Raw genomic sequence first — 67357 nt, 5'->3', positions numbered from 1 at the left:
AAAACACAGAAACTAAGCCTCAAACTCAACAACAGCAGCCATGTGGTATAGAAAGAAATGGATTCCCTCCTCAGTAGAGTCTGAGGACACATGACGACTGAGAAAATAAAAACGGTGATGTTTGATAGGGTAAACTACATATCCTAGAAATAGTTCACGTTTCAGAAATATATCCATGAAGAACCAACAAATAAAAGTTTCATGATTAAGATGCTGCTCCATGCCCACCTCCCGGACCTGCCCATCCCCTGCCCGACAGGGCTGCCTTCTGCCTCCTCTCCGCAGTTGGCACCAAGACTGGTCAGGGAGCCCCGGCAAGTAGGAGGTCCCCAAGGAGACAGCTGCCTCCCTTCCCACATCACAGGTGCTCACCTCACAGCTCAGGCTCCGCACGCAAGCCTGGCGGACGATGCTGAAGAGCTGGGGGTGGCTGGGGTGCTGGTGACTGACATATTTAATCGAAGTCTCTTTATCATGGCTGATGTACCCAGGGTGCCCCACAGCAAGTGATCGGCAGCCCTGCCCATGACGAGGAGAAGAAAACCAGTTAGTCGGGAAGCAGGCAACATACTTTTTAACTTGCAAACCACCATCTGTTTTCCTATAATAACTGGCATATAGAGTTATACTTACCTGAGGGTTTCCTGACTAGGAGAAGCAGGAGGCAAAGGCCACACGTTTCCACAGGGTATGAATAACAGACCTAAGCAACTGAGCACCTGTGTAGCAGGTGTTATAGAAAACTGCACACATTATCTCATTTAATCCAAAGCACAGCCTTGAGATAATTAGTGAGAATCCCCATCATACAGAAGGCAAAACTGAGGCTCAAAGCTGCCAAGGGGCCCACACAGAGCTCTGGGGTCTCAGGAGGAGGCCACAGACATCAGCGTGGTGTGAACACAGATCCAACACTACCTCTGACTTCAGGCTCCAACCCAGGTCCCTCACACAAGGAAGTGGCCTGGTAAGGGAACTCAGACCCTGTTTCCCCAAAACTGACAAAGCAGCACAGGGGAATGCCCCTGGACCCCACAAGGAGGAAGCACCTGAGAACACCAGGTGGAGGGAAGCGAGCCTGGGATGGGCTGCTGCGTGAACACGAGTGTGTACAGGGCAGGGCTGAAAGGCAGCTGTCACAGTGGCAGCAGCAGTGTGCTGGCACAGAGTGGCCTGGAAAAGCAAAAGCTGGGAAGAAGGGAAAGAACTAAGGGGACGCAGACAGAAGCAAAGTCACTCCATGAAGAATGGTCTGCACAGATGCCCTGAAAACCACACCTCTGTGAGGTCCCACCCCCTACACCCTGGGACCTGTTCACTGCCAGGAGGTCCCTCACACAGCACAAGTACAAGCCCCTGTAAAGAAATGACCACAACACTCTGAGACACTTGCCTCGCACATGTCCGCCTTTTTGGGTCCTGGGCTGCTGGACTCTGCGCCAGCCCCTTCAGCTGGGCTGTGAGTGCAGGTCCCACTGCTCATCTGAATGCCGCCCTCCTCTTCTTCCGCCTGTTCACCCTGGCCATGGCTGTCCCCCGCCCCTTTCGGAAGCGGGGCATGCAGAACCTCAGTACAGAAGAGAGTGCGGGGGCCATGGAGCTCACAGAAGTGACAGAGAGCGACAATGGCATTCATGGTGCCGCAGAGACAACAGGAGCCTGTTTTGGGGGAGAAGGGGAAACACCGTCAGCCGGCCTGTATGTGTCCCCACCCAGCACTGTGGAAGCTCTGGAGCACAGGGCCTGGGTGGCTACTCTGCCACACTGCAATGGGTGCAGGGGAACCCAGACAGACAGGTCCCTGCCCACGAGTTACAGCAAACAGAGCAAGAAACATGTCACTCCACGATTACAGAGAAAGGCCTTCAGTTCGAACAGTGGGCAGGCTCCGGGGTACACAGAGAACAACCCTCTCGGAGGGCAGCATTGGGAATGGAAGGGCAGAGTCCCTGGAGAGGAGGGGTGTGGTTTCAGACAGGTTTCTCAGACAGGAACTGAAGGGGCTGAGGGCAGGGAGCCATGGGGGGCTGCAGAGCACAGCTCAGGGTCTGAATGTCGGCACAACTCGGGGAACAAGGGCAGAAAACTAGGAGGGAGGGGATTTCAGGGATCCTTCTAGGCCTTGGTAAGACCCTGAATTTTTTTTTTCACAGACTGGAGAGCCTTTGATGGGTTCTCATGAGAAACATAAATTGAATCTTATTTTAAAAGGGTTATTTTGGCTGCTGTGCAGAAAACAGACTTCTGGAGCCAGGGGAGACCCAAGAAAACCAGCTGCCACCTCCTACTCGTTCACAGAGAAGAGGTGGTGGCCCGGGCCAGGGTGAGCAGTGAGGCGGAAAGGAGCAGTCTGACCGTGACTGTACCCCCACTGACAGCTCACGGGCGGGCTGCAGAGCGTGAAGAAGGGAGCAGAGTCACCTAGACCAGTAAGAAAGGAAGAGAGAGGACTGGAGGAGTGGGCAAGGAGGAGGCCCAGAGTCGACACCTGGTGAGCGTTCGAGTGCAGAGCTCGAAGGACAACGGGAACACGGGGGCAGAGCTCAGCAGGGCAGTCAGTGCTGGGTGAGGACAGGAGCGCTGCACTGGAGCCAGGGGCCCTCCAGAGCTGAGAGGTGAAGGGGAGGAAGAGCTGCACAGGGTGACAGGTAATGGCAGGCACTGAGGCGACCTCCAGCGTTACCCCAGAGACCAAGTGAGCAAAGTGGGGATGATGAGAAGTAGAGTCCTGGCGGCGGACACGGGGGGTGGCACCCAGCACAGCAGCTGAGGGAGAGGGAGGGAGAGCAGTTGGTGCACGTACAGACACAAGTGCCCTCTGGCTGGGAAAAGTCAGGCAAAGCTTCGTCGGTCGGAGCACGTCCAATGGGCGGACAGGCAGGAGGAGGCCTGGAAACAAGAACACAGGAGCAAAGAAATGGAGGAGGGGCAGTTCCAGCTCAGCTTATGTGACATGTGTCACATGGGAGGGCCTGGAAGCCAGGCTACAGAGGGTACACACAATCCCCAGTCCCACACTGTCCAACACAGCAGCCATGAACACATGTGGCAACTCATTTAAATTAATTAAATTGAAAAGCCCCATTCCTCAGTGTCACTGACCACACTTCAAGTGTGCACTAGCCATAGTGGGCTCATGCCATCATTTTAAAGGGACAGTGCAGATCATGGAACAGTCCCATCATCAGTTTTATTAGATAACACTGCTCAAAACAAATGAGGAGCCTTCTTCTCTTTAGGGGACCCCATCCCCCACAAGGCCAAGGAAGGTCGGACACCCTCTGTCCTCGTTTCCCAGCAGGCAGACAGGCACAGGCATGGCCAGGCAGAGGTGCTGGCCTGGGACACTGAACCTAGAGGAAAGCAAAGCATCAGCGTGAACATGGAAGTCCCTGGGAAAGTGCGTCCTGGGGTACAGCCTGCTCAACAGCCCCACCGAGGGGTGTGCCTGCAGGTGGCCCTGCTCAGAGCCTGCTTTCTAGCCTGCCTGCTAACTCCACCACCTGCCTGACATCAGCTGACATGGGCGGCCACAGCCATTGTTCTTGTCCTTGAGGCAGGGACTGGAGCTCAGGTGGCTACCATGGGAACATCAGCTGGTCTGACAGGAAGTCACGCCTGGAGACCAGACACAGGGGCATGAGGGGTGGCCAGGAGAATGCAGTGTTCCCAGGGGAGTGGGCAGCGGCAGAGGAGAGGTAGCAGGAAGCCCTCGAGTACTTCCCTGGTCTGTGCTACCAGAGAGGCTGGAGACAAAGGTCCTGAACACTCTCCATGGCCTTTCACTACTCACCATTCAGCCTCTCCTTGTGTGTCCCCTGCTAGGAGTGCCCCCCCACCCCAATTAGCCCACCCAGAAAAGCGGCTCACCTCTCACCTCCAGCCTTGTTACTCTCTCCCCTCCCCAGCTTTATTTTACTGCAATGAACATTCCCCAAGTGGAGCAGCTTTGTCTTGTCCGCAACAGTTGCCCAGCCCATGGCAGGGACCCACTTAATAGGTATTGGGTGAGTGCTTTAGAAGCTGCCCCAAAATAGCAGCTCTGGCCACAGAAAGTGGGGAGCTCACCAAGGGTATCCACGAGCACAACCACAGGGGACCCAGATAGACGAATTCAAATAAAGGGTTCACATAGTTCACTACAGTGAAGTCAAGGAAAATGGTTTAAAAATTCACTGTGGCACTGACTGGTATACCTCAGTAGGTCAGGCGTGGCCCCGAAGAGTGAAGGGTCGTCAGTTTGATTCCTGGTCAGGGCACTTGACTGGGGTGCAGGCCAGGTCCCCCAGTCAGGGTGCACAAGAGGCAATCAACTGATACTTCTCTCCCTCTTTCTCCCCAACTCCCCTCTAAGAATAAATGGATGAATGAATAAAATCTTTTAAAAAATCCATTGAGGAAGAGGGAGTAACCCTCTTTCCCCCGATGGAGAAAGAAGTATAGGGACCCAAACTAAAGGCAGAGAGAGGTGTTGACCCTGGTAAAGGCCACATCTTCCCTTGAGAGGCACAGAAGAGAAATAAAGGTTCCTCTCACAGGACATCCACACAAAGCAGCACCCTTGGCCAAGGTTCATCTGAGGCACCAACACAAACTTTTATATTGGGTTGGCCAAAAAGTCCATAACATTTTTTTCTGTATGGTGGCTCTAGTAGCACTTTAACTTCTAGTCTTTAACTTCATTAGAAACAATTTTGTTAGATTGTATTGTGACAGTTATCATCTCAGCATGCATGTTAAAAAAACTTATCAAAACTGGTGAATTTTTGTGCAGCCATTTTAATATTGAAGATGGAAGAAGATATGCGACATTTTCAGTGTATTATACTTTATTATTTCAATAAATGTAAAAATGCAACTGAAACACAAAAAAAGATTTGTGCAGTATATGGAAAAGGTTCTATGACTCATCAAACATTTCAAAAGTGGTTTGCGAAGTTTCTTGATACTAGTGGCATTTTGGCCAAATAATCCTTTGCTGTGGAGCCATCTTATGCATTGGAAGATGTTTAGCAGCACCCCTGGCCTCTACCCACTAGAAGCCAATAGTGAGAGATAGAAACATACTCAATCTAAATCAATAAAGTTACTGGTGAAAATGAAAAATGTGTCTTTTATTTTACAGAAAAAACCATACAGACTTTTTGTCCAACGCAGTATTTGGCAGAATCACATGTCCACTGTCCCACCCAGACCAGACGTTCCAGGCCATTTCCAACTGAGTAGGTAGGACAATGGCAATCCTATAGCAGCTAAGACCTGATGTTTTGTAGGTAAAGAAAAAAATCAGAGCTAATTCTAGAGCAATGGACTTCATGGCACAAAAACAGTTCAAGCAGCTTACAGTCAACCTCAAAGTGGAATACAAGCGTGGAGCTGGGGATCCCAGGGGCTCTGAGTGGCTTCGGAGGCCTCTGCCTTTTGAGCACTAGCTGACAGCAAGCTGACACTACAAAGTCTTTGCTGACACTTACATTTCTACTGTGGTATTCCATAAAGGGTCTCTTGAAATAAAGGTTAATACTTAAATATCTTTGTAACATATGAAATGCTAAAGAACAATCCTCATCCTAGTTCCTTTTAGTGAGAAGGCCAGCAGCCGCTGGAAGACAGTGAGATGCCTTAAATTACACTTAGCCTCCAGAGCCACACAGACATTCAGGGTTGGAAAAAAGCCTGTCTCCAGCCCCTATGGGCCATGCAACATCAAGTATGTTCCTTAGCCTCTCTAGGCACCACCAGAAAGCTGAGGAAAGAGGGCCCAACCCCCCTTTTCAGAGTTAACCACCACACGTGCACCAGAGTTCTAGAGAGTGGGAGGTCAGCTAACTCTTCATTCACTCCCCTACTCCAATCTCTGCCAGATGTATGCAGAGGGAAACAATCTGGTTGGAGTAGGCTTAACAGTTCTTCCTTTCCAACAAGCCTTCCAGAACCAAGGAAGAGGAAGAAATCTCCCCCTGCCCAAGAGGCTGGGTCCTTGTCCATGTCCCCTCCCACAGTGGTTGGGTGGACCCGGACGGTGACCTCCGAATTGACTTCCCACTACTGTGGTGTACCCTGAACTTGGGTCTACTTCGTCCCCACTCTGTGGTCTTCTCATAGGGCCACAGAGAAGTGAAGATGCCACTAACCATGAACACTTTGCAAATAAATACAGCATTCAAACATCTGTTAACCAGTGGTTGGCATCAGAACCCCATGCAGCTTCTTGAACTGGTCTCCCACAGGAAAGCCTCAGTAAGTCAGCTGGTACCAAGTGGCAAGTTCCACAGACCGTTCCTTCCTGGTCAGACCCCACACGGTAGCTCTGCTGTTGTACCTCTACAGGTTTCACCTGCATTTCTGTTCACAGAGCTCCTTGGTGCTTGACACTGGAAGGGCAACACTGTCATGTGCCATTACTACTCAGTTATTTGATGACACAGACAGCCTTGTGCCTCTAGTACTTCCTCTGCTGTGACTGGGAGTCCCTCCTACCACCTGAGTAGACACCGTGGATGTGCCAGGGGTCCAAGGGCAAGAGAATCAGTACCTCCTTTCAGCAAGTCCTTCCTTGCGCTCTGCCTTTGTGCCTGCCTAGGACCACCTGGGGTGTCACTCCACAAGGAACCAATCCCTGGGCTAGGGGAAAAGGGATGCGCCTGACCATGCCCACCCCACCAAAGGACTATCTTCTAGCCTCAGAGGACACGGATCCCGGCCAGCGAGGACCCTGGGTCATGTTTCTCACCCCTTTAGAGCTGCGACTTCCAACTTTTCTCATCTCCTGGCACACATACACTAATTGCCAAAACTCTGCAGCACACCAAAAATATGTATGTTGGCAATCTGACAAAAAATATGTATAATTTTGATTAATTCCCACTGACGCTACTGCGTGTTGGCTGCTGTCACTTTTTTACTTGGCAATCTAAGGGAAAAGAGGTCAGCGGCCCTGCCTCAAGAGTCAGGCGTTACGTGTGCACACGGTGGAAAATCGCTGCTTTCCAGTCCCCAGATGTGCCCCACTCTGACACCCCTGCCCCATATCTCAGGTCCTGGCAACTCCTTTCCTCTCCGGCCCCCAACCACCCCCTCACTATCTAACCCACTTCATACCAACCCAGACCTCTGCTGTGCCTCTGAGCTAGCCCAAGGCTGTCGTCCTTTCCTCGTCCCGGCCTCACTCCCCTTCCTCGCCCCCCGAGACCACTCCCTTTCTCGGCTGTTCCCCGTAGCCAGGCGTGCTTCCCACCTCCACGGAGGCTCCCCACTGCCCCAGTCCGGCCTCCGCCGCGCCTCAGACTCACTGGACAAGCCCCCGAGCCTCGCAAAGACTACGCAGGGCCGGCACCGTCCAATGGAGAAGCTAAACTCCGGCGGAGGAAGCACTCAGCCCTGCGGCGTTCTGGGAGGCTGCGCACCTGATAGCGCGTCTTTCTGCCGAGGCTCGGTCTGGGCCCCACCTTCAGTTCCTAGGCCCGGAGCCCAGCCCCGCAGAAGCCCGCCGGCACCTGCGAGTCCCGGTTCCCGACTCCTGCCGGGGCAGCCCCAGCCACGCTTGCCAAGAACTCCGGGGGTCCGACCGCAGCCGCTGCGCCGAGTGCCGACCGTGTGACCCGGCCAGGCAGTCCCATGCACCCAGCCCACGGGGGCGCGCGGGCCCTCAGAGCGCTGCCCCGTCGACGGATCAGCGCGGCCCCGCAGGGTCCCACTCCCCCGACCTGACCGCGAGCGTGGGCTACGTCGAGGCCGGAAGGAAACCTAGAGCCAACGCCCCTCACCGCCCCCTTCCGCCGTCCGCATTCCAAGTCCCCCACAAAAAATCTCGAAATGGTTCAATCCGTGCCGGGCTACTGGAGGAAACCATTTCAAGAATGGGGGAAAATGCTTAAATTTAAAAAAACTTTTTAAGCGATTTGAGGGGAAGTGAAGCCTTCCTAAGACTCCTGAAAGAAACATAAGGTCTCAGCGTCATAATAAGCACTGTAATTTAAAAGTTGGTTTTTAAGCCATTGGTGATGACTAAATTCCCCAAGAAGCCATCCTCAGTGAAACCCGAACAGGCGGCCGGGAGGCGGCCGCCGCGACTAGATTTGCAACACCGGTGGGCGGTCCCTGGGACCTCCTTGTGGGGCGGGGCCAGAGTGCGCAAGACTGGAGTGCGTAGGACAGGAGTGCGTACGTTCGTATCTCAGTCCCCTCCCTAATCTGCCTACGGCACCTGAATGGTTCGGCGGAGTTGAAATTTACTAATCGGTTATTTAGTAATACTTCGTAAAAACCTCGGGGCATGTTAACCTGTCCGCTTAAAAATTAGTGTTACAGCCATATGTGTACGATGTACTGTAGGCTCTTGGAATTAAGAGATTCCGACCCGGGTTCAGCTGTGCGCCTTTCACCCGGAGCCAGTCGCCCTCGGTGGGCAGGGTGTCCAGAGCGTGGCTGTTCTGAAGCGTTGGGAAACAGAACATCACCCATCCTAAAGTAGAAATGGGTGTCACTTTCTCTTTGAATTTCCGTGTTATGCTGAAGAGAGGACATGAGAAAAGAATGAAATTGCAATTTGTTTTTCGTCTTCTTTTACCGGTTAAGGAGTAGGAGTGGAATTAGGTTAGGCATTGCCTTTACAGGTTTAATTATTCTTACTAATCCAACAGGGGCGGGCAAAAGTAGGTTAATAATAATAGAATAACTTACAACAATACAAGAATAAACTTTTTAAAAACATTTTATTTACTTTTAGAGAAGGGGGAGAGAGAGGGAGAAACATCAATGTGTGGTTGCCTCTCACGTTGCCCCTGCTGGGGACCTGGCCCAAAACCCAGGCATGTGCTCTGATTGGGAATCGAACCAGCAAACCTTTGGTTCACAGCCCACGCTCAATCCTCTTAGCTATACCAGCCAGGGCAGAATAAACTCTGCTTTGCTACTCACAACTGTAAACCTCATTAACACAATAGCAGGGTGATAACCAGAGGGGAAGATGGGGGAAGGAGGTGGAAGATAAATGGGAGATGAATGGTGACAGAAGGAGACTGGACTTGGGGTGGTGGACACACGATACAGTGCACAGATGGATATGTTACAGAGTTGTACACTTGAAACATACATAATTTTATTAACCAATGTCACCCCGATAAATTCAATAAAGAAGAAAAAAGTAAAAGACAAATATCATATGGTTTTATGTATAGCATGGGGGACCCAAAAGCCTGCCATCTTTTGGAGGGCAGGCCCCTTGTAGCACAGGCCTCCCCCTGCTAGGTGCTAGGTGCAGATGGGTTCTAGGAACCCATCTGCATCAGTGCACCAGCTGGCTTTGTGAGAGAATGCATTTCACTTCAGTGAATTTTTTTTTAAGACTCTTTCAACTCATTTGCTCATTTCATGATGGGTGATTTACAAATGCACCTGCCCCCACCACACTCAGTGTTCAGCAGTTTTTGAACAAAAACAGCATGCCCCCTGTGCCCCACCCTCTCTATTCACCACATCTCGCCCAGACACTTTTTTTGTTGTTGTTTCCCCAGGTAAGGAGTCCTCAAAGGGAAACATTTGCTGATGTGGAAGAGGTGAAACAAATGGCAGAAGTACCAAAAGGCATCAAAACCAATGTGCTCAAAGACTGTTTTGAGCAGTGGGGAAAAACATCTCAATAGATGTATTGCATTAAATGCAGTACTTTGAAGGTGACTGAAGTTTAAACACATAAGAATAAATACACAATTTCTTATAAATAAATTCCATTTGGGGGGTGCGCCCTTGTATGTACTCTAAAAAACACAATAAACAAATACAGAAACAGTCATAGATACAGAGAACATTTTGATGGTTGCAGATGGGAGGTGGTTTGGAGGAATGGGTGAAAAAAGGGTGGGATTAAGATGTGCAAATTGCCAGTTATAAAATCAGTCATGGAGATGTAAAATATAGCATAGAAAATATAGTCAATAATACAGGGTGGAGCAAAGTAGGTTTATAGTTGAGAGTACACAAATTTTTTCTTGCATTTTATTTATTATTGTATTATTTTCCATATAAACTGTAAACTTAATTTTGCCCCACCCTGTATTGTAATAAGTATGTATGTTGGTTTCAGATGGGTACTAGACATATTGAGTGATCATTCTGTAAGTTATATAAATGTCTAATCACAATCACTATATTACACACCTAAAATATAATATTGCATGTCAACTATAATCGGGAAAATTTTTTTTTAATTATTTTAAAACAGAATAAAAGATGTCTTGATGCTTTTCTGTCTTCCTACTACCTACCAAGAGGCTTAATTGAATAGGTAGTGATAGCTGTGCATCCAAGCTGACAAGAGCTTTAGGGACACCTGTTTCCAAGACCATAGTGTAACAAGGTGCAGCCAAAAGGGGGGCCCCAAATAGGGATTTGGAATGGGGCCCAGAACTCAAGGTGTCCAGGAAATATTAGGATGTCCTCTCACCTCCCCCCACACATGTGTGGGTTGGGGGAAGGGACACATGGATCAGGACTATTGAGAGCTGTTTTGCATAGCAAGAGATTTGCAGCTAACCTCTGGTGTGGTCATTTAACATATCTATAATCTTTAACTGGTTGCACAGATATGTTAATTAGCTGTGGCCATGCTCTGAGCCAGCGGAATGGAAGTAACTTCCCCACCAAGACGTAACTTGGTGGGGGGGGGGGGCAGGTCCCCTGAGTTACAGTGCCTGCATGGGAGCTTGGAGATTGGCTTCGTGACATGGGGCCACGCCAGCCCAGGTTCACAATGTCAGCCCAGTAAAGCTGGAAGGATATGAGAGTGCTGGCGAGTGTAGCCAATTGTGGGAGGAGTTGGAAATGGGGCTGCAGAGGAAGATTGGTGTGGGGATTTAAACCCAGACATGGCAGCCATTGGGGGGAGAACCACGCGGTTTTGCCAGAGTGGGGACTCCCGCAGCCCTGTGAGAGAGAATCACCATTTGGCTTTAGCAGAGAATCTCCACTCAGCTTTGGCAGATTGGTGACCCCTGCCTCTTTGCAGCCATTGGAGGGAGAGCCACACAGCTTTGCCAGAGTGGGGAACCCCCATAGCTTTAGAAGGGGGAACCACTACCTGGCTTTAGCAGAGATCCCGGCGACATAGCTGATGGTGCTGGGAACCGAGGGAAGCCTGCCAGTTGAGCACGGATTATTGGGAAGAACCCAGGACTGCCTGAGCCATGAACTTCCATTTCTTTTCCTGAGATACGGTACCCCAGACTGGGCAAAGGGGGAAGGAAGGACTGTGTGTGTTTGTGGGTGTTTTAAGGGACTTTGGGATTTTGATGAAGACATTAGGTCACTACTTTAAGCCTGTATAGCATTAAATAAATAAACATTTACTTTCCTTTTCACAAATCTCTGGCACTGAGAGACGTCTTTCCTCTGGCAGCGGACACAACGAACCTGGGGAGTTCCTTTCGGTAATAGTATATCACCCCAGGCCCCCACTTGTTGCTCTGTAACAATAGGTCAAAGTCACATCAAGTCTCCTTGTGCAATTTCTTGTGGAGGTGTTTTAGATATGTCTTCACCAACCTATAGTCTCATGCAGCTACAGAATACAGTTTGGCTTTATCTTTGAGTCAAATCACCATGTTTTGCAGTTTCAGGAAAAGGAGGTATGTTTCATTTGTAAGCAACTGGATCTAATCTTTTTAATCACACCTCATTTTAAGGGTGGACTCCTTGTTATAAAAAAAATTAACCTAGGCTTTCCTTTCCCCCAACAACCAAGACAACTCCATGTTTTCTGGCATGTTTGACAGTGTGGGAAGGGACAGTGTCTGGAAGGCAGCAGACAATGGATAGTAATCTCGGAAGGTGGGACTCATGTACACTCTCTAAGTCAACTCTGCATAAAAAGTGTCCATCCAGTTGCAAGCAAGAGCTATTAGTGGTAGTCCAACATTTTCCCTTAAAAAAACATACTATTGTTAATTCAGCATTGTTAACATAGCAATTTTAGAGAGATTTTAAAAATTAGCCCCCTCACCCAATTAGAATTCAACTGATAGGATTTTTGTGTTTTAATGTAATACTCACTACTTTTAAGTTACCAAATGGTTTCTTGTTAGTCTAATAATAACTTTAACAGTTCATTAGGCAACAGTTCTCTGGTCTCAACTTTTGATTTTAGGAATCAGATAGGAAAGGAGGCAGATAGGATTTTCTTTGTTCACCATCATTAAGTAATTCAACTGCCCCCCCAAAGGTAGGCCACCTAGTTGTCCTACTCCAAAATACCATATCTGATTTTCCTGGCTATTGATTTTCTCTGGGCATTTGCAAGTGCTCAGACTTCTGTGCAGATGTTTTCTTCTACACACTGGCTACCATTTCAAGTTACAACCCAATCAACTTAGAACTTATAAACCCCAGGGAAGGAGCATGGGGAGGCACAGGGAGGAGGGCCCTCAGAGGAAACCACCACTACCAACGGCTCCTGGCCTCATGGTCTTGGACTGGGAGGAGTCTCAAACAAGGCCTGAGAGCTTTCATGCAGGGTGACCATGTGACACAGTCACAGGCTAATGGATGTAAGCACAGGTCTGCAGAGCACTCCTGGGGACCTTTCCAAATAGAGACACTGACCTATCCTACTCCATGAGCCATCTTTTGGATTAGACTGTAGGTAAGACACCTGGAGGTGCAAAGGCCATCTTGAAACCATGAATGAGAAGTATGAACTGAAAGTGAACATTCTAGAAGCTGAAGTGGTCAAGTTAAATGAGCCAAGGTACCTGGAGGCTCTGGTCCTGCATGCCTCCCCTGACCACTTGTAATGAGAGATAAACAAACCAATTTTTTTGAAAAAAATTACAAACCCCAAAGTGAATCTTTGAAAAGCAACTAATCAATACAACTTATAGATTTGCATAGGAAGAGGAGGGAATTGAACAAGGTAGGTTCACCTGAACACCAATAATAGTTCAGCATAACTAAAAACCTGTCTTCAATTGCCCTTCTGTAAAATTATTTGCTAGAAAAGTAAAAGTACTTGACCCTTAGTAAGAGAATAATTATTCTAAGCCCTGGCTGGCGTAGCTCAGTGGATTGAGCGCGGGCTGGGAACCAAAGTGTCCCAGGTTCGATTCCCAGCCAGGGTACATTCCTGGGTTGCAGGCCATAACCCCCAGCAACCACACATTGATGTTCTCTCTCTCTCTCTCTCTCTCTCCCTCCCCCTCCCAAAAAATAAATAAATAAAATCTTTAAAAAAAGAGAATAATTATTCTCTTAGTAAGGCTAGCTGGTATCTTTCGCAGTATAACAAAGTTATGTAAACAGCCACTTTAAATGGAGCCAGAGCTGCCATGCCAGAGGAGCTGCCTTACACAATATGCCTGAAACCTTAGAAGGTTAAAGCAGGGCAAAATAACCTTGGGACTGGGCCTAAGCAACTTGGGGTCTCAAAGAACTGTTTGCAAGGATAACAAGAAAGCAAATATTAGGACTATAGGACTGATGGCTATGAGACTGAAATTAAAAGGCTCTAGAACTACATTGCCAACGTTAGCTTATCTGCACCAGTAGAAATGTCTTCCTTCTATTGACATCAACCCCTTCCCTCCCTCATGAATAGCCCTTGTCTTTGGCTCCTAATGAAAACTTTGGGATTCTGCCTGAATCAGTGCTTCCTGAGTAGCTATTCTTTTTTCATGTCAAATAAATATGCTTGTTGCCTCTCACTTTGGCCTTCTATATTTAGCTTAACAAAAGTACAGTCATACCCCAGTACTCATCAGCTTTAGAATTTGTCAAACCATGTACTCATTGCATTTTGATGAGAAAAAAATGTTTCACCACTCTGGGCTTGCTCAGGACTTGTCGCACTTGCTAGAACTTGTATGAGTCACAATGCTGCCCTGCAAGAGAAAATGCTTCATTGTTCTGTACTCACGAGTTTCAGCACTCCTCAAGAGTTCTGGAATGAATTAATGACGAGTACCGAGGTAACACTCTAAAAAGTTCTATTACCTTGCTTAGTTTGTGACAGACGTAGGCGGGCCTAGGAGGAATGGAAAATCACCAGGCAGGAAACTGCACCGTGGGAAACTGCCTGCCGACCCTACCCAGGACAAACAGATGCTCGGCTAAGATTGGGGTCTGGGGTCGGCCTATCCAGCATGACAACATGCAGCTTTAACGTGAGGCCAACAAGATGTATCAAGAACAATGGTCAGCAGATAACAGCACCCAGCAACCAGCTCTAGCCAATCAGACTCTGACACCGCAACCAGTTACCCTTCGTGGGTTTTTGCACTTAAAAACCCTGCCCTAAGAACAACCGAGTGAGTCCCAACCTCCCTTGGTTGGTTCCACCTTCCCCTCTTATTCCCGGCTAATAAACCCTGCTCCTTGGCTCGCTGTGTCCATCTGGTTTCTTGAACGACTCAACCTAACAATTGGGGATTTGGTTTACTAACTGAAGTGTCATCCATACATGGCAGAAAAATCTCTCTACCTTATTGTCCATTATTTGGCTCAGAAAATACTGCCATTTCAAAAACATGCAACCAGATGTTTCTTTAAAGAATACCTTATACCAGTATATCCCAAACTGGAGTTATTTCAGACCAAGCATACACATTAAGAAAGTTAAACATTGTCCCTTTCAGCATTTCACTCAGTACCAATTTAAATAGAAACACACAAAATTCAAGTTATTTTCTGTCTAGTAGAATGCACTGGTGGGCCTTCCTGGGACTGGTGCTTTGTTTTGGAAGGCTATTAATTATTGATTCAATTTCTGTAATAGGTGCAGGCCTATTCAGATTGTATGTTAGGTATTTTTTAAGTAAACAATTTATTGAAGTATAACCCACATGAAGAAAAGTACTGCAAAGTATGAGCTAATTACATTTCCTAAAGTGAAGACACCTGTGCCACCGACACCTCACTCATGGGTTGGAGTGTCACCAGACCCCAGGATACCTTGTGCCAGCATAAGTGCGGACCCCTGCTGCGTAAGTACAGACATCCCCACTTTTTGAAAGTTTGGATCATGCCACTTGGCTTTTACAAAAGACCTACATTAGTATATTTTCATTAACTGAAAGAACTGAAGATTTTCACTTTTTTGAAAAAAGGTGGATAGCAAAAATAGCACTCAGCATTTACACTTCTTTACACTTTTACTTTTTTTTTGTTTAATTGCTTAGACTTTATTTTAAATATATTTTATTATGCTATTACAGTTGTCCCATTTCCCCCCTTCACTCCCCTCCACCCTGTACACCCTCTCCCACCCACCTCCCCCCCCCTTTAATTCACATCTATGTGTCATACTTATAAGTCCTTTAGGTTCTACATTCCTCATACTATTCTTACCCTCCCCCTATTTTCTACCTACAATCTATGCTACTTATTCTCTGTACCTTTTCCCCCTCTCTCCTCCTCCCACTCCCCTGTTGCTAACCCTCCATGTGATCTCCATTTCTGTAGTTCTGTTCCTGCTGTAATGGTTTGCTTAGTTTCTTTCAGTTTTGCTTTAGGTGTGATTGTTAATAATTGTGAGTTTGCTGTCCTTTTACTATACATGTTTTTTTAAATCTTCTTTTCTTAGATAAGTCCCTTTAACATTTCATAAAATAAGGGCTTGGTGATGATGAATTCCCTTAACTTGACCTTATCTGGAAAGTACTTTATCTGCCCTTCCATTCTAAATGAAAGCTTTGCTGGATAGAGTAATCTGGGATATAGGTCCTTGTCTTTCATGACTTGGAATACTTCTTTCCAGCCCCTTCTTGCCTGTAAGGTCTCTTTTGAGAAATCAGCTAACAGTCTGATGGGAACTCCTTTGTAGGTGACTGTCCCCTTATCTCTTGCTGCTTCTAGGATTCTCTCCTTCATTTTTACTTTGGCTAATGTAATTATGATGTGCCTTGGTGTGTTTCTTCTTGGGTCCAATTTCTTTGGGACTCTCTGAGCTTCCTGGACTTCCTGGAAGTCTATTTCCTTTGCCAGATTGGGGAAGTTTTCCTTTATTATTTGTTCAAATAACTTTTCTACTTGTTGCTCTTCCTGTTCTCCTTCTGGTACCCCTATAATTTGGATGTTGGAATGTTTAAAGATGTCCTGGAGGTTCCTAAGCTTCTCCTTGTTTTTTTGAATTATTTCTCCATTCTTTCCTGTTTGGTTGTTTCTTTCTTCCTTCTGGTCCACTCTATTATTTTGAATGTCAGTTTCCTTCCCATCACTGCTTGGTTCCCTATGCATTTTCCTTCATTTCTTTTATGGTAACCTGCATTTGTTCATCTAATTTGCAACCAAAATCAACCAATTCTGTGAGCTTCCTGATCACCAGTGTTTTGAACTGTGCATCTGATAGGTTAGCTGTTTCTTGGTCGCTCAAAAGGATGAGTTCTGGGGCACTGATTTGTTCTTCTGTTTGAGCCATCTCTCTCTCCTTTTTTTGGGGGGGGGGGGTCTGGTTGCTCCTGTTACGGTGAGGGGCAGCGCCTTAGGTGTTCACCAGGGCTGGGCACCCCAGTCACTAGATTGTGACATTGTATGTGGGGGTGGGGTCGAGAGGGAACAATGGCGGTAGCTCCATTCTCTGTGGGACCTCAGTCCTTTCCCTGGGATCCTGGGTTGCGCACTCTGCTCTGGTCCACAATCACTGCCTCACTGGGTCTGCCAGCTGCTGCTTGTGTACTCAGGGTCCACCCGCTGCGATCTTGCACACCCCAGAAACCTTATGCGGTCCCAGTTGCCTTACGCAGCCAATTCTCCCTGTTCTCCACACCGGGCTGCTCGTCTCTGCCCCTCCTACCAGTCTGGATGAGCCACTCTATTTCAACTTCTTGGCTGTCCGACTTCCATTCAGATAAATTTTCTGTCAGTTCTGGGTGTTACTCTGCCTCTAAACTGTTGTTGTTCCAATCTTGGTTGTGCATGGAGGTACGGTGCGTCCACCTATGCCTCCATCTTGGCCGGACGAGAGTTACTCTTTACTTAGTTTCAACTGGCAGGATTTTCAAACACATTTTAGGTGACTTTAATTCAGACCCAGGTAAATCAGTTATCCAATTTTGTTTTTAAAAAACAAACGTCTATAATTCTCTATACTGATAAAAGATTTCCATTAAACATTTTCTCTTTCCTAAGGACAGGAATGTGTAAGTGGAAATTATGCAGCCCATGGGTAGTACTAATTTGAGCTGGAGAACTTGAGAGTTTGGACAAGGGGTCAAACCCAGCCCTCTGTCCACTTTCGTATAAGTGTCATTGGAAGACTACACCGTCATTTGTATTTCCACTTGTTTCTTGTAAATAATGAAAATGTGATTGACTATACAAGTTGACACATTTAAAAAGTGAGTGTTTATAGTGAGAGAAATGTTTTTTTTTTTTTTTAATCCTCGCTCATGGACAATCTTAATGATTTTAGACAGAGAGGAAGGGAGGAAGGTGGAGAGGGAGAGACATATCAGTGTTAGACAGAAACATTGATTAGTTGCTCCCTCACACACCCTGACAATAGACTGAACATGTGACGCAGGCATGTGCCATGACTGGGGGTTGAATCTACCACCTTTTGGTTACGGAATGATACTCCAACTGAGCCACGCCAGCCAGGACAAGAGAAACATTTTTTAAGGAACAAATACTAGTTTAATCTGACCACACTTTTCAAAGGCTCCACCCCATTTGGGGGCTAAATCAGTAAACCCTAGTCAGAGGCATCAGAATTCTATGGCAGGGGGATCATGAACATAATCAAAATACAGCTGTGCAGCTGAAATGAAAATGAGCCTAGGAGAGAGAGTTTGGGAAGTCTGGCACCTGCTGCATAAGCAAGCCATTCTCAAGACTGTAAGCATGGACAGTACATACCGAAGGTTAGAAAGAGTGTACCGGCATCTCTTTAATTCACAATTCATACCGTTACTAAAATGCATGTCAATTCGAATCATAAAGAATTAGCTTCTGCCTTATGGACTCTCCTAGTTTTCATTTTATTTTATTTTTAAGACAACTGATAATCAACTTTAGATCCAAATTTTCTAAAAGTTTTAAAAATTTGAGCATTTCTGTTCAAAATGTTAAAAAAAACTTTTCAGGTGGGGAAAAAGTGATACAAAGACACATCAATGTTTGAGTAATTTAAAACAAAAAGGTAGGTTTAATGCAGTAACAACATTAATCTGGGGATAAATAAATTCACAACAGACTTTAAAGTTTGATATTTTTTTTCCTTCGCAGAGAGAATGGTTTTCTGAAAGCACACAGGACTGAAGAAGCCAACACAAACTGGAATTCCCTCCTGTCCAGGTGAAACAGGCTTGGTCCTTCCTGCTGCCCTCCTAACACCTGCTACTGGCCAAGGTGAGCGCTTCTCTCCCTTCAATCTGGATGGCCACTTGTTTCAAGAATAACTGGATGGTTTGTTACCAGAATCATCTTCTTGTGATCCCATGCTCTGCACAGGGAGAGAATGAGACATTGTATTTCTGTTTGCCCTTGTCTGATAAGCACACCCGGGGTTCCCTGGGGTCAGGCCTCTGTGTCTCTGTGTATAGAACTATCCTGCTGCACCGTGGAGAGGAAGCAATTCCAGGTTCCTCCCACATCTTCTCTAAGCAACCTCCAGTCTGTAAATACCCCTCACTAGTCTCTGGGAACTTAGTGATGAAGGTTCTGAAGAACTCCTGGCAATTGAATGTTCACCCTGAAATCGAGTCCACATTCCTCTTCCTCTTCCACCCAGCCCACTTTTTGTTAAGGAGGAAACCCTGAATCAGTCACCTTTTGCACAAACTGGGGGTTGACAGTGATCTCCTGGTCCATGGCCTTTAGCCGCTCGTCCAGCTCTATGCACTTCAGCATCTGTGTGACAGACACGTTTAGGGTGAGGGTAAGCAGGTTTAGGTTCATGGTCCCTTGACCCGATCCCCTGGGGCTACGCTAGTTTTGGAGTCAGAGTTTTTGAATTCAGAAATTTAATACAGTACAAGTACTGTGCCTTACCTAACATCCTAGTAGGATCTAGGGTAGCACTACATAATCAAACACATTATTATGTGCAGTGAAACCTAAAAACATTCACACTAAGTACAACAAAGACTATAAATCATTTCAGGTGACATTTACATCAAATGAGTTACCAAAAAACACTTAGTTTTCAGGATTTTTTCCCTGATTTTGAATTGCAAAAGGGATTGTAGAAGTATACTATGCATCTCCTCTGTGTTTTGTTCATTTCCCTAAGCAAGGCTAAGGAACAGAGACCACCCACACAACTCCAGCTCATGTCCAGAGCCCAGAGTGGCCCCCAGAGGAGCAGGGCCTCAGAAGCCACAGGGGCAGCAGCTCTAAGGCCCATGGCTGCCACCCAATCACAGTGTTAGGATGGCTTTCCTCTTGCACCCTACTCTTCACAGCATTGTTTTCTGACCCCCCGGCCTGGAACTCCGAGCACATTTCACCATAAAGACAGACTCTACATTAGAGGTAGCAGTTGGATGTGGATGAAATTATACTAATTATAAGATGTTCCTAGAAGCTAGAAAAAACTAAAATTATCTGCGAGCAAAGGGGCAGTATTTCAAATACAACACCTCAAACATCAATCAAAACAAATGACACCTGGCACTTACACTTACCTCCTGGTCGATGTTGTGGAGCATGGCCGGGTTATTGTACTTCTCAGGGTTATCATGGAAGCTGACCATGCCATCCTTCTGGTTAATGCTGGCAAAAATTTCACCATCTTCTATCTACAACAACAACAACAACAACAACAACAACTACCTCAGGAAAACAGATTAGATCTGAACATATCTGAATTCACAGTGCTTCAATACAAAGAGGGGAAAGCACAAAAAGCAATAAATACATAAATTTGTATGTATTTTTAAGCACTAACTGTTTATTCAACAGGAATTTACTGAATACCTAGTATTTAGTGATATGCACCATTAGTGATGTTATGGAGTGCAAAACTGACACTCATAAAAATCCACACCTTTAATTTTTTAATTTCTATTTTATTTTACATGTGAGGTAAAAGTCACATAATCTAAATTAAGCATTTTGTAAAAAAAAATTTATTGCTGTTAAATTACAGCTGTCCCCTAAATTAACCATTTTAAAGTGAACAAGTCAGCGACATTCAGTACATTTGCAGTGTGCAAGCACCACTGCTCTCCAGTTCCAAAACATTGTCATCACCCTGAAGGAAACCCCACACCGGAGTGGTGGGGGTTCAGTTACTCCCTATTCTCCCATCCATCCTCTCGGCCCCTGGCAACCACAATGTACTTTCTCCTCTCTGGATTTGCCTCTTCTGGGCATTACTATAAATGAAATCATACAATATGTGTCTTTCGTGTCTTGTATCCCTTAGCACAATGCTTTCAAATTGTGCTTATTATCTTTAAACATTAATTTCATTATATATAATTTACATAGCCCTTGCATTAAAAAAAACAAATGCTAACATATTTTTTAATATATTTTATTGATTATGCTATTACAGTTGTCCCATTTCCCCTCTTCATTCCCCTCCACCCTGCACACCCTCTCCCACCCACATTCCCCTACTTTAGTTCATGTCCATGTGTCATAAGTTCTTTAGCATCTACATTTCCTATACTATTCTTGCCCTCCCCCATCTATTTTCTACCTACCATCTATGCTACTTACTCTCTGTACCTTTTCCCCCCTCTCTCCTCCTCCCACTCCCCTGTTGTTAACCCTCCATGTGATCTCCATTTCTGGGGTTCTGTTCCTGTTCTAGTGGTTTGCTTAGTTTCTTTTTGCTTTTTGTTTTAAGCGTGGTTGTTAATAATTGTGAGTTTGCTGTCCTTTTACTATACATGTTTTTTTATCTCCTTTTTCTTAGGTAAGTCCCTTTAACATTTCATAAAATAAGGGCTTGGTGATGATGAACTCCTTTAACTTGACCTTATCTGAGAAGCACTTTTTCTGCCCTTCCATTCTAAATGAAAGCTTTGCTGGATAGAGCAATCTTGCATGGAGGTCCTTGCCTTTCATGACTTGGAATACTTCTTTCCATCCCCTTCTTGCCTGTAAGGTCTCTTTTGAGGAATCAGTTGACAGTCTGATGGGAACTCCTTTGTAGGTTACTGTCTCCTTATCTCTTGCTGCTTCTAGGATTCTCTCCTTCATTTTTACCTTGGCTAATGTAATTATGATGTGCCTTGGTGTGTTCCTTTTTGGATCCAACTTCTTTGGGACTATCTGAGCTTCCTGGAAGTCTATTTCTTTTGCCAGAATGGGGAATTTCTCCTTTATTATTTGTTCAAATAAGTTTTCCACTTGTTGCTCTTCCTGTTCTCCTTCTGGTACCCCTATAATTTGGATGTTGGAATGTTTAAAGATGTCCTGGAGGTTCCTAAGCCTCTCCTCATTGTTTTGAATTCTTATGTCTTCGTTCTTTTCTGGTTGTATGTTGTTTTCTTCCTTTTGGTCCACTCCATTGATGGGAGACCCAGCTTTCTTCCCATCACTGTTGGTTCCCTGTGCGTTTTCCTTCATTTCACTTATTGTAGCCTTCATTTGTTTATCTAATTTGCAACCAAAATTAACCAATTCTGTGAGCATCCTGATCACCAGTGCTTTGAACTATGCATCTGATAGGTTGGCTATCTCTTGGTCACTTAAAAAAACTGATTGTGGGGCTTTCAATTCCGTTTGAGCCATCCCCCCTCCTTTGGTCTGGTCGCGCCTGTTAAATATGAGGGGCAGGCCTTAGGTGTTCACCAGGGCGGGGCACCCCAATGACTGGGTTGTGATGTTTATGTGGGGGCGGGGTCCGATAGAGAACAATGGCGCTTGCTCTACTCTTCATGGGACCTCAGTCCCTTCTGCCGCTTCCCCCAAGCAAACTGGGCCCCTCTGGTGCTAATTCCTGTATGGGAGGGCTTGAGCGCCCTGTGGGACTTTGCAAGGACCTATCTTGTGAGGCTAGAGTCTCTCCCAGTGCCTCAATCCCCACAGGTGTTTTCAATTAGTTCCCCAAGGCTCTATTTCCCAGCACTGGGATCCTGGGTTGCATGCAGTGCCTCACTTCACAATCGCTGCCTCACTGGGTCTGCTGGTTGCCACCCCTTGGCCAGGGTCCGCCCACTGTGGTCTTGCACACCTGGGATGCCTTAACACGCCTGCTCCCAACACTCTGCTCTCCACGCTGCAACCCGTGCGCAGCTGCCCGACTCCGCCCCTCCTACCGGTCTGAATGAATGGGTCTATTTTAACTTCTTGGTTGTCCACTTCCATTCAGATCAATTTTCTGCCAGTTCTGATTGTTATTATGTTTCTAAATTGTTGTTGTCTCTATCTTGGTTGTGCGAGGAGGTACAGTGTGTCTACCTATGCCTCCATCTTGGCCAGAAGTCTGAAATACTAACATATTTGTGTTTCACCTCTGTAGAAATTAGTTTCTGGTCTTCAAGAAAACTTTTCTGCCAATGCTGATTCCAAGGTAGTTTCAAGGTCTATGCTCTTTCTTTGCATCAGTGACCGCAGGCTTATTTGATTGATCCAAATCCTGTCTGCAAAGTTAAAAAGTGAGAAGCCAAGAAAAGTGGCAGACATGTATTGTTATTCCTAACGAACTGCTCCACAGGGTGAGAACACCTAGTCTGTCTGTTATCCGGCTCCCTGCACTGGCCTCCTCTCTCCAACCTTGGAAGGGAGAGATGCAGTTTAACGGTACAGCAGCCAGCCCAACCATGTCAGACAGAGAGCTGCCTCTTGAAAAGGGGAACGGAACAGATCCAAATGAAATGCAAGCCCAGGTTCACTATAGCAGAGCCTTTTGTGATAACTAGAACTAGAAACAACCCCATGTTCATCTGATTAGAACGTCACACTAAAATGCATGAACTAAAACTACATATGACATTATGTATGAATCTCGTAATGTTAAGCAGAGAGCCAGATCCCAGAAAGTGAATACTGTATGTTTCATTTTATAGTTTAAATAAAGCTCAAAAACAAACACAACCAAGGCAGGATGCTAGGAGTCAAGATAGTAACAGCCTTCCTAGCCAGGAGCAGGTGGGATGCTGGCACAAGGTGTCCTGGGGTCTGGTGACACTCCAACCCATGAGCGAGGTGTCAGTGGCACAGGTGTCTTCACTTTAGGAAATGTAATTAGCTCATACTTTGCAGTACTTTTCTTCATGTGGGTTATACTTCAATAAATTGTTTACTTAAAAAATACCTAACATACAATCTGAATAGGCCTGTACCTATTACAGAAATTGAATCAATAATTAATAGCCTTCCAAAACAAAGCACCAGTCCCAGGAAGGCCCACCAGTGCACTCTACTAGACAGGCAAGGAAGCAGTAAGGCCAATCTCTTTCGGAGAGCAGACACAGAGGGAGCATAGGCCCTCTTAGGCCATTAAGCCAGCGTCATCCTAATACCAACTCCAGAGACATTACAAGAAAACTGTACCATTTTCTCTCATGGACATAAATACAAAAACACTAACAAAATACAAGCAAATCCAACAATATATAAAAAGAATTATACACCAAAGCCAAGTGGGATTTAGCCAGGTGAACAAAGCCAGTAAGACATGTGGGAATCAGTTAAAGTCGGCAGGCTAAAAAGATCATGATCAAACCAACACATGCACAGAAAGCATTTCATAAAATTCTATATTGATTCATGACAAAAACTCCCAGCAAACCTGGGAGACAGGGAAACTTCCTTAACTTGATGAAGAATATCTACAAAAACCTGAGAGCTAGTATCATAGGGTAAGAAAATTCAAGCTTCCCCACAAAGATCAGTAACGAGGCACCACACCACTTCTTCACAACACTGTACTGGAGCTGATACAGTAAGACATGAAAATAAAATAAAAAGTATATGGATTGTAAAAGAAGAAATATAACTGTCTGTGTTCACAGTTGTATTTCTACTCAGAAAATCTGGAGGTATCCCCACCATGAAACACTCCTGGAACTAGTAAGCAATTACAGCAAGGCTGCAGGGTACATGCTTAATCTACAAAAGCCACTTGCTTCTCTATATACCAGTGATGTACAAGTGTAACTTGAAATTTAAAACAATACCATTTACATTAGCATCCTTCCCCCCCAAAATGAAACACTTAGGAATATACCCAACAAATATCTATAACATCTATCTGGGGAAAACTAGAAAAGTCTGATGAAGAAAATCAAAGAACTAAATATTAGGTTGGCCAAAAAGTTCGTTTAGTTTTTTCCATACGATGGCTCTAGTAGTGCTTAGTTGTCTTCAACTTCATTCGAAACAATTTTGTTAGATTGTACTGTGACAGCTGTCATATCAGCACACATTTTGAAAAAAACTTATCAAAATTGGTGAATTTTTGTGCAGCCATTTTAATACTGAAGGTAGAAGAAGATATACAACACTTTTGGTGTATTATACTTTATTATTTCAGGAAAGATAAAAACACAACTGAAATGCAAGAAAAGATTTGTGCAATGTGTGGAGAAGGTGCTGTGACTGATTGAACATGTCAAAAGTGCTTTTCGAAGTTTCTTGGTACTAGTGACATTTTGGCCAAATAATCCTTTGCTGTGGGGTCATCTTGTGCATTGGAAGATGTTTGGCAGCACCCCTGGCCTCTACCCACTAGAAGCTAATAGTGGGAGATAGCTGACATACTCAATCCAAATCAATAAAGTTATTGGTGAAAAGGAAAAATGTGTCTTTTATTTTACAGAAAAAATGCAATGAACTTGTTGGCCACCGCAATAAATTGAGAGCTATTTCATGTTCATGGATAGGAAGACAATGCTATCAAGATGTCAATTCTTCCCAATTTGATCTATAGATTCAACACAATCTGTCAAAATCCCACCAAGTTATTTTATAGATATTGACAAACTGATTCTAAGGTTTATGTGGAGAGACAAAAGGACACAGGAAAGTCAACACAAGATTGAAGAGAAGAACAAAGCTGAGAGACTGTGGCTGCCTGACTTTAACACTTATTATAAAGGAAAAACAACAACAACAAAAAGACTTATTATAAAGCCACAGTAATCAGGACAGTGTGGTATTGCCCACTGCTCACACCCCAAAAAGACAAATAGATCAATGGAACATAACTGAGAGCCTAGAAATAGAGCCACATAAATATAGTCAATGGATCTTTTCTTTCTTTTTTTTTTTTTAATTTTATTTTAACTGTTGTTCAGTCAATGGATCTTTGACAAAGCATGGGCAATACAATGAAGCAAAGACAGTCTTTTCAACAAATGGGGTTGAAACAACTCTGCATACAGAAAATGAATCTAGATACAGACCTTACACTTTTCACAAAAATTACCACATGGATCACAAACCTACACGTACAACCGAAAACTAGAGAACTCCTATAAGAGAACACAGGAGAAAACCTAGCTTTGCAGACACTCCAACCATAGGACCCAGCCACCACACTTCCTGGCACTTACTCACGTGAGTCGAGCACTTATGTCCCCACAACAACCTGCACATGGATATTTATAGCAGCTTTATTCACAACTGCCAAATTTTGAAAGCAACCAAGATGTCCTTCAACAGATGAGTGCATAAACTGTGATATATTTAGGCAATGGATATAAAAAGAAATGAGCTATCAAGCCATAAAAAGACACTGAGTAAACGTCAATGCATACCCTGAAGTAAAAATAGTCAATGTGAAAAGGCTACATATTGTATGATTCCAACTATATGACATTATGGAAAAAGCGAAACTATGGAGACAGTGAAAAGATCAGTGGTTGCTAGGGGTGGGATGAACAGGCAGAGCACAGAGGATTTTTTAGGGCGGTAAAAATATTCTGCATGAGACCATAACAATGTGGACATGTCATTACACAAGGTGGGCAAAAGGTTTACAGTCATTTGTATGGAAAAGACATGCAGGCTAAATAAACAATACAAAAATAAACTCTGTGTTTTACATGCTCACAACTGTGAACCTACCTACTTTTGCCCACCCCTGCACATTTGTCCAAACCCACAGAATGTACAAGACTGTACCCTAATGTAAACTATGCACTTTGAGTGATGATGATATGTCAATGTAGGTTAATCAGCTGTCACTTACGTACGTACCACTTCAGTGAAGGATGACAATAATGGGGAAGGCTATGTATATGTGGGGACGGGGCAAATGGAAAATCCCTGTACCTTCCCCTAAATTTTGCTTTTGACCTCAAAATGCTCTAAAAAAATAAAGTCTTAGTGAAAAAAACTTCCTGCCCTCATGGATCTTACATGCTAGGGCAAGATTTTTCAAGCTCGGCAGCACTGACATTTTGGGCCAGATGCTTCCTTGCTGTGCGGGTGTTCCACACACAGTAAGATGTTTAGAAGCACCCTGGCCTCCTTGCCGCTGTGACAACCAAAAATGTCTCCAGACATGGCCAACGTTCCATGGCGGACAAAACACCTATCAGGCTCTGTCTGGGTTGGTTATGCAGTGTTCAGAATCCATCCTCCTGCCCTTTGACCCTTCAAAGCATCCTGTAAACTCCTGTGGCCTGGCTCGTGTCAGAACCACTCGTGTGTCTTCCCACTCACCACTGAGGAGTGGATCCCAGGGAGACCCTGTGGTTTACTCACGCCTTACAACCCCTGTAGGGTTAGCAAGGTGCCCTGAGCAGATACGCTGAGGTTGTTGATTTAGTAGGACAAGGTGTTTATTTGGGATATATGCGTGATTTGAGGGCTAGGCTAAATGTTTTGAAACCTCAAAACATTTGTAAACTGAATGATGGAAATAAAATACTCCACTATCACAATGGAAAACAGTTTTGTTACTCCCAATCCTGACGTGGCAGGGCATCTGAAATCACAAGGGAGACCACTAGCAGAACAATGTAGAATGCTGACTTCCCACACTTGATATCTGCCTGCCCTAAGCTGAGGATATAGGTTTGTTTTGGTGGATCCGCTCAGAGCCATGTATGTACTGAACAGGTAGGTAGATTACAATATACCAACTTGGTGGGTTATCATGCAGTCAGCCAAAGGATGCTTATCTGAATCTGGGGAGTGGAGACGTATGACTAAAAGCGATAAATGGGTGTGTCAGGTACACTGGTCGCATCTGACCTCTGAGGCTGGGTGCTGAGCATCTGGGCTCCTGCTCTGGCAACCTTCCCCCAGCACTGCTTGACATGTGGGAGGGCCCAGGTCTGGCTGCCACCTCGCTGAGCAGGCCTGTACCAGGGACAGAAGCAGTGCCTGACCTGCACATGAGCACAAGCTTGGGACCTTTCCATGGACCAGCATGGCGAGTAGCACTGTTTTATGGCTCTCTGTATATCAAACGTTTCACGAGGGTTTTAAATGATGTTTACAGAAACTGACAATGAGCACAAAGAGGAAACACCGTGTAAGTGATAGGATCACTATGACTGGAGAACCCCATAGATCACAAGAGAAAAAACCAAAGTATCCACAGGAGTTTACTTTGGATGTTCCCCACCCCCTTTTCTTTTTTTTATATTTTCCATAATGAACACCTGTTACTTTTACAAAGACAAAAATCCATCAGTAAGTTTATAAAAATGAAAACATACTTACCATATGTAGGACATATTTTTCTGCCTCCTGTGGTCCAGATAATTGTACCCGACTTGCCATATCTTGTAACGATAGTGTTAAAAAGGTCTGAAATTTCAGAGTAGAATTAATCACAGGTAGAAACAACTGACAAAAGACATTTTATTAAATGTGTACAGAGTTCTAATCACTGAAAATTTGCTTTCCATTACTGTACAAAATAATTTTTTGTTGTGAGGATGACTTGAAATTGATGAACCCAGTGGTTTCAGTCATCAGTTTTCTAGAATGACGACTGCTAGAAATGTGTATCTTACACTCTCCGGCCTGCCTGAAATGACGCGTGCCAGGTTACTCACTGTGGCACTGTTTGTGAGAGCGGAAGGGGGGAACCACCTGCATGCCCACCAACAGAGGACTGGTTCAGGACAGCGCATCGTCATTACATTAAGCGACTACTATGGACTTGCAAAAAAATTAAAAAGTGAGAACTATTTATGAACTGAAAAAGAATCCAAGATACGTACATCATTAAATATACAAGTGCATGCTAACATCAGAGTAGAAGGAAGGGACAACTGCGTATGAGGGCGAGAGACGGTGAGCACTGAGATGAGCACAGTCACTCTGGGAGCATGAACAAGGCACTTGTAGCACTGGGTTGCCTCTGGGTGAAGAAAAACAGTGGCTGGGACACATGAACTAGATGAAAATTTTGTATTTTTTTAATGTTGTATTGTCAACCTATTACCAATGAAATAAAATATAGTAAGTTCTTCAAAATTCAAAGCTAAAATGTATAAACAAATGGAGACTTAGAAGAAAACCAGCATTTTATCACCGTTCTACTCAGAGACATGATGAAAATGCCTGTTTCAAGAACATAATAAAAGATTTTTTAAAAAAGAAAAGTCAGCAATATTTAGAATAGTGGCACTCTCAGAGCAATACACATTAAAACTCCAATCTTGAAAAGTCCTGATAAACCAATGACCAAAAATAATCTACGTGTACTTTACTTTGGAGACTAGCACCCAAGAAAATAAAACGATTGTTAATTTTTAAAAGGTACATAAGTAGTTTTAACACAAAGGAGAATTCAAAAGTGAACATTTCTAAATACATAGAACTAAACATTGTTCTTATTTCAAAGTAAATAGAAATTGCCACCCAGATGTCCATCAGTAGAGGACTGGCTGCATAAATTAGGATCCACCCACACAATAGACTACTATGTAGCAATACAGGTTAACTGTGACACAGGCTTAAGTCGCCAAGAAACATGGAACAATGTCGCATTGTTCATTGTCGCATATTGAACAAAAAAAGGAGAGGACAGAATGGCATGAAGAACATGTTCTCAAATTACATTTAATTGGGAGTTTCTACATAAGCACATAGATAGGAGACAGAGAAAAGGAATCTTGAAAACTGCCCACCAGAGCATTAACATGGAGCAGACTTAACCTGCATGGGACGTCTGCTTGTCCCTAGCTGCCTTCTAGACAGCAACGCTATGGGGTTAGGCTCCTGTTACCAGCACAGACACATAGTCTATCTGATGAAACTTCTCAAAAAGCTTTTATTTTCCAAGGTTGAATAAGAGAGAGACATACATGGCTAGAAAATCCTTTGCTCCCCCTCACCCCCTTCTATTCTTCTTGAATAGGGACATAAAGCCCAAAAGTCTAATGGCCACCATCAGCAAGTTCCCAGACATGCCCTGACACTGAGTTCAGAGTTCTAGTAAATCACCGAAAATTTGCTTTCTATTACTGTACAAAATAATTTTTTGTTGTGAGGATGACTTGAAATTGATCCTCAATTGATACTCAGTTTGATGACACTGTCCCTGCCACCAGCAGCCACAAAGGCCCTCCTCCCTGTCCCCAGGCAGTGCTCATCACTCAGGGGACCTCAATCCACCAGGGGTCAGAACACGTGAGACCGGCATTTCCCGTCTGTCTGGTCAAACTCATCCCGACCAGAAAACCCTACTTTCCTACACAGACTTCTCCAAGTATAAACATATTCCTAAGGGATGAACTGGTGGTCGCCTGCTTCACAAGATAGGTGACAGTTGCTTTTGGCAGTGATGCCTATTTATTATATTTCTTAAGGTCTAACTCTTTTTAACTTTTACTTGCTTTTTTGCAATTTAACATTGTGAGGTATACCATATTTTAACCTTGGCAATATTTTGATTCTTTTACTTGTACCTCAAGTACTAGACCCAAATGGGGTACAGCTCTTTCTCAATGGCTACCTCTTGATGGTGAACAAGGAATTTCCTTAGAGTGGTTATGCTGGCACTGGGACCAAAGAGAAAATTTTGTGGGAAGAATTAGGCTGCTTATTACCTTGAGTCCCTTTGACCCAGTCTTTTTTTGCCTATGGGTCAAGTTGGTTTTTCTCTGACTGACAGGTTACAGTCGTTTTTAATCTTTCTTGGGTTGCTTTCTCTTTCACACTCTATTTTCATCTTACAAATTAACTTTTTATAAATTCCCCAACTTCCTTATGTTAGCCAGGAAGTTATAGTTACTCTCTCTCTATAGTCTTCATGAGTTTCCTTTCCTTGTTCAGCGACCACTTAACTCACCTTCTTTCCTCCCCCCTTGCGTGGTTTCCAGCCTGAACAACGGGCTCCCACTCACCACTGTTTTCTCTGGCCCCTCGGACTGTCAAACCCACCATCCCTCCCACACCCTGCACCTAGAGCTCAGCGTCCCTCCCAGTAACACCCACAGCTACTCTTGCTTCTCTGCTGCTTCCCCTCAACCTGCCACCACCACCAGGCAGAAGGAATGCATGGAGATAGCTTCCCCAAGGTCTCCCCAGTTTCAAACCACTGCCTGGCCAGACTTCTCAGGAGAAAAACCAAACCTCTCTTTGATTACCCTGCTATCACTCCATTTCCGATTCCTTGCAGTATATGCCTTCCTAGCTCACATGGGATTTCATAGTTCCTTTACACTGTTCTATAGCCAAAAAACATCCGGTTGTTTTAGAACTGACTTATCTTCTACAGTTCAACTGCACTTAGCTCATTCTCCTCTGGCCTCAGTCATGGATGTCAGAGCAGCACTGTATGCAAACACAGGTGAGCACAGCCTGGGGCTCCCAGGCTGGCCACAGGGACCGCACCTGCCCTGTGAAGTTCATTGCCCACCTGCCCACAGAGCTGTTAGCCTCCCTCAGGCTACCTTTCTCCTACCTGTCTTCCTCTTCACCTGTTCCTCTTCTCAAAAACCCTGTTCTAGCCCTAAAAAGACCAAAAGGTATAAATCAAACTTTAAGACATTGGTTGCGAGAGCTCTGGCATAGAAACGCTGCACTTCATCACTGTGCCTGCTTCTTCACCACTGGGAAGGAAAAGAGAAGGGGGGAGTCCCAGGAGCCAGGAGATGGCACCTGAGGGCAGGCAGCACGTCCTCACCTTGGTTAGCCTTTGAATATTCTTCTTGTAGAGAGAGGACAGGCACTGCTTCACCAGTCCCATGTTGTTATCACGAGTGAAAGTTTCGCTGTGCTTATTTACCAGGTTGCGGAGTTCTGAGGGATTATTGGTTGAATAAACTTGTGCTAACTCATGGTAGGCATTGCTAAGTGGCTAAAAGTTTGGAGTGGGGTGGGAGGAGAAATCAAATTAAAATGTTAGAGGAGTAAAATTTGTATAGGAAGCAAAAGAAAACATAGTACTGTATTTTGAGCAAGTACGCTCAGTATCTTTGTCACCTAACAAATTATAACTTACTCAATGAATGCCAAGTGTTTTTTTAAATGATTTTTTAGAGAGAGAAGAAAAACATCCATCTGTTGTTCCATTTATTTATGTATTCATTTGTTTATTCTTGTATGTGCCCTGATCAGGGATTGAACGCACAACCTTGGCATATTGGGACAATACTTCAACCAACTGAGCCACCTAGCCAGGGCTCCAAATGCCTACTTTTTAAGACCAAGGTCAGAAATTCACTAGAGTATAATTTACTGTTGAAAAAAACTTTGTGGTACAGAACAAATAACAGCAGGTGAAAGTGCACTGCATTTGGTAAAGGCATGTACAGCTTTTCTTTTTCCTATCAGGGGATTGTTTTGGTTTGTTTTTTTCCCGTTTGAAAGAAGGCAGAATTTCTACCCTTCTCAACTCTCTCTTGCACTCCTACACACACACACACACCTCCCCAAGTGCAATGGGACAACCTGCTCCTTTTGCTAAGAAGGAAGGAACAAGAGGACTAATGGTGGCTGTGGGCCTAATAAGAGCCTGAGCTGCTCTAGGCATTTTATTTTATACACATTATCCTTTATTTTAAATATTAACCTGGCTGGTGTGGCTCAGTGGAATGAATGCTGGCCTGCAAACCAAAGGGTTGCCAGTTCATTTGATTCCCAGTCAGGGCACATGCCAGGGTTGCGGTCCAGATCCCCAGTTGGAAGCACTTGAGACAACCAAACATTGATGTTTCTCTCCCTCCTTTCTCCTTCCTTTCTCCTCCCTAAAAATAAATAAATCTTTAAAACCATTAAAAAATTGGGACAGTGGTCCAAAAGAATGGGGAATGGTCATGAGCACAGGCATAAATTGGATTCAAACCTATATTTCTATTCTTGAAGTCTGTGCTCTTTTCACCCTTTATGATATCATCATAAATAAACTTCTCACACTTATGAATTATACCATTTTATAAAAGCATTTCTTCTAAAACAGGGAACCCTAAAGGAACTATGGGTGTTCTCCCAAGTGATCTGTGAATGGCTGCCCTGAACCTGGCCTGCCTCTCAGTCCTCCATGGGATCTCTGTTAACGGCCTTCTGCCCAGTCCCTGGTTTGTGACAAGGCAGCCTAGAGACCTGAGAACCACAACAGGGCTCTTAGGTGAGGGACATTTGGGTTTCTTCAACAAGACAACATAAAAATCTCATCAAGCCTAGCCGGTGTAGCTCAGTTGGTTGGAGCATCGTCCCATTCACTAAAAGGTCATGGGCTCAATTCTTGGTCAGGGCATGAACTTAGGTTACAGGTTCGATCCCCAGATGGCATGCACATGAAAGGCAACCAATCGATGTTCCTCTCACATCAGTCTTTTTCTCCCTCCCTCTCTGGAACCAATAAATATATATATAAATACTTTTTAAAAAATATTCTCATCAGGAAGATTTTCAAATTGATACCCTAAAATCTCAGTTTTGTACAGGGACAAACAGGATAAAATTATTATTGAAATGGTTGTGACCTTGTAATCTTTTGAATTTTCAAAGTTTTTAAAACTGTGAACATGTCTCATGTATATTTCAAAATATTTTTTAAAAGAGTTAATTTGTTTTTTTAATGCGGTCCCAAAGCTGGGTCCTTGGCAAAAACCTAAGTCCAGTGAGCAGAACCTGTAAGTTCAAATGGGAGCTCTTGTAAGATTTTCCAACATTTGGGAAAGGGAGAGTTCAACAACATGAGCAATGCTTTTTCAGTATTTTTACTAAATTATAGTAAGTGTTTAAAAAATCAAGCCTTATTGGAGATTAAATACCTAAGCTATAATTACCCAGAGAACAACTCTGAAAACATTTCTGAGAAACAGTCTGTCCCTATTAGGTGATCAGAAGGTGCATGAACTGGAGTGAAGCAGAGATTCTGCCAAAACTGCTGCTCCCAGCAGATAGCTAACAAATGCCAGGTAACCTGAAGCTGTTGGGGGAGCTGACAACAAGACAATGTAAATTTATAGACCCATGTACCATTACATTTTCCTTGTGGACTTAAGAAATCAGTTTTATTTTACAAACTCACCTTAATGAATCTACCCACAATTTGAGATGTATATTTTGGTAGCTGCTGTACTTTTCCAAGCAATATCAAAGAAACTAGTATATACTTTTTATATGATTCCAACATGATATGACTGACCGCCATGGCAGGGGTAGTTATAGCCTGAACAAGAGAAGAAGGTTTCATGTGAAGTTAGTACACCATAGCAGGAAGCAACCATCAACTGCATGTACGGTTTTTAATTAAAAAACAGTATTATGTTAAGTGTCCTGTTTTTTTTTAATAATATCTTTACTGAGATACAATTCACATACCATAAAATTCTCCCTTTTAAAGTATACAATTCAATGGTGTTGGTATGTTCAATGCTGTGTAACTATCACCACTATCTAATTTCAGAACCTTTCCATCCCCCTGACAAAAGAAACGCACACCCATCAGCATCACTCCCCATTCCCTCCTCCCTTCAGCCCCAGGCAACTGTTACTGTACTTTATGTCTCCATGGATCTGCCTATTGTGGACATTTCATGTAAATGTCATCATAAGTACATGGCCATTGTGGCTGACTTCTTTCACTTAACAAGTTTTGTAGGTTCATCTGTGTTGTAGCATCAGTACCTTATTCCATCTCATGGTTGGATAGTATTTCATTGTATGGATGTATTGTATTTTACTCATTCCTCAGTTGATGGGCATTTGGGTTATCTCAGTCTTTGGCCACTATGTGTGGACATTCATCTTTATTTCTCTTGGGTATATATTCCTAGGAGTGGAACTGCTGGGTTACATGGAAGCTCTATGTTTAACGGTTTGAGGAACTCCCAACTCTTTTGCAATGTGACCACACCATTTTATAATCCCACTGGCAATTATGAGGGTTCCAAATTCTCTACATCCTAATACTTACTAGTATCAGCAATCTCTTTTTAATCTTAGCCCTTCTAGAGAGTGTGGACTGGTATCTCATAGTGGTTTTGATTTGCATTTCCTTGATGACTAATGATGATGAGTATCTTTTCATGTGCTTATTGGCCATTTGTATATTTTTTTTCTGGAGACATATCTATTCAAATCCATTGCTCATTTTTAAATTTTAGTGTTTTTTTTATTGTTGACTTGTAAGAGGTCTGTGTATACCCTGGATACAAGTCTCTTATCAAAAATATAATCTGCAGATGTTTTTTTCCCCATTCTGTGGCTGCCTTTTCACTTTCCTTTACTTGGATTATGAAGGTTAAGAAGAACTGAAAACTATCATACCCAATAAGCCCAATATTTCATATCAAAACCAAAACTACCGAGTATCTATGGCACCTCTTTGAGATGACTCTACAGACCCAGTCCCATCAACACAGAAGGGTCCCCACTGTAGCACTGTTTTCACAGTGACATAACAAAGTCAACTGACAGTTCCACCAATCAAGAACTAGTAAACTAACTAGGCTGTGTGATATGAGAAAATTAAGATGCTTTCACCTTTGGCTTTATACAATGCTGTACTGAATTTTTTTCACCGAGTATGCCCTTCTTTTGGAATTTTTTTGAAGCAGTAAAAAAATGTTTCACCTTCTGAAATTAGGATGAAACATCAATATACCATCTACAACTGCATGCATATCATTAAAAGACAGTGGCAGGAAGGAGACTAACACTAGACAATGCTTGTCATTAGGTGAAAGTCAGTGACTAAGTATATTTTCAGGTAAAAGGCTTCCATCTATAAATATAAAAAATGTTTTTAATAGTTCAATTATGTGTGATAGAAATATTTTCCTAAGTACATTGCACATTTTCCTGCTTCAGTGTGCTGATCAGTTATTATAGTGGACTGCACAATGATAATGCATTCAGTGGTCATGAAGCATGTGTTTATCACTTCCTAAAGAACTGAAATTCCTGACTGTGTACTCTCGAAGATTTTACCTGACTACACGCATCCTTTAATGACACCAGCACCTTCTGGTGACCTTTCTTGAGGTTCTCTTGGTAGTATTTGTCAACCTCCACTCACTGAGGCAACACTCAGTCACAGATGTATGCCTGTGTATTTATGTGTTAGCATTTCAACTAAACTGTAAGCTCCTTGAAGGTCTGAAATATCCTTTATTACTTTAACATAAGCTACAACTAAAATAAGAACTAATTAACTTCTGACAAATTTATCTTAAAACCCTAGTACTAGCCAGTACAGGTAGTGTAAAAGTAGGTTTATAGCTGCTCATGTGAAAATTAATACAATAAAGTCCAGCCAAGATGGAGGCATAGGTAAGATATGCTTTGCTTCCTTGCACAACCAAAAGAAAGAAACAACTAATTTAAAAACAAAAAACGACCAGAACTGCCAGAAAATCAAACTGTAAGAAAGTCGGACAACCAAGGAGTTACAGAAATATTCATCCAGACCAGTACAAGGGTGAAGACAGGAAGCCAGGGTGGATAGGACAAGGGACCAGGGCAGCTGGTGGAGCACTCGATCCCACATTTGCATGTAGATAAACTGGGAGGAACAACTGTGGAGACAGACAGACCCCGCAACCCAGGGTTCCAGGGCAGGGAAATAAAGTCTCAGAACCACTGACTGTAAAAACTTGTGGGGGTTGTGGTGGCAGGATAAACTCCCAGTCTCTTCAAAGCCGGGCGAGAGTCGATCAAGCAGCACTGTTCCCTCTCGGACCCCTCCCCAACATACAGTGCTGCAACGTAGCACAGTGGGTTGCCTCACCCTGGCAAACAGCTAGGGCTCAAGCCCTTATAACAAAACAGGTGTGCCAAGACAAAGAAATATGGCTCAAATGAAAGGACACATCAAAACTTCACAAAAAGCCCTGGCTGGCGTGGCTCAGTGAATCGAGAGCTGGCCTGCAAAGCAAAAAGTTGCAGGTTTGATTCCCAGTCAGTGCACATGCCTAGGTTGTGGCCAGGTCCCCAGTTGAGGGTGTGTGAGAGGTGGCCAATTGATGTATCTCTCACACATGGATGTTTCTCCCCCTTTCTCTAAAAGTAAGTAAATAAAATTTTTTGGGGGGAAGGAATCTCCACAAAAAGAAGTAAGCGACAAGGAGATAGCCAACCTATCAGATGCAGAGTTCTAAACACTGGTAATCAGGATGGCCACAGAAATGATTAAGTATGGCTGCAAAATGAAGGAAGAAATGGAGGCTACACAAAGTAAAATAAAGAAAAATATACAGGGAACCAACAGTGAAGGGAAGGAAAGCAGGTCTCAAATCAACGATTTAGAACAAAAGGAAGAAATAAACACCCACTGGAACAGAATGAAGAAACAAGAAATAAAAAAAAATGAGGAGAGGCTCAGGAGGTTCTGGGACAACTTCAAAACTCCAACATCTGAATCATAGGGGTGCCAGAAGAACAGGAAGAGCAAGAAACTGAAAACTTACTTGAACAAATAATGAAAGAAACTTCCCTGATCTGGTGAAGGAAATAGACATACAATGTGAGGAAGCTCAGGGAGTCCCAAAGAAGTAGGACCCAGAGAAGAACACATCATAATTACATTATCCAAGACACATCATAATTACATTATCCAAGATTAAAAAGAAGAGAATCTTAAAAGCAGTAAGAGAAAAGGGGGCAGTTACCTACAAATAAGTTCTCATAAGACTATCAGCTGATTTCTTAAAAGAAACCTTGCAGGCAAGAAGGGCCTGGAAAGAAGTATTCAAAGTCATGAAAGGCAAGGACCTACATCCAAGATTATTCTATCCAGCAAAGTTATCATTTAGAATGGAAAGGCAGATAAAGTGCTTCCCAGCACTTTACCTTTACCTTTACTTTTACCTTGCCAGATAAGGTAAAATAAAAGAAGTTCATTATCACCAAGCCCTTATTTTATGAAATGTTCAAGGGACTTATCTAAGAAAAAGATCAAAACTATGAACAGTGAAATGACAATGAACTTACAACTATCAACAACTAAACCTAAAAACAACAACTAAAACAGGAACAGAATCACAGAAATGGAGATCACAAGGAGAATTATGAATAGGGAGGGAGTAGGGTGAGAATAGGGGAAGAGGTACAGGGAATAAGAAGCATAAATAGTAGGTACAAAATAGACAGGGGAAAGTTAAAAACGTATGGGAAATGGACAAGCCAAAGAACTTACAACGTAAGACCCATGGACATGAACTAAGAGGGGAATGCTGGAGAGAACGGAGGTACCAGGAGGAGGGGGAAAAGGAGAGAAAAAAGAATGGGACAACTGTAATAGCATAATCAATAAAATATACTTAAAAACTTTTAAGAAAGAAAATATAATAATAAATAGAAGATCAATGATGTTTTGTGTACTCACAACAGCAAACCTACTTTTGCCCCACCCATGTTATAGATCTCATTTTCAAACTCTAAGCAGACCTTCAGAATGTTGTATCAAATTATGTAATATGTCCTATTACATACCAGAGGCCATTACACAGACACAGACAATGATGGGAGGGACTTTTCACTGTGTACTACTTGATATCCTTTGAATTTGATTGAATCATAAGAGTGTTTTACTTACTAAAATAAAATGTGTAACAGTTGAATCTCTTCCCTAAATGCAAAGAAAGCTATAAAGGTCAAGAGATGTACAGAACTTAACCCAAATCAGAGAGGGTACAAGTGGCAGAGCCCAGGTTAGACCCCAGTCATAGTGCTCTTCCCTCCACCGCTCCTGTCCTTCAACTTCAGGAACAGATTACCACCATTCACATGGCCACAGAGAAATAGTCTTTGAAAGGACCTGCACCTGAAACTCAGAGGCCTAGACTCCATCAGCTCCAGTTGTACATGACTTTGATCACAAAAGTTCAAAGCAATCTTAGGGGCATTTAGAGAGATAAGATTACCTGTTCATAAAAGTAGAGTGCTCTTTCAAAGTTCTTCAGCCCAGTATAGATCATCCCTCCATAATAATAGTAACATAAGAAGTGCTTTGCATCGTAGGCGCCATTCTCTTTACAAATATCCATCATGTCCACATCAAGATATGGAAGGGCAGGCTTAAAGCATTTTGCCAGCAAACAAAGCTATAAGAAAAATGCATTAAATTGTCATTTTAGTTGTGCTCTGGCAAGCTTTGGCAGGAGCAAATTCATAGATTCCAAAAAGTTCCAGAAAATATTGTTTCACATTTTTACATTTAATTTATTGATTAAAATGGCCTACATGTCAACATAACTATTCCATTCTCTTAAGCATTCAAAATAAATTAGCATTTCTTTGTAAAAGACTGACTAACCATGAGAGCAAGTACTCCACAGATGAACTTAAGTTCAGCTAACAATTTACCTACCACCCATTCTGTCTACAGATGCACAAACATGTGAGTCCTTTTTCTCTTTGCTGAACTAGTGGACTAGAAACAAATCAACATGGTGTGATTAAAAATGGAAGTTTTTTCTTTGATTATACTTTTTCAATTTCTAAATCCTTTAGGTAAGTGTAGGGAACAGTATAACAAAAAAGCAAGCGTAGCCCTGGCTGGGTAGCTCAGCTGGTTGGAGTGTTGTCCTGATACATCAAGGTTGCAGGTTCAATCCTCAGTCAAGGCATGTACAAGAATCAACCAATTAATACATAGATAAGTGGAACAACAAATTGATGTTTTTCTCTTAAAAAAAAAAAGCAAGCACATGGCAACATTTGGTATATGGATGATGGTAACATAGCTACAAACTCTCTGAACTGTACATTTACTATTAGAGCATTTATATATTTTATACTTCAATCACAAAAGTTTTTAAAAGGATGAAATAAAGAAAAAAGGAAAAAGGCATATCTTCATTGAAACTACAATATGTGTTTGAAATCATTCACATATCTTGTTATTCTTTAAGGATACAGCCCAAATGCCCTATAGAAACTAGTCAAACCCATATTATGGAATACTCAGCAGCTATAAAGCACTGATATGGAATCATCTTCAAGATACATTAATTAGAAAAAAAGCAAGGTATATAAGGGTTCATACAGATTATTACTATTTGTATAAAGAAAGAGAGAGAAAATAAAGACATATTTGCTTATACATCCACAAACTATCTTTAGAAGGGAAAACGAGAAGCTGCTGACACAGATTTCCTTTGAGACGTGGAGAGTGATATCTAACCTTCGTTAGATATCCACCTTTTGCCTGATTTTGAATCATGTACAATAAAATAAATTAATAACATTTTAAGGTGTAAAAATAGTTACATGTGTCTATTCTCAGATTCCAAGATTCCTCAAAAAGAAAGTAACCTGAGATTTTTTTAATGTCACAATCATCAATAACTCTGTTCTACTCACATCACAAGCTTACCGGGAGAGCACAGTTGATATCCAGGAGCTGCTGAAAATTTCCTTATTATACAACAGATGTACTTTAATAGTCCAACTACTAGGACCTATCAATCTCCACTAAATTGTCTTCATTTATCTAATATGATGTCAAGCAAACCCACATTCAATCTCCCACTCACTGGCTGCTCACCTGGCAGAGGTCGGCGTGTATTGAGGTCAGCTGGTTTGTATTCATCTGCATCTTGTCTATGGCTTGCTTAAGGATGCCAATGCCTCGCAGGGGCTGTCAGAAATGACATCTCTTTCAGATAAGTTCTCAAAGATGGCAGCACATTGGATCTTATGTTGTCACTTACAAATAAAAAATAACACTAATTGATAGGTTCCTTTAAATAACAATATGAGGTTTCCATACTCTTTCAGGACTGTCCCTATTCAGTCAGAAAATGTTTTCTTAAGCCATTTCTTATGACATTTAGAGTAATTCAGCACCACTGTCTAAATCATAAAGCTTTTTGCCCTGGCCAGGTAGCTCAGTCTGTTAGGGAAGCATCCCGATATGCCAAGGTTGTGGGTTCGATCCCTGGTCAGTCAGGACACATGCAAGAATCAACCAATGAATGCACCAATAAGTGGAACAACAAATCAATGTCTCTCTCAAATCAATTAAAAAAACTCTCAATTAAAAAATGTTTCCTTAAATGAAGATAAATAATCAAAAGCAGTATTACTTTCCCAATAGTTTATTATATTTACATCTAAATATACAAAAAAAAATTCCAAATTATTTACAACAGATGCGATCTGATCCAATGCTCAATAATCTTAACTGTGTTTAAGGGGGCTGGCATTTTCTCTTAGGGCAGTCTAGGTATCATCTGTAAATGCTCTCCAACAACATCATCTCTTCCCTGACAATACATTACTATTGAAACAGATACCACAAGTTACAAATGGACCATTTCCTGCCCTGATTATTAATAACAAGGACCAAGTGTCAAGTGACATACAGTCAGTTTCTAGACAGGAGATGTGACTCTAAAACAGCTGAATAACCTGGATGTAAAGTATAGCACAGGAAATGGAGTAGCCAAAGAACTTATATGAATGACCCGTGGACTCAAACAAAGGTGTGGTGATTACCTGAGGGATTGGGGGCACTGGGTGGAGAGGGCAAATGGAGAAAAACTGGGACAACTGTAATAGCATAATCAATAAAATGTAATTCAAAAAGTAAATAAATAAAATAGCTGAATAACTACGTTTTTTTTTCAGTAAAGATTTCTTGACTTTTTTTAACCATCTCTTTCAAACCACAATTTATTCAGTATTCTTACAAAATACCAACTCGTTCTTTTGGTTTTCAGTCTCCTTAGAACAACTAGTTTTAAAGTTCAATTTCAAATCAAAAAGAAACACCCAAATTATAACATGTTAGTATCACAAAAATTAAAGACCAAAAAACTGTTCCAGATTAAAGGAAAAAGTTGTGTGACCCATGAACTGAGATTTTTATTACAAAAAAAATTAGCAAAACAACTGGCAAAATCTGAATAAGACCAGTAAATTGTTAAAGGATCATATCAACATTCATCTTCTAATGTTGAACTCTGTATATGTAAAAGAATGTCCTATTTTTTAGGAAATACTCACTGAAGTATTTAGAATAAGGGGCACCATATCTGCAATTTACTTTCCAATAGCTCAGGAACAAAAAGAGAGAAAAGGATAAGCAAGTGTGGTAAAATGTTAATTATCTGGAGAATCTAGGTGAAGGGTATATGGGAATTGTTTATATTATTCTTACAACCCTTTGTAAACCTAAATTTATGTCATAATTAAAAGTTTGAAAAGTTTTAAAACAAACCCTAGCATATTACAATGTGAAGGACACCAGAATGGTAGTTCCAAGAACAGTCACAGCACTAGCAGCCTCCCTGAGGCACTCCTCTTCCCTGTCCCCAGTCCTCACCTGCAGCAGGGACTAGCTGCCCTTATAGTGAAGGGGGTGAGTACTCTGAAGCGACCACATATACCTAAGTGTTAGAATGTTTAGTACTAATCTGAAACCTTAACCAATTAGTTCATTGTACTTGGTAGATATTACAATAGAACTATAAATACTTGAATAACATCACTTACCTGTTTTCTTTCCATAAGGGCATTCGTTAGCTGATGGCAAAGCCCAGCAACTAGATACAATAACAAAATATTAAAAATATAAATGACAAGACAGACAAAATACATTTAATGGAAAATAATGAAATGTGATGTAGCTTACAAGTGTCTGTTGCATATCGAATGTGCTCCCCATTACAAGTACTGATAAAAAGCTGAACCTGTGAGAATAATGTTTCGAAGTCAGGAACACTGGGCATAGAAAACTTCACAAATCTAGAATAAAGAGAAAGAATCAATTTATCTTGATATTTCATGGGGTGAAAACATAGAAGCAACCAAAGCCAGGAGTCCATCCAACAATGAGTCCCAGTATTTTTTTTTTAATTTTATTTTAATCATTGTTCAAGTACAGTTTTCTGTCCTTTACTCCCATCCCAGTCCATGAGTCCCAGTATTTTAAAAAATATAAAATTAAGAAACAGACTCTCTGAGATTCTCCTGACCTGGTTTTCTGATCACAACACAAACACAAAAAAAAAGTTAAGAAAAATATGCTTAAAAAGGAACAGCTTTCAAAAAAGAAAATTCCCTTAAACAAGGCCAACTATCATGTCATCCTAATATTTGTGAAGGAACTGAATACAAACTTTTAAGCAAAAAATTTTAAAAATATTTTTATTTTGAGCTCCAATGTGGTCAGGACTATGTAACTCAGTTAAAAGCTAGTTGTTGCTTTTCCTGCTCTTAAGACAATAGGCTGACTGGGACATGGCACAAGAGCTCCGGACCACATGGCAGGATACTGTGGCCATTATTCACGTTAAAAATGCTGCTGGTCAGGACTCCAGCGATGCTGTGGTCCAGCCGGGAGAAAAAACGATCTGATGAACAGGACAGGAAGAATTAGAGGTGCTGAGAAGAAAGAGGCCTCATATGATCCATCTTGAGTCACTTGGCAGACGGTGCCTTTCAACTATCCACAATGAATGCTCTGAGAGGGGGTTAAAGACAGGTTTTGGGGGAGAAACCACAAGCTACCACCACTCAGGCATTACTTACAAGTAAATTTAAAGCTCTTTTCTTAAAAAACAACAACAAACACTGAAACTAATTTCAAAAAAATTAATGAAATGGGTATTTCTGCCTAATCACAATTTCTCCTACATTTTTCAATTTGTACTTTGAGCTATATAGTAATATTCAACTAAGTGTCACCATATACCTATCACTGCACTTTCCAGTTGTCAAATGTGTCTGAAACAATCTCATTTGGGCTTCACAATAAGCCCATAAGGCATTGTGATTTCCATTTTATAAATAAAAATATGAAGCAAAGGGCCACATGCCTCATAATGGAAGAACATAATTAAAATCCAGGGTACTCAGAAATAAGTTCAGGGTTCTTTCTAGGTTTCCTTTTACTGATACACAATAGTAAAACCTTATAGATTAAAAAATGCTTTCATGAATGTTACATATATATCTCACTTGAAATACATATATGAGTGGACAAAAGTAGGTTAGTAATAATAATAATAAATAAATAATACAAGGATAAACTGTGTTTTCATGTACTCACAACTGCAAAACTGCTTCTGCCCACCCATTTGTACATGTGAATTTATGTGTAGAAAACATACATGCTATCTGTTCTTTTAATCAGCAAACACAGGCAGTAGAAATTGTTACCAGCCTGCACCCTCCAACAGAACTTTCTGCAATGACAGAATGTTCTACATCTGCCCTAACACAGTAGCTCCTGAGTATTTGAAATGTAGCTAGTACAACTGAGAAATTTAATCTTTAACTCTTTAAAACTAATTTACATTTAAATAGCCTTATATAGCTAGTGGCTACAGTACTGCAGAGCAAAGCTCCAGGGGTGTCCAACATTTTGGCATCTTTGCACCTCACTGGGTAAAGAAGAGTTGTCTTGGGCCACACGTTAAATACATCATGACAGGTAATCACAAAAACATCTCATAATGTTTTAAGTAAATTTATCTGCATTCATAGCTGGGCTGCAGGTGGCCCATGGGCTGCAGGTTGGACACCCCTGCCACCCTTTCATTTTGACAAAGTTTCTTGTCTAAACTGTATTCTTGATCTCTATCTTTGTCTCTGGAGTCCCAATGCAAGTCAAGTCTGACCCTTGCTCTACAACTTCTCAGGTTTTTTTATATTATTGAAACTCTCATGAAATCATAACATCCCAATTTTAATACTAAAATATCAAGAGAAATATAATTCTACTGTCAGGTACACAGAGTTACAAGGAACCCTACTGAAATAAGGTCTATTTAATTTGGTCTCAAACAGTGTAAACTTGTTAGAAGAGAAGAGAATTCAAAGCAATGCTGCTATTGATTACCGGTAATCTCACTCAATGTATTCCACCATGCCCTGTTTTGTCACTCTTCCCTATTTCTTATTTATTTTTAGAGAGAGGGGAAGGGAAGGAGCTCATATGCGCCGCAACCAGGGATTGAACCTGCAACCGAGGCATGTCCCCTGACCAGGAATCAAACCAGTGACCCTTCGTTTTGTGGGATGATACACAACCAACTAAGCCACACTAGTCAGGGCTTCCCTATTTTATATTCAAGTTAGAAAATGTGGACAATCTGATGGACTATATAAATAAAAGTATTCACAAAAACACAAACTACAGTGCCCACAATTGAGATGGTCACTTGTTTTTTAAAATAAATTTCAAATTTTGTATAAATATACGCAAGTTTAAAATGATAAAACAAGAAAACCTAATAATGATTAGCTGGAATGACTAAAACATAATACTACGAGATGACTTTAGTTGTGCAAAAGAGTTCAATGTTGTTTACATGGTTTACTTCCTACACCAAAAAAAAATAAAGTCAGAAAGTGTTCAGTTTCAGACAGAACAAAACTATAAAAGAAGATGCCCCTTACAAAACAGCAAGGACGCCCAAGGAGTGCTCTTGTACATCCAGAGCCCCAAGCACAGTGTCCAGATGGGATAAGTTCTTTGCAAGGAGTTCCCCACTCTTGTTGATCAGTTCACAAAGCTGAGTCATTTGCCCTGGAAAACAGGAATAACACTATGTCATTCAGTTATAGCACTAACCAAGCTAAAGGAAGTATAACCAGATTTCATACCTCAGAACAAGAAATGCCTAAATATGATTTCTTCTATCTCCTTCATTTCAGATGAGGACCAGGAAGGGCCAGAAGTGAAATGACCCCACCCAGTCTCAAAACTCAATCTCCCATATCCCTCTGGCCTCTGAAAGTTTCTCCTTTTCCTACATTCCCTTTCCTGGCCCCCTACGCCAGAACTATGCACACGCTATCACTACTACTCTCAGTTCCCTCTCTGTATCCAGAATGTCACCAAAGATGATTTCATTTTACTTCCTAAGTCTCTCAGCTCCATTCCTTTCTCTCTCCCCTGCCTTAGTTCATATCCTTATCATTTCTTATCTAAACTACATCACAAATCTTCTCAATGTCCACTCTTTCCTCCAACCCATAATCTACATCAGTACTTGTGTGATTCTTCTAAAATGCAAAATTCAATCAAATTACTCCAATGGCTTTAAGAAGTCCAAATGCACCCTGGTGGGGTAGCTCAAGTGGTTAGGGCATTGTCCCAATACACCAAAGTTGTGGGTCCAATCTCTGGTCAAGGCACATATAAGAAGCAACCAATGAATGCATGAATAAGTGGAACAACAAATCAATGTTTCTCTCTTTCAAATGAAGGAGGAGGAGGAGGAAGAAGAAAGGGGGAGGAGGGAGGAGGAGGAGGAAGAAGAAGAAATAAAAAGAAGTCTAAATGTCTCAGCCCAGTAACTGGTTCCTGTGCCTTGCCACCCCAGCCTCATCCTGCTACTTGCCTTCACGCACCTCCTCTTTGGTCACAACAAGCTCAAAATCCAATCAGCATTCCATATCCTCTCACCTTTGTGCTTCTATGCCTGTGATCCTCCCCTACATCCTCCACTACCTGACTCGTATAATTTGCTCAGAAGTCTGCCTGGGTCTCCCCTGGACCTTCACCTACCCCCTCTTCTCATGGCTAACTTGGTTGGATATCTGTCCTTTCTGTGTCATCTTTCTACCACCTGGGATGCCGTGATTAGGAAAGTCCACATAAACTCTGGTGCAGAGTGTCTCATTTCTCCAACTTCACAATACATGGCTTACTCAGCAGCCCATCAATCAACAAGCAGAGTTTCCTGGGATCCATTCTTCTTTCCCTTACACCACAATGCCATGACAGCTAAAGCACAGAATCTAATTAGGCCTAAATTGGTTCTCTGAAATAGACTTACCAATTTTAATAGAATATTCTAATAATAAACACTATGGCCACACTCTGTACTCTCATATCCCACTAGCTGTGTTTCTGGGGGGAGTGGAAAGTATATACAAGCCCTTGGGCATCAATCTCTTAAACTTCCCCCTTCAGTAGTCTCTTTTACACTTTGAACTTCAAACTACTCATACTAGCTATTTCTATTTGGTGGCTGGGTACTTTTTCCTTTTTCAAAGTGATTTAAGTAATATACCACTATTTTTAGGGCTATAAGATGCACTGGACCCTAAGATGCACCTTGGTTTTAGAGGAGAATAGGAAAAAAATTTTTGAAGTAAAAAATGTGGTAAAATATTTAATAACCTGTGACCCAGCTCCCCGCGCCCCCCCACCTCTCGAGCTAGGTAAACTACATTCGGACTACTATAAGACGCACCCCATTTCCTCCCAGATGGGGGTGCGTCTTATAGTCCGAAATATAAGTTAAAGCTTAAAATCCGAGTGATTGTGGCTAAGAACTTTAATAATTTAATTTCTGAGACTTCTATAATATCTATAAATTTGATAACTTTTACCAAAAATAAAGGAAATGTTTCATTATCACATGCACTGCAAAACAATAAAAAAATCCGTGATCATATTAAATATTATTTTTCAAGACAATAATAATACAAGTTGAACTAGGAAATAGCAACTCACTATCATTTTATTAAAGATCTCACTGGTAGGTGTGAAGTACACAGCATCTTCCAGCTAAATGCCCCCCTTTAAACCCACTATTCTAAATATGTTTACAATGATTTGAGGCACCCAGAAACAAGCATTTCAGTCCAGTATTTTTCTCCCCAATTAAATAATCAATGCTGAGCTGAGACTTAAAAGCCAGGTCACCATGAAATCCTAAGATTAACTACTGCAGGGCCAAGGGGAGAAGTCAAAAGTAAACTTAAGTGTCTCAGGGCATATCTGCAATGAGTTCCACCAGGGCTATGGCCAGTGAAATTTCCTCTGATCAGTGAAGGTTGGAAATTACGATATTCCCTTCACGGAAGGTCCATGTTTATAAATTCTGAACAAGAACGGAGAAAACACTCACAAACATGTACTATACTGTGAAGGTGAGGTGCAGAAACCGAGGGCAGTAAAAGTATATTTATCTCCACCTGGCAGAATGTTCCTAAAGTGATGTCTGCTACAGAGCATATACACAGAGCTTTCAAGCAAGTGATCCCTCCTGATGCTCAATAGCCCTAGTTCCATTTTGTAAATGAGAAAACTGGTCCTAGGAAATTAAGTGGCTTGCCCATGAAGTAACTAAGACAGGATTCCAACCCAAATCTTTTAAGCACACTACATCCCAGAAAATATCACTGTTTGTGTCACAAATGAATAAATGAACAGGTTGTTCATTCATACAGAGTGAAAGTCTGTACCTTACCCGTGAACCTAATTTCTATCAAAAATAAGAAAAACGAGGCAGCAGTATTTCATTAGGCAGGTCTTCCTAACTAGATCCTTAAGTCTCACAATAGCAGTGAGGTGGGGAAAAATGGAGACGGACGGTGACTGTCCAAGGTCACGCAGCTCCTAGGACTTATAATTAATGGCCGTTGACAATTGCTAACTGTACTTATCGCACTGCATATGACAGGCACTGTTCCAGGGCTTTTACATGGTTTCTCTCATTCAATCCTAGCAGCTCCACGAAGCATGGACTTGTTTTTGTTTTACAGACGAAGAAAAAGGATGGATAAAGGGAACTTCACAGCCAGCAGCTAATGACTTTGTGAGTCCAAAGCTCTATTGAGTCCTGAGATGAATGAACCAAACTGCATAAAAATTAAGGGCAAAGTAATAATGGTCAAAACCGCACCCCTAGAAACCGGCGTCCAACGAGCGAAGGCTCCTGAACGTCCTGCAGGACTAAACTAGGCGCAGGCGGCAGCCGAGAGGCCGCCAAGCAGAACCTCTGAGCCAAGGAGCCCAGAAAAGGTTCACCTGACGCCCGCTGTCCTCGGCCTGGCACGGAGGCGCCGTGGGGACCGGCGTCCAGGGCACCAATCACCACGGGTGAGGGGAGCCCACGGGACCAGGGGCGCTCGCGAAGGCGTCCGACGGAAGTCACCGCCCCCCAAATGTCAAGCGAGGAGCCGGAGGGTGGGTAGGAGGGGCCCGGAGGCCCTCAGGAGAGGAGGAGGCTGCTTCGCCGAACGCAGGGCCTAGAGGGAAGGAGCCACAGAGCCAGAGAGCACGAAGGGGCTGCTCCAACTCCGCCACACCAGGCGCGCCCTATCCCGCCCCGGCCTAAGCGCCGGAGCGAGCCCGGCCCCGGGGACCAGGCTTGGCACTGCCAGCGCGATTCCGCCGCTCCCGCTGGCGGCTGGGGAGACAGGCCCGTCCCCGCGGCCCGGAGGACCAGCCTAGGGCCTCACCTTGAGCCGAGAGCTGCCGGACACTGTTCACGAATTGCTCCAGGGCAGAGGCCATGTTTCCCCTGGGCGACCCGAGTACCAGAGCCAGCTCGCGCGGGAAAAGGTGTCCGCTCTGGGAGGTGGGGCGCCGGCGATCCACAGAGGCCTCACGAGCAGCCAACGTCACTTCCGCTGGTCAAGAACCGCGAGATTTCACCCACCTGGAACCAGTTACTGTTCCCTTGGAAACAGTTCTGCCGCTCGCCACAGCCGGAAGTTAGCTTTCTTTTCCTTCTTTCATTTCGTGCACCTGAGAAAGCCTTCCCCCTATTTAATGGGGACGGTGGACAAAGGAAGAAAGTGAACTCATGATCTGGCACATATTTTCCGGATTTTGCTAGAAATGGACGCCCATTTTTTACCTGGCCAAATCATTCAGGTCCCGTTTAACGGCTACTGGCAAGAATCCTGCGAGGTAGTAGAACATAGACACGGGAGCCAGGCAGGCAACCTGTGTTCACATCACTTAGTAGTGCTGGGAAATCGTTTGGGGAAAGTTATTTGGCAATCCTCTATCTGGTTTTCCCCACCTGTAAAATTCTTACAATAACCTCAATCACCAAAAACACTTTTAGAACTATCTTTCCATTCAAGATGTATGTTGACTGAATTGATTTCCCCGCGTGGATATGATCTGTCTTTCCTCATCCTGACTCGTAAAGCACTTTGTTGTTCTCATACATCCACTTCTCTGCTGCAGACATTTGTCTCCATAATGCATACCACATTCATTGCTCTTAATTGGCTTGATGGCATTCCCTGGCATCAAGCATCTGTCTTACACGCCTCTGCACCATGCAGTTATCAACCAAAGGTTGTGGGACCAAGTCAGCATCAAAGGAGCCCCCTTTTGGGGGTTCAGTGAAGAAGGAAATTTTATTCAGTGCAAATATCTCAATTGTGATACAGCATGGCTGTGAAAACAGCCTGGGGCCAGGTCCTTCTCCTTCTAGATAACTCTGCTCTGGTGAGACATTTTAGTGTTTCATCTTCTGTGTTTCAGCTCCCACCCAAAGAAATAGCCCTCAGCCTTCAGTGGAAAGAAAAGGTGTAACCAACAGACCTCATGCCCTTACTCTTCATGGAAAGGGAAACTATCTACTGTTCTCAGATCTGACTTATATAAACAGAAGTTCCTGCTCCTGGTTTCTGATTGGTCATACTCATGCAAACCAGGACTCCAAATCCTCCCAGTGTGGTCCAAAAGTCACTGTCCTGATTGGGCAGGATGGAGTTGCTCTGATTGGTTGGTGAAGAAGCTGATGGGGACGGGGCAGATATAGCTGTGGAGCTCTATTTGGATGAGGAAAGCTTCAGTTTTATTGGTTGAAATAGGATTCTGGGAACTTCTTTATAAGCGCTGGCTCAACTAGCAGGAAACAGAGTGTAGGCAGGCAGTTCAGTTTAGCGCCAGGCCGACAGCTTACTGCAGGCTTCTCTGTGAAGTGCAGTTTGCAAAAGAAGCCCCTGTAGAAATGACTGCTAGGATCTGTTTTTAAATTTTAGCCCATTTATCCACAGGAGCCCTTCTTAGTAGGTAATCTTTCTCGGGTCCACACCCATGATTTGGACTAAATAAATAAAAAGGACTAAATAAATAAATATACATTTTAAAATTGCACCCAACATATGTTTATGGAGCATCTACAGTGTGCTGTGCTAAGTAGTCATGGCCTTTTTTCCCTGCCAATAATACACAAATATAGACCCTCCCCCCCCAAAAAAGGGTGTAGTGCTCTGAAGGAGTGAAACAAGGTTTTATAAAATCTGCACTTGGTGCACAGCACCTAGCACAGCAGAGGAAGTGGACCTTGCCCAGAAATAAGAGGAAAGGCATTCTTTTAAAAAAAATTTTTTTAAAGATTTTATTTATTTATTTTTTAGAGAGGAAAGGGAGGGAGAAAGAGAGAGAGAGAGAGACAGAAACATCAATGTGTAGTTGCTGGGGGTCATGGCCTGCAACCCAGGCATGTACCCTGACTGGGAATTGAACCTGTGACACTTTGGTTCGCAGCCCATGCTCAATCCACTGAGCTACGCCAGCCAGGGCAAGAGGGAAGGCATTCTTGAGGAAAGGACACAAACTGAGCTCTGAAGAAAGAATAGAAATTAATAAGGTAAGGGAGGAAGAAATTGTGAGAAGACAGTATGTGCTAAAACTCTGGGTTGAGAGGAAGCACACTATAGAGATTGAGGAACTGAAAGGAGGTGGTTGGAGGGAACTGGTATGAGATGGAGCTGCAAGGTAAACAGCTGAACTCACTCAAGGTGAACTTACTTGAGTTCACATCAGGTAAGTTGTGTTAAAGATGTGGTACACTTCCTCAAGAAATTTGGAAAGCCACTGGCAGTTTTATGCAAGCAAGTGGGATGATTGGATTTACTTTTAGAAAAGGTTTCACACACTCTATGTGTCTGACTTCACATAGATAACTTCAGAGAACCATTTAGGAATCTATTGCAGTAGTCAACAAGAAATATAATAAAAACCCTGGCTGGTGTGACTCAGTGGGTTGAGCACCAGACTGATAACCAAAGAGTTGCTGGTTCGATTCCCAGTCAGGCCACATGCCTGATTTCAGGCCAGGTCCCCAGTAGGAGGGTGTTCAAGAAGCCACCACACATTGATGTTTCCCTTTCTCCCTCCCTTCTCCCTTCCCCTCTCTAAAAATAAATAAAGCCTTTTTAAAAATAAAGAAATATAACTGTTATAATTGTACCTTGAAAGTAGAAATGGAAATAAAAGTTTAGATGGATGACTTGAACACGTACTCTACGATGAAACTGCCCCTGAATGTCCTATGTCAGCATTTGGTTCTCAGTCTTTGATCTCTTGCAACATACCAGACAGAGATCTTCTTGACTTACAGGACACATTTCCATGGATTTGCATGGATTTTAATGAAAACCAAATATGTGGCAGAGAAGTAAAACATTGCAATAATTTAAAATAGCCACAGCTACTACTGATACTTTAAAATTTCTTGCCTATTTAGACTGTGGCAGCTGTTCTCAAAGTGTGGTTTCCCCAACCAGCAGCATCAGCATCATCTGGGAAGTTCTTAGAAATGCAGTTCTTAGAGTGGAGAGTGGACTCCACTCTAAACTCAATGCATCAGAAACTCTGAGGGTGGAGCTCTACAATCCGAGTTTAACAATCCCTGCAATCTTTCTGATGCACACAAAAGTTTGAGAAAGTCTGGATTGCAGCGCAGAGGAGCCAGGACACAAATGAAACTCACTTCAAAACAGCTAAATACCATTCCATCCTTCTTTCTTCCTTTCAAGAATGAAATAACTGAAATATATGGTTACAAGGACAACCTTGAATATATTCTAATTTGTATTTTTTAAAAGCTAGTCATTTGTAAAATCTGGCAATTACTTAAGACACACTTTACAGGGGTGTCTGACCTGCAGCCTGTGGGCCATATGTGGCCCAGGATGACTATTGAATGTAGCCCAACACAAAATCATAAATTTACTTAAAACATTTTGAGATTTTGTGTGTGTGTGATTACATGTTGCAATGTATTTAATATGTAGCCCAAGATAACTCTTCATGCAGTGTGGTGGAGAGACTCCAAAAGGTAGGACACCCCTGCCTTATAGCAAAGCACAGCAGTGGGTGGAGATGCTACATTTAATTATCTGTTATTTAATTATTTAAACACACATTTACTTTGTGTCTAATATGTTTCAAGCCCTGTGCCAGATGCTGCGATGTAGAATATTTGTGAACAAGACTACAAGTACTTGCTGATACGAAATTCTGCTTTGCCGAGTAAGACAGTAAGCAAATAAATAAACACAATAATTTCAGACAGTAATACCTGTAATGAAGAAAATGAAACATTGTGATGGGGTTTAGGAAGGTCAGAAAATGCTTCTGAGAACTAAAGGATGAGAAAGAGCCACTTAAAGGTCTGGAGAAACAAAATCCAGAGAGAGAGGAATGAATGTAATATGCAAAGATTTGAAGACCAAACAAACTTGGTATATTTCTGGAAAAGAAAAAATGCCAGATTGGCTAGGATATAGGAAGGAGAATACTGGTGTGTCTCAGTTGGGTACTGCTTGTCTATAACAGTAGCAATGGTCTCCTACATTTGTCCAACTTTTTCCATTTGTAAACCATTTTCAGATCTAGTAGAAGTTTTTTCGATTCATCACTGAAATATCTTCACCAAGTGCAGAGACTTGAAAGAAAGGAATATTAGATCATTTGGTGGGGAGGAACAATGTCAGATAGTGGTGTAAACACTTTCTACACACTCCGCCTTCCCTTGGAAGACCCATGTGGTTGCAGGGAGCACAACCTGGTGGAGAGCTGAGCAGGTGACCAAGGGAGCCACCCTCCAGCACATCCTGTTACCACCCTTCTCCAGCTACCTTCGGTGTGGGACTTAGGCTGATCCAATCTGGGGTAAATTCAGGACTCCTGGGAACTTTCTTCCCTGCTGGGTTGAAGAAGGGACTTTCATCCCTAAGGGTTTCTGGCAGCGACCTTGGGGCTTTAAGGGGGGTGAGGCTTAGGGTGAATCTAATATCTCAAAACACAGAGCAGAGAAGACAGAAACAGACCAGCCTCATCCATCCGTGCGTGAGTCACTAGATACCAGAAGCAATCCTGCCTGAAGAATTTTTAGCCAGAAAATATTTCCTTTACTCTCAAATTTCCTTTACTCTCTAAGCTTTTATTAAATTCACATGGTATTTTCTCTTACTTGTAGGTGCAAGGGTGTCGATACAGCACATTAATGGCATTGTCCCTGCAACAATCTTTCAAGACCAATTTTATTGTGGGACTTGTGGGGCTGTTTATAATTATTCCGTCTCTCTCCCTCCCATGCCCTTTAAGTGTAGGTATGACTGCATGACTTCATTTGGCCATGGAAACACAGGCAGGATGGCTTGTGTCACTTCAGAGCAGGACTTTGAGTGCCAGCGTGTAGTGCCTCCCCGGTCAGAACCCTGATTAGACTTGTAGTTCTGTAACAAACCACCCCAACACTTAGGGGCATGGCCTTCTGTATTTCAGAAACATTTACTGACTCACAGTTTCTGTGGATCAGGAATTCTGTCATGGCTTAGCTGAACGTCTCTGCCTTAAGGACTCTCCCCACAGAGCCTCAAGGTGTTTGTTGTTCAGGAATGTGGTCCCATCTGAAGGCTTGACTGTCAGCTTCTAGGATCATTCACATGGCTATTGGAAGGATTCCAGCTGTGGAACCTCAGTTGCTGGCTGGTTGTTGGCTAGGATCTACCCCAGCTTTTTGCCATGTGGGCCTCTCCACAATGTGGCAGGTAGATGAGAGAGAGACACACACACACATACACACAGAGGCAGAGACAGCGAAAGAGATCGGGGAGAGAGAGAGGGACAGGAGAGAAGAAGGAGCAAAGCATACTGAAGTCACAGTCTTTTTGCAACCTAGGCTCAAGACTAGGAATTTTTGAAAAGTATGACTGCCAGGAGGCAGGGTTCACAAGGAATCATTTGAGAGGATGACTTCCACAATGAGTGAGAAACACACTTTTGTTAAGCTACTGAGATTTGGGTGCTGGTTGTTACTGCTGCATAACCTAGCCTATCCTTATTTGCTACAATTTCCCTATTGTTCAGAAGAGGAAACTGGTGCTCAGAGAGATTTAGGGGTTTAGCCAAAGACATGCTGCTAGTTACTGGCAGAACATTGGGCATGTGGGAAATGTGCAGATGGGGAAAGCATTCAGTGTCAGGCAGTGGGACAGTTGCAAACTTCCATAACAACTGGGGGCCATAAATCATGAGGTGTGAGAGAGTGAGGAAAAAGAACCCAGACAAAAACATACCCTATAGTCCTGTAATCTGATTCCCAATCATTCTTAATATAGCGATCTAAATTACTGGCTTCAAAGCGTCTCATATTCTCAGATTCATGATCATTCTCCTATCAGCAGCTCCAAGTTTCTTCCCACAGCCATATGCAGAATTTGTCTTGTGGGAAGATGGACACAATCAAGGACAATTTGTCTGAGACCACTTTGTAGACCTCTTCCTATTATGGATGACTCAGTGAAGGCCAGAGAGGAGCTATGACTTACCCAAAGTCACACAGCACACGAGTGCCAGAGGCGGGATCATGATCTGAACTGACAGAATCCAGTCTAAGCTTCTTTTTGTGACAGCACGCGGCAACTCCCCAGAGCCCCCACCCAGCAGAGAGCAGTGTCCTTGGCGTGTGTGTCAGTAGTGCAGGTGTGTCAAACCAGCCATTCCCTGCTGGTGGCAAGGCCACCAGGAGCTTTCCCACCTTTTTCTGAGGATTTGCTCTCCTTTGCTTCCACTTCTACTTCTAAAATTCCAGAAGTATTTGATGCCTCTAACTCCTGGCACCCATGCCCTATTTCCATCCTGGGCTTCACGCCAATCATTCAGAGCTTAGAATTGTACTGCTCAGGATTCAGAGTTGTGAGGGACAGAAAGCACAATTTAAACCAGTTTAATTTAGAAAGGGGGTTACTGGCTTATGTTACTGGGAAGTTCAAGGGGCGAGCTGATTGTTGACTCAGGAAAAATTGGCCATGTAGCAATCTGAATATTCTCTCCATTTCATTTTATTTCTTTCCTTCCATTTCTTGGATAAAACTTTTGTTTTAAAGCTGAGGTGTAATTGTCATACAATAAATTCCACACATTTAAAATATGATGAAATTTTGATGATTTTTTAAAAAATTTGAAACCGTCTAACTTATGCACACACCTGCAAAACCATCACCTCAGTCACAGCAGCACATGTGCCCATCACCTGCAAGTGCCCTTTGCCGCCTTTGCAGTCTCTCTCCTCCCTGCACTCCCCAGCTCCCTGGCAACCACAGACAGGCTCCAGTCACAATAGTGTGAATCTTCTATAATTTTATGTTAATGGAATCATACACTACATACACATGCATACACACCCAAATCTGGTTTATTTCATTCACCAAAATTACTTCAAGATTCATCCATGTTCTGCACTTATCATTAGTTTATACCTTTTTATGCTAAATGATATTCTATTATATGTGTACCACAGATCGTTTGTCTGTCATGTGTTGATAGATACATTTGGATTGTTTCCACCTTTTGGCTGTTACAAATAAATCTGCTATGAACATCCCTATACAACTCTTCATATGAATATATACTTTCTTTCCTCCTGGGTATATGAGGGGGAGCTCAAACAAAAACAAAAACAAAAACAGAATTATCTTCTGGAAGACATTATCTTGTAGCACTGGCTTCCCCAACTAGGTGAGTGTTCTAGGAACCAGTCTGTATCAGTGTACCAGCTGGCATTGTGTGAGAGGTTGTGTTCAGCTTCAGTGATTTTTTAAAATCACTGAAATACTCTTTCAATGTGTTTGCCCATTTCATGATGTGTGGTTTACGAGCACACCCTCCCACATCGTGTTGAGTGTTCAGAAGTTTTTGACCACCACCAACCCTACCCTGGTGCCCCACCCTCCCTATGCAGCTGATCTCACCCAGAGAGACATTTTTTTGTTTGTTTCCCTGGGTGAAAAAAGTCCTCAAAGGCTAACGTTTTGCTGATGTGGAAGAGTTGAAACAAAAAACAGCAGAAGCACTAAAAGGTATCAAAATCAACAAGTTCAAAAACTGTTCTGAGAAGTGGAATAAAGTGTCTCGATAGGTGTATTGCATCAAATGGAGAGTACTTTGAAGGTGACTGATGTTTAAACATATAAGAATAAATACAGAACTTTATAAATAAATTCCATTTTTTGGCTTCCCCCTCATATAGCCAAAAGTGGAATAGCAGGATAAACTGCCATAACACTTTTTAAAGTGTTGGTGCAATTTTTTTATTCCCACCTGCAGTTTCTGCCGCATGTGCTCTGGACAAGAATGTGTGTGCTGCTGTTGTATGTGGAGTATTATGTAAAAGGGCAAGTTGGTTGACAGCATCGCTCAAGCCTTCAAGTAGACTGGATTTCTGTCCACTTGTTCCATCAGTTTTTAAGACAGAGATGTTAAAATCTCTCATAATATTTGTGAATTTGTCCACTTCTCCTTTCAGCTTTATACATTTAAAAAGTTCTTTCTGCCCCGGCTGATGTGGTTCAGTGGATTGAGAGTTGGCCAGTAAGTTGAGGGGTTGCCTGTTTGATTCCCAGGCAGGACACAAGCCTGGGTTGCAGGCCAAGTCCACAGTAGGGGGTGTGCAGGAGGCAACTGATGGGTGTGTTCTTCACACATCAGTGTTTCTCTCCCTTTCTTTCTCCCTCCCTTCCCCTTCTCTGAAAGTAAATAAATAAAAATAAAATAAAAATTCTTTCCTCTTACTCTTCCTTAGTAGTCATTGTATATGTGAGTCACATAAAAAATTTACCATTTTAAAATGTATACTTCAGTAAGTCTTAGTATATTCACTCTGTTGCATAACCATCACCACTATCAAATTCCGTGTCATTCCTATCACCCCCACCAAAATCCATGTCTCCTAGCAGTTTAAATTTCACTCACTCCATCACCCCTGACAACCAATAATCTACTTTCTTTTTTTAAATTTTTTAATTTTTAAAAATATATTTTATTGATTATGCTATTACAGTTGTCCCACTACCCGCTTCACACTGCACACCCTTTCCCACCCACATTCCCCCCTTTAGTTCATGTTCATGTGTCATAAGTTTTTTAGCTTCTACATTTCCTATGCTATTCTTGCCCTCCCCCGTCTATGTTCTACCTACCATCTATGCTACTTATTCTCCATACCTTCCCCCCTCTCCCCCTCCCACTCCCCTGTTGCTAAACCTCCATGTGATCTCCATTTCTGTGGTTCTGTTCTTGTTTTAGTTGTTTGCTTAGTTTGTTTTGGTTTTAGGTGTGGTTGTTAATAATTGTGAGTTTGCTGTCATTTTACTATATATGTTTTTATCTTATTTTCCTTATCTTCTTTCTCTTAGATAAGTCCCCTTAACATTTCATAAAATAAGGGCTTGGTGATGATGAACTCCTTTAACTTGACCTTATCTGAGAAGCACTTTTTCTGCCCTTCCATTCTAAATGAAAGCTTTGCTGGATAGAGCAATCTGGGATGGAGGTCCTTGCCTTTCATGACTTGAAATACTTCTTTCCAGCCCCTTCTTGCCTGTAAAGTCTCTTTTGAGAAATCAGATGACAGTCTGATGGGAGCTCCTTTGTAGGTTACTGTCTCCTTGTCTCTTGCTGCTTCTAGGATTCTCTCGTTCACTTTTACCTTGGGTAATGTAATTATGATGTGCTTTGGTGTGTTCCTCCTTGGGTCCAACCTCTTTAGGACTCTCTGAGCTTCCTGGACTTCCTGGAAGTCTATTTCCTTTGCCAGATTGGGGAAGTTCTCCTTTATTATTTGTTCAAATAACTTTTCCACTTGTTGCTCTTCCTGTTCTCCTTCTGGTACCCCTATAATTTGGATGTTGGAACAGTTAAAGATGTCCTGGAGGTTCCTAAGCCTCTCCTCATTGTTTTGAATTCTTATGTCTTCATTCTTTTCTGATTGTATGTGTTTTCTTCCTTCTGGTCCACTCCATTGATGGGAGACCCAGCTTTCTTTCCATCACTATTGGTTCCCTGTGCATTTTTCTTCATTTCACTTATTGTAGCCTTCATTTTTTCATGTAATTTGCAACCAAAGTCAACCAGTTCTGTGAGCATCCTGATCACCAGTGCTTTGAACTGTGCACCTGATAGGTTGGCTATCTCTTGGTCACTTAAAAGTGTTCATTCTGGGGCTTTTATTTGTTCCTCTGTTTGAGCCATCTTTTTTTTTTTTTGTCTTGTCCTGCCTGTTACATAGTGAGAGGTGGAGCCTTAGGTGTTCACCAGGGCAGGGCACCCCAGTAGCTGGGCTGTGAAGCCGTATGTGGGGGCAGGGTCTGAGAGGGAACAATGGCGCTTGCTTTGCTCTCTGTTGGACTTCAGTCCCTTCCACCACTTCTCCCAAGCAAACTGGACCTTTCTGGTGGTAATTCCTGTGTGGGTGGGCTTATGTACCCTGTGGGTCTTTCCAACCACCTCTCCTGTAGGCTGGGAGTCTCTCCCTGCACCTCAAACCCCAAGGTGTTTTCAGTCAGTGCCTGAAGGTCTATTTCCCAGCACTGGGACCCTGGGACCGCCAGGTCAGCCAGCTGCCTTACTCGCGGTGCCTCACTTCACAATCACTGCCTCACTGGGTCTACCAGTTGCCACCCCTTGCCTGGGGTCTGCCAGCCACCACTTGTGCACCCAGGGTCTGTCTGCTGCAGTCTTGTGCACCTGGGATGCCTTATGCTGGTCCCAATGCTCTTTGTTCTGCAACCTCTCTCTGCTCCGCTACCCGACTCCACCCCTCCTACCAATCTGGATGAATGTGTCTATTTTAGCTCCTTGGTTGTCCGACCTCCATACAGTTCAATTTTCTGTCAGTTCTGGTTGTTATTCTGTTTCTAAATTGTCCCTATCTTGGTTGTGTGAGGAGGCACAGTGTGTCTACCTACGCCTCCATCTTGGCCAGAAGTGCACCCCAAATAGTTTACTTTCTGTCTCTATGGATTTACCTTTATTCTGGACATTTTGTGTAAACAGAATATCATGTGACATTTTGTGGCTGGGTTATTTCACATGGCATAATGCATAATTCAAGGTTCATCAATGTTCAGCGTGTGTCAGAATATCTCTTCAAGACTGAATAATATTTCAATGTATGTACACATCATATTTTGTGTATCCATGCTTCCAACTTTTGGCCAGTATAAGTAGCGCTGCCATGAACAAGGGTGTGCAAATGCTTGTTCAAGTCCTTGCTTTCAATTCTCCTGAGTGTACGCCTGAAGGTGCTGAATAACATAGTAGTTCTATTTTTGATTTCCTGAGGAACTGCCATACTGTTTTCCATAGCAGTTGCACCATTTTTCATTTGCACCAGCAATGTGGAAGGATTTTTATTTTTTTATGTATCATTGTTATTTTCTACTTATAATAGCTATTGTGGATGTAAAGGGGGCCACATACTAAACCTGACAAGCTCAGCGGAGACCTATATGGTGGGTCTTACAAACTAAGAGACCAAACGTTACCACATAGGATGGTCTGAACAAAAAAAAAAGTCTAATTAAAAGCAAATCATGGTAGGTAGTCATGGCAGGTAGTCATGTCCTAGGCTTGTAGCTTCCCTGACAAAGGTCAGTCTTCATGTTAACTGAGCCTGCCTATTGTCTTTCTGCATCAAGATAACAGACCTTTGAAACACCAGAGTAATTTCCTTTTCCAGACCTTTGGAGGCACAACCTCCCATTTGACCACACACCACAGAGCCCCTCACTGTTATTTTCTTTCCCTGCACATCATCTCTGTGTGCCATGAGTGTTAACTATCCTGCACTCATCACTGTTACTTTTTATCCAATCCCAGATTTCCCTGCTTTGTTCTCTCCTGCCTCCCTTATCTATCACCAATACATTTTTTGTACCTCCCTTATGTCTCCTCCCTTGATTTTAATGTATAAAATAAGCTGTAAAACTGCCATTCTCCAGAGTGTTTTTTCAATCCATTGATATTTTGCTTCCCACCAATTGTCATCAGTTTGGCTCAAAAACTCTTACAAGACTTTTTCCTAGGCTGATATCTCATTGTGGTTTTGATTTTTCATTTCTCTAATGATTAGTAATATTGACCATCTTTTCATGTGCTTACTGGCCATGTATGTATCTTTTAAAAAATATCTATTCGAGTTTGCAATATTGTGATTGTGAACAAGAAAAAGGGTTCTATGGAAAGTGACCTCACAGGGTGATCTGATCATGAATTCCTAACTGGACAGGTCATGGTCAGCAAGTGATAATATACCATTTTAGGAAAAGGTTTATGTCTGCTTTAAACCAGCCAGGTCCATTGTTTCCATGCACCTAGGTGAACACACCTTTGAAATGAGCCGTATCCAACCTCAAGGAAGCACATCAACTCATCAACTACCTTGTGATCCAGTTCCCACCTTGCTTCTCCCACCTCCATGTATTTTCCTTTAATTCCCTCTTTAACTCTGAAGTGTAAAAGAAGTTGCAAAATTGTTCTTCCCAAGAGCATTTGAGTTCTCCCTCAATGATGGCACAGGTCATCAATTTGGCACAAATAAAATGTTACAAACATTCTCTACACAGGAGTTAAACACATGGTGATGAGAAGTGGTTTGACCCTGGGTGCTGGGCACACAGTGTGCTGGACGCAGATCACGGGTCAGAGAAATGTGCATGTGAAACCTGTGTGATACTATTAACCAATATGGCCCAATAAATTTCATTTTAAAATTCTCTACAGATTTGAACACTTCTCACATTGACATGATTTATAAGAAATAGCCCTGGCCAAGTGGCTCGGTTGGCTGGAGTGCTGCTCTGCACACCAAAAATGTTGCAAGTTTGATTCTGAGTCAGGGCACATCCCTAAGTTGCAGCTTATATCCCCAGTCAGGGTGCATGCAGAAGGGAACTGATCAATGTCCCCCCATCACCCCTTGCCCCCGCCACCTACCTCTCTCTCTAAAATCACTAAATATATCTTCAAGTGAGGATTAAAAATAAAGCAAATTTAAAATAAAAAGTAAAATAAAAAGAATTTATTTTTCCCACTTTATTTTTAAATTTTATTTTAATTATTGTTCAAGTACAATTTTCTATCTTTTACTCCCATCCCAGCCCACTCACCCAGCCCGCCCCACCCACCTCCCATTTCCACCTGCCCTTAGTTTTTGTCCATGTGTCCTTTATACTTGTTCCTGTAAACCCTTCCCCTTTTCCCCTGAAATTCCCTCCCTTCTCCCCTCTGAACACTGTCAGCCTGTTCTCTATTTCAGTGTCTTTAGTTATATTTTGCTTGTTTCTTAGGTTCCTGTTAAAGGTGAGATCGTATGGTATTTGTCTTTCACCGCTTGGCTTATTTTGCTTAGCATAATGCTTTCTAGTTCTATACACGCTGTCACAAAGGGTAGGAGCTCCTTCTTTCTTTCTGCTGCATAGAATTCCATTGTGTAAATGTACCATAGTTTTTTGATCTATTCATTTACTGATGGACACCTACGTTGCTACCAACACTTGGCTATTGTAAATTGTGCTGCTATGAACATTGGGATGCATATGTTCTTTTGGATTGGTGTTTCAGGGTTCTTAGGACATAATCTTAGCAGTGGAATTGCTGAGTCAAAAGGCAGATCCATTTTTAGTTTTCTGAGGAAATTCCATATTGTTTTCCATAGTGGTGGTACCAGTCTGCAATCCCACCAACAGTGCACTAGGGTCCCCTTTTCTCTACAGCCTCTCCAACACTTGTTTGTTGCTTTATGATGGCCATTCTGACTCGTGTGAAGTGGTATCTCATTGTGGTTTTAATTTGCATCTCTCTGATAGCTAGCAATATTGAGCATCTTTTCATGTGTTTCTGGATCCTCTGTATGTCCTCCTTGGAGAAGTGTCTGTTCAAGTCCTTTGCCTATTTTTCAATTGGGTTGCTTGTCTTCTTAGAGTGGAGTCATGTAAGTTCTTCATATATTTTGGAGATTAAACCCTTGTCTGAGGTATCATTGACAAAGAAATTTTCCCATACAGTTGGTTCTCTTTTTATTTTAATACTGTTTTCTTTAGCTGTGCAGAAGCTTTTATTTTGATGAGATCCCATTTGTTTATTCTTTCCTTTATGTCCTTTGCTCTGGGGGACATATCAGTAAAAATGTTGTTGTGTGAAATATCTGAGATTTTCCTGCCTATGTTCTCCTCCAGGACTTTAATGGTGTCATGGCTTCTATTTAAATCTTTTATCCACCTTGAATTTATTTTTGTGTATGGTATAAGTTGGTGCTCGAGTTTCATTTTTTTGCACGTAGCTGTCCAGTTCTCCAAACACCATTTGTTGAAGAGGCTATTGTTACCCCATTTTATGTTGCTGTCCCCTTTGTCAAATATTAATTGACCATAGAGACTTGGGCTTATTTCTGGGCTCTCTGTTCTGTTCCATTGGTCCATGTGCCAGTTTTTATGCCAGTACCAGGCTGTTTTGATTACAGTGGCCTTGTAATACAGTTTGGTATCAGGTATTGTGATCCCTTTAACTTTGCTCTTCTTTCTCAAAATTGCAGCAGCTATTTGGGGTCGTTTATGGTTCCATATAAATTGTTGAAGTGTTTGTTCTATGTCTGTGAAATACGCCATTGGTACTTTAATAGGTATTGCATTGAATCTGTAAATTGCTTTGGGTAGTATGGACATTTTGATGATGTTAATTCTTCTGATCCATGAACACAGTATATGTTTCCATTTGCTTGTGTCTTCCTTGATTTCTTGCTTCAGTGTTGTGTAGTTTTCTGCACACAGGTCTTTTACCTCCTTGGTTAGATTTATTGCTAGGTATTTTATTTTTCTTTTTGCTGTATCGAATGGGATTCTTTTCTTGATTTCTGCTTCTGCTGTTTCATTGTTGGTGTACAAAAATGCCTTTGATTTCTGGATATTGACTTTGTATCCCACTGTTTTGCCAAATTTGTTTATTAGGTCAAGCAGTGTTTTGGCCGAGTCTATAGGGTTTTCTATGTTCACTATCATGTCATCTGCAAACAATGACACTTTTGTTTCCTCCTTTCAGATTTGGATGACTTTTATTTCCTTTTCTTCTCTGATTGCTGTGGCTAAAACTTCCAATACTATATTGAATAGAATAATGTGGACAACCTTGTCTTGTTTCTGTTCTTAGTGGGATAGCTCTAAGTTTTTGTCCATTGAGTATGATGTTGGCTGTAGGTCTCTCATATATGGCCTTTATTATGTTGAGGAATGCTCCCTCTATTCCCACTTTGTGAGTGTTTTAATCATAAATGGGTGCTGTACCTTATCAAATGCTTTTTCCGCATCTATTGATATGATCATGTCAGTAGATTTGATCATGTTATGTGATTTTTGTGTTTGCTTTTGTTTATGTGATGTATTACATTTATGATTTGTGAATATTGAATCATCCTTGCATCCCTGGGATGAATCCCACTTGGTCGTGGTGTATGATCTTTTTAATGTATTGTTGGATGCGGTTTGCCAGTATTTTGTTGAGGATTTTAGCATCTATGTTCATCAATGATATTGGCCTGAAGTTTTCTTTCTTTGTTGTGTCTTTATCTGGTTTTGGAATTAGGATGATGCTGGCTTCATAAAAAGAGTTTGGGAGTCTTCCATCATTCTGGATTTTTTGGAATAGTCTGTGAAGGATAGGGGTTAGCTCTTCCTTAAATGCTTTGTAGAATTCTCCTGTGAAACGATCCAGACCCGGACTTCTGTGTGTCGGGAGTTTTTTTGATCACTGCTTCAATTTCATCTGCTGTTATTGGTCTGTTCAGGCTTTCTGCTTCTTCTTCATTGGGTTTTAGAAGATTATATTTTTCTAGATATTTGTCCATTTCACTTAGGTTTTCAAATTTCTTGGCATAGTAATTTCTTCATAGTAATTTCTTACAATCCTTTGTATTTTTGTGGTGTCAGCTGTAATCTCTCCTCTTTCATTTCTGATTGTGTTTATTTGGATTCTTTCTTTTTTTTTCTTGATGAGCCTGCTTAAAGTCTTGTCTATTTTGTTTATCTTTTCAAAAAACCAGCTCCTGGATTCATTGTTCCTTAGAATTGTGCTTTTTAGTCTTTATGTCATTTAGTTCTGCTCTGATCCTGGTTATTTCCTTCCTTCTACTTGCTCTGGACTGTCTTTGTTGTTGTTCCTCGAGTTCTTGTAGGTGTAGGGTTAGGTTGTTTGTTTGAAATGTTTCTATCTCTTTTAGGTAGGCCTGTATCTCTATGAACTTCCCTCTCAGGACTGCCTTTGCTGTGTCCCATAAGATTTGGGTTGTTGTGATTTCATTTTTGTTTGTTTTCAGGAACTTTTTGACTTCTTCCCTAATTTAATTCTTGACCCATTCATTGTTTAATAGCATGCTATTCAATCTCCATGATTTTGAGTGTTTTGGGTTTTTCCCTTGGGGTTGGTTTCTAGTTTCAGTCCCTTGTGGTCAGAGAAAATGCTTGGTATGATTTCAGTTTTCTAAATTTGTTGAGACTTGTTTTATGTCCTATCATATGGTCTATCTTTGAAAATGTTCCATGTGCATTTGAAAAGAATGTGTATTTAGCTTCTTTGGGATGAAGGGCTCTATATATATATCAGTTAAGCTCATTTCATCTAGGGTATTGTTCAAAGCCACAATATCTTTGTTGATATTTTGTTTGGAAGATCTGTTCATTTTTGACAGGGGGGGGGGTGTTAAAATCCCCTACTATAATTGTGTTGCTGTTAATATCTTTTTTGAAGTCCTCTAAGAATTTCTTTATGTATTTGGTTGTTCCTATGTTGAGTGTATATATGTTTACAATGTTTATGTCTTCTTGGTGGATTCTTCCCTTGAGTATTATGAAGTGACCTTCTGGGTCTCTCTTTATGGCCCGTTTTTGGAAGTCTCTTTTGTCTGATATGAGTATGGCCACCCCAGCTTTTTTTCCTGTCCGTTTGCTTGGAAAATTTGTTTCCAGCCCTTCACTTTCAGCCTGTGTAGGTCTTTTGTTCTGAGATTGATCTCTTCAAGGCAGCATATGTGTGTTTCATGCTTTCTTATCCATTCAGCTATTCTATGTCTTTTGATTGGAGCATTTATTATGGAAACATAAATAATAACCATTTACGTTTCAGGTTATTATTGATAGGTACTTATTCATTGCTATTTACGTGCCTGTCTCTCTCTCTCTCTCTCTCTCTCTCTCTCTCTCTCTCTCTCTCTCTCTCTTCCTTCCTTTCCTTAAAGCAGTCCCTTTAGCATCTCTTGCAGAGCTGGTTTGGTAGAGGTGTATTATTTTAGACTTCTTTTGTCTGGAAAGCTCCCTATTTGGCCTTCTATCTTGATTGAGAGCCTTGCTGGGTAAAGTAGCCTTGGTTGCAGACCTCTGGTTCTCATTACTTGGAATATTTCTTGCCATTCTCTTCTGGCTTGAGTGTTTCCATTGAGAAGTCAGCTGCGGACCTTATTGGGGCTCCCTTGTATGTTACTTCCTGTTTCTCCTTTGCTGCCTTTAAAATTCTCTGGTTGTCTTGGCATTTTGCCATTTTAATGATGCTGTGCCTTGAAGTGGGCCTTTTTGTGTTCCTCTTGATTGGGACTCTGTGTTTCCTGGATTTGTGTGACTTTTTCTCTCATCAAATTAGGGAAGTCTTCCATCATTACTTTTTCAAATAGTGTTTCTATCCCATGCTCTTCTTCTTCTTCTCCTTCTGATATCCCTATTATATGGATATTATTACATTTCATATTGTCTTGCATTTCTCTTAATCCTTCTTCATTCTTTCTGAGCCTCTTTTCCTTTTCTTTCTCTTTCTGGGTGTTTTTTTTTTCCTATTTTGTCCTCTAGCTTGCTGATCCAATCTTATGCTTCATAAATCCTGCTTTTGATTCCTTCTACTGTGTTCTTCAGTTCAGAAATTGTATTCTTTACTTCCTCTTGGCCCTTGTTGATAGTTTCTATTTCCTCTTTCATGTTGATATAGTTTGCAGTGAGTTCATTGTAGCTTCCCTGTAGTTTCTGGTAGCTCATTGTGAGCTCATTGAGCTTCCTTATAACCATTGCTTTGAACTCAATATCTGATAGTTGAGTTGCCTCTCTTTCATTTAGCATTCTTTCTAAGGCTTCCTCCTTTTCTTTCATTTGGGGATTGTTTCTTTGTCTTCCCATTGTTTGTGAGACTCTTGTTAGCCTCAGCTTCTTAAATTGATCTGTTCTAGCTCCCTGGGTTTATGGTGTAAACTTCTGTGGTATAATACCTGTGAGATTCAGCAGTTCATTCTCCTTGATCTCTCAAGCTCACTGGTCTTGGGATGTCATTTAAGTTGACTCTGTGTTTGTCTTTGGATTTTGATTGTTGTTGGGCCTCTCTTTGGTGGGTCTTTCCCACCAGCTGGTTAAATGAAAGTCACTCTGTCCACCACCTCTTGTATTTTGTTGTGCTGGTGAGGGTAGGTTGTGTTGAGGGTGGTTCTTTCATGTGTATAAGGTTTTGAGGATTCTCTCTTGCTCTTGTTCAGTTTTTTTTTGTTTATTTTTAGTTGTTTTTTTTTTTTTTTGTACTGGGTAGTGTCTCCACTGTTTAGTTGTATTTCCAGATAGGTCCTGGATTGAGGTTTGTGTGGTTTCCATTCCCTCCTTCACCTTCTTCTGTTGTTATATGTTAGTGGTTCCTTTGTTGTTGGGTTTCCTCTTCCAGTGGGTATCCTGGTGTTCACCGCTTCCACCTACTCTTTTTTTGTGATCAGTTAGAGGGGGAAGGCAAAATGGTTTAAGACAGCAAAAGAGTATTCTATGATATTTACAGTAGCAGCCAGAAGAGAAGAGATAGGAGATCCTTTTGGTATGTATAGTGTTAACCATGATCTTCCACCCAACTAGCCAATTTTTAGAAAGGATGGAAAGGAGATAAGACTCTTGTTGGGGAAGGAAGGATTCACAATCACTCACAGTTGGATGTAGAAAGCAGTAAGGTTGTGGGAGGTCAGATTCTGAGGTAAGGTGAGAATAAAGGATAGTAAATAGGTGTAGTGTGTGAGAGAATAGAGTTAACCACTACAGTAATAGAGTTCAGGAAACTGTGAAGTGGGCTAAGATCTGGGAGGGGTGTTGTGAAGTATTTACAATTATATGGAACAGCTATTATAATATTAGAGCAATGATCATATGACAAAAATCTATGTGATCTAGGTAACAAGAATAAGGAGTATAGGAGTTTGAGTAGTGTGCTAATGGGACACAAGTGAAGTGAAAGACAGTAAATTATCAATACACTATGAAAAAGGTA

At 42.3% G+C, this 67357-nt stretch overlaps 2 protein-coding genes across 13 annotated transcripts in view; both read right to left on the bottom strand.

Moving 5' to 3' along the window:
• FLCN (folliculin) overlaps window positions 1-7784 on the bottom strand; it is a 19726-nt gene extending 11942 nt beyond the window's left edge. For 4 of the 10 annotated variants that reach the window (XM_045824156.1, XM_045824162.1, XM_045824164.1 and 1 more), the window contains exons 1-4: window positions 7407-7543; window positions 2804-2889; window positions 1394-1659; window positions 373-519 (exon numbers count right to left, since the gene is read on the bottom strand). In XM_045824156.1, the coding sequence (XP_045680112.1) occupies window positions 373-519; window positions 1394-1636 (390 nt within the window). In that variant the 5' untranslated portion in view covers window positions 1637-1659; window positions 2804-2889; window positions 7407-7543. Of the gene's footprint in view, window positions 1-372; window positions 520-1393; window positions 1660-2803; window positions 2890-7292 lie in introns of all 10 variants that reach the window. The other 6 variants (XM_045824166.1, XM_045824157.1, XM_045824160.1 and 3 more) reach the window with 6 other exon arrangements.
• A 10320-nt stretch (window positions 7785-18104) lies between these two features.
• COPS3 (COP9 signalosome subunit 3) lies at window positions 18105-48619 on the bottom strand. 3 transcript variants are annotated; one of them, XM_045824659.1, is made up of 12 exons: window positions 48460-48619; window positions 44659-44788; window positions 41888-42000; window positions 41749-41798; window positions 39797-39889; window positions 38172-38351; window positions 33335-33475; window positions 30983-31156; window positions 27565-27651; window positions 19614-19727; window positions 18757-18837; window positions 18105-18430 (listed from the first exon to the last, which is right to left on the bottom strand). In XM_045824659.1, the coding sequence occupies exons 1-12, from the start codon at window positions 48512-48514 to the stop codon at window positions 18377-18379; spliced, it is 1272 nt and encodes a 423-aa protein (XP_045680615.1). In that variant the 5' UTR covers window positions 48515-48619; the 3' UTR covers window positions 18105-18376. The 3 variants fall into 3 exon arrangements, with proteins under 3 accessions (XP_045680615.1, XP_045680616.1, XP_045680617.1); XM_045824660.1 differs by lacking the exon at window positions 44659-44788 and having other exon boundaries at window positions 48460-48590; XM_045824661.1 differs by lacking the exons at window positions 44659-44788; window positions 48460-48619 and having other exon boundaries at window positions 39797-39957; window positions 41888-41975.
• Between the last annotated feature and the right edge of the window lie 18738 nt (window positions 48620-67357).

Source organism: Phyllostomus hastatus, unplaced genomic scaffold, assembly GCF_019186645.2.
Source record: "Phyllostomus hastatus isolate PE091 unplaced genomic scaffold, TTU_PhHast_1.1 phas_scaffold_55, whole genome shotgun sequence".
NCBI classification, from domain to species: Eukaryota; Metazoa; Chordata; class Mammalia; order Chiroptera; family Phyllostomidae; genus Phyllostomus; species Phyllostomus hastatus.
This window is presented reverse-complemented; position numbering and strand designations above follow the sequence as displayed.

What these genes read in the sequence shown, in the direction of transcription:
- COPS3 (XM_045824659.1), bottom strand. Translation starts at nt 48,514, where the DNA reads ATGGCCTCTGCCCTGGAGCAATTCGTGAACAGTGTCCGGCAGCTCTCG. An exon ending in TTGGGCGTCCTTGCTGTTTT is followed by an intron (nt 42,001 to 44,658) that starts GTAAGGGGCATC and finishes TCTTTATTCTAG; the next exon opens with ATTTGTGAAGTTTTCTATGC. An exon ending in CCCTTATGGAAAGAAAACAG is followed by an intron (nt 39,890 to 41,748) that starts GTAAGTGATGTT and finishes CATTTCTGACAG; the next exon opens with CCCCTGCGAGGCATTGGCAT.